At 33.2% G+C, this 72,089-nt stretch overlaps 3 protein-coding genes across 4 annotated transcripts; 2 read left to right on the top strand and 1 right to left on the bottom strand.

Moving 5' to 3' along the window:
- The first annotated feature begins 23,741 nt into the window (after nt 1–23,741).
- On the top strand, nt 23,742–35,749 carry LOC110645745 (probable cadmium/zinc-transporting ATPase HMA1, chloroplastic). 2 transcript variants are annotated; one of them, XM_021798987.2, is made up of 13 exons: nt 23,745–24,377; nt 24,963–25,113; nt 25,200–25,384; nt 26,792–26,938; nt 27,137–27,332; nt 27,988–28,100; nt 30,544–30,785; nt 31,507–31,612; nt 31,880–32,044; nt 33,609–33,825; nt 34,350–34,537; nt 34,621–34,707; nt 35,348–35,749. In XM_021798987.2, the coding sequence occupies exons 1-13, from the start codon at nt 23,859–23,861 to the stop codon at nt 35,525–35,527; spliced, it is 2,496 nt and encodes an 831-aa protein (XP_021654679.2). In that variant the 5' UTR covers nt 23,745–23,858; the 3' UTR covers nt 35,528–35,749. The 2 variants fall into 2 exon arrangements, with proteins under 2 accessions (XP_058006180.1, XP_021654679.2); XM_058150197.1 differs by lacking the exons at nt 34,621–34,707; nt 35,348–35,749 and having other exon boundaries at nt 23,742–24,377; nt 34,330–34,536.
- A 6,390-nt stretch (nt 35,750–42,139) lies between these two features.
- On the bottom strand, nt 42,140–43,539 carry LOC110645747 (transcription factor MYB44). The gene has a single exon (XM_021798988.2). The coding sequence runs from the start codon at nt 43,403–43,405 to the stop codon at nt 42,368–42,370; it is 1,038 nt and encodes a 345-aa protein (XP_021654680.2). The 5' UTR covers nt 43,406–43,539; the 3' UTR covers nt 42,140–42,367.
- A 17,391-nt stretch (nt 43,540–60,930) lies between these two features.
- On the top strand, nt 60,931–63,051 carry LOC110645750 (putative oxidoreductase TDA3). The gene is made up of 2 exons (XM_021798990.2): nt 60,931–62,122; nt 62,559–63,051. The coding sequence occupies exons 1-2, from the start codon at nt 61,234–61,236 to the stop codon at nt 62,933–62,935; spliced, it is 1,266 nt and encodes a 421-aa protein (XP_021654682.2). The 5' UTR covers nt 60,931–61,233; the 3' UTR covers nt 62,936–63,051.
- Nucleotides 63,052–72,089: the final 9,038 nt, after the last annotated feature.

The raw sequence follows: 72,089 nt of genomic DNA, 5'->3' as shown, positions 1-72,089 counted from the left end.
AAATTAGGGTATCAAAACTGCCAGAATATTTCTGCCCAAAAATTCTAGGTAGATACCAATCCGGCTAATCTTAAAGAAATTAGCATAACTTGAGCTAGAAAACTTCAAATGGAGTGATTCAAAAAGGAAATTAAAGAAGAGATAATAAGGAACAACTTTGAAGAAGAGAGTTTGGTCAAATTTTTACTATAGCAAGGTCCAATGGAATAGTAAACATAAACCTCAAATTCTGAAAATTTGAAATAAAACCTAGAAGGCTAGGAATTGAGTTTAGCAATCAATGCCAACAAAAATATAATGCAAAATGTGGTATCTTGATGAACTTAGGCTCAATAAATCTGTTATAAATTAAAAAGTCAACTTTTGAGTGGAAATAGTCAAGTAAATAGTGGCCTCTACACTACAAAAATAAATAATTAAATAATTAACTGTGTAAAATGCCCTAGTATGCCTAGAATGATTGGTTTGGATAGATTGGCATGCCAATAGGGTTCTGTTAGCAGTACTGCATATGGCTTCATGCCATTCTGTGTTTTATGGCCTTTCGTGCCATTCTGTGATATAATAGTCTTTGACTATTTTGATTGAGATTACTATACTTGGTTTCATGCCTAATAATTATTACAGCTTATTAGCTGCTCTGTTGCACACTGGGAGACACATTGTGACCGATGGTGTGACGGCCTGAGGTACTTGGTACCCAATGCCAATTTACCGTTTATCCAGTCCAATCGACTAGTATAGGTTACTTGGGCAATCAAAATAAATCTTACCAAATTTTAATCAAATAATTAACATAAAAAGTACCAGATTACTACAAATAATTGTTAGAAATTCAGTGCGCATAAAATGTCAGCATACATTCTGCATATCCATTTTATTTTAGCTATTTTATTTTATATTGGTACCACTAAGCAGTATTGCTTAGCGCGTCGCTTTTGCCACGCGCAGGTACTGGAGATACAGCTGAGGAGCCCAGCAGACCTCAAACCGGGTGATTAGTCAGATCTGCAAAGAGTCCAGAGTCACTTCTTATCTACAGTGCACTTGGTAGGACATTAGGATTTTGAGTTGTATTTTGTACTTTGCATTTTGTACTAGTTCTTGTTTGTAATTAAAAACTCATGTAATCATATGATGATGTAAATATATGAAATTATATGTTACTGTAATTATCGGTACATTTTGTTGAGTAATAAAATGTTAGGGAGTTATTCATGAAATTGATTTGAAATGTGATATGAACAAAATTTTGGAAATTGTGTTGAAATTTGGAGATTGAGTTGATATGTATGTATGTTGGAGTTGTGGATTTGAAAACCATATTGGGAGTGTTTTTAACAGGTTTAGAAGAACTGTTTTTCTAATTTACAGCTGGCACTCCGTCAGATTTTCTATAAAATTTGTGGAAAAATTCAAATTAATTAAAATTGTAAAGAAATAATATAATTGGTAAAACTTTGCATTTAGTGACTAATAAATAAATAATTAAGAAAGGGTAAATTGTAATGGAATAAGATATGGTGCTCCGTCACACTGTGTGGCATATCTTGCTCGACTACACTGTAGACGGGTAAAAGGTGTCACACCTCTAACTATTCATTGACTATGTTTCTGACATCTCAAGTACTCAATATATCTCCACAGCACTTGACTTGACATCCCATAACTTCAATCAACTTTGGTGCTTATTTCTCCTTATTGCGCCCTAACGTATCTCTTGGTGACTTTATCATTTCCCCTTCCTTCTCTAGAATGGAAGTATCTTGGCTTCTTCCTAAGGCTTCTTATTATGTGACTCATTTCTGACATATTGGCACTTAGTTCGAGGCTCCATTATTCTTTAAATCTATCATCTCACCATAACTTGTTTTAAATATCCCTTAGTGTTCCTATCATACTTATTCCTTCTTATCCTCATCATTGTAACCAACTCTACCAAGCTTTTTGTGACACCCCCTTACCCGACTACAGTGTAGCCGAGCAAGTTATGCCACTCAGTGTGCCGAGCACTCTATTTTATCTTAATTCATTTTTGTCGTAGTTTTGAATATAACTTGTGAAATATAATTCATTTATTGAAATTCTTATTCATTTAAGGTTCCGAAAATTTTAAAGAAAATCCGGCGGAGTACCGGCTAAAAATGGAGAAAACAGTTCTTCGGAACCTGTGAAAAACACTTCCTATATTCATTTTCCATCATCTCAACTCCATTTATCAAATTCTCAACAATGTTCAATCTCAGTTCTCATTCATCTATCTCATATGATACCATGCATAAATCATAGATAAACATTCACTTTTCCATTTACAACCACACTTTTCATTATTTACATGAATATCAAAATACATTACATAAGTTTCAAATACATATGAGAAAATAAAATCAATTACAAAATACCAAAATGACATCTAGCGTCCTACCAATGCATCTGACGGTGAGGTGACATGGACACTATGCGAGCGTGAACTGCCTTACCGAATCTGTGGTCTACTGGCCCTCTGTCCAATCTTCAGTACCTACGCGTTGCAAAAGCGACGCGCTAAGCATAAAGCTTAGTGGTGCAAATAATAAAATAGAAAGAAATAATATGCAATATAAAAATCATAATGTCTTAGCCATTGTGTTCATAAGAACTGAATAATTACCAACTTAGTGTTTAGTCGAGGGCTAATTACGTTTTATGATATTAACTTCTTCATGAATTTTAAGTTTTCATTGTATTCTATCGTAATCATTCCTGATATTTAGTTTTCGTATTTTCTTCAATAATCAGTTCAATTACAGTTATACTTTTCCATGCCCAAGTAACCTATCTTTGGACGATCGATCGATAACAGGTCGTTGGCACTGGACACCGCGGTGCCTCGGGCCGTCATACCATGGGACGCAGAACGTCAACCACGTATGCAGTCAGTATGGCTAAAAAGCAATGATATCACATAATCGGCATAAAAGCCATGAATACGGGCATAAAAGCCATGGATACGGGCATAAAGCCATGAATACAGGCATAAAAGCCTTCCTTTCGCAGTACTGCTAAAACAATACCCTATTGGCATGCCAAACTATCCAAACCAATCACATTAGGCCTACTAGGGCATTTTGCATTTTTAAGTTTCACAATTTTTGAATTTCAAGTTTTCATGTCACTATTCATTTCATTAGTCAACTAAAATGTTGACTTTTGCATAAACAATAGGTACATTGGTTTTAGTGCTCCCAACATACCACATTTTGTATTCAAAACTTGTTGGTTTTGATCACTTTCTCAAAGTTTAGGTTATTTTGGCAAAATTGCCAATTTTTGGTTTTGGTGTCACTATTCATCTTATTGGTCAACAAAAATGTTGACTTTTAGAATAAAAATGTGTACATTGACTTTGGCACTCCCAATATACCACATTTGGTGTTTAAAACTTGTTGGCATTAAGTGTTAATACCATTTCAAAGTGTAAACCCACACAAGCAGAATTTTCAGTTTTGGTGAGTTAACTTCACTATTCCATTGGACACTGTTACTGTTGGAATTTGAAGAAATGTAAAACATGAAAGTTGTTCCTTATTTTGTCTAGTTGAATTTCCTTTTTTGAATCACTCCATTTGGAGTTTTGTAGCTCAAGTTATGGCCAAAATAAGTTTACTGTTCACGTGCACTGTTCATGCTGCACTTTTGGGTTTTGGCAGATTTTGGTCCAACTTTGGTCAGTAATTTGACCAAGTTAAGTTCATAATTTGGTATAACTTTCTTCATATGAAATGTTCTACTATGCCTTAGGTTTCCATCGGTTCAAGAATCGCCTAAATCCGAGTTTTCTAGAGAGAGTTATAGCCATCCAAACATGGCTGCTCAAATCAAAATCTGCAGAGTTGCAGGTTTGAACAGTGGCTGCCACTGCCATTTGGGTTAGGTTCTGGCCATAATTTGGGGTAGGTTCCTTCATGAAAGTTGTTTGTCTATGTCTTAACTTGTTGCTGTAAAAATTTCAGGTCAATTGACCAAATCTACAGTGAGTTATGGCCAAATAAACAGTTACTGTTTATTTGGTCAATTCTGCAGAATTCAGTGCAGGGTATCCGGATTGGGGCCAAGTTTTGGTCCTCTTGCTTTGGTCTTTTGGGCATGGTTTCTTCAGAAAAAATGTGCCATTATAAGCCTAGTTTCATGTCCAATTGGCCAAACACCAATTGGACTAACACAGCCCAAGTTATGGCTGTGCAAAGGGACTGAATTTTCAGTCCCTATGCTGCTGTCATAGGGCAGTTTATACCTTGACTTTGCCATACCATTTTTCAGTCCAAATTGTGTTCAACATACCTCAAATGGTCACTTATTGACCATTAAATTGTTCTTTAATAGTTTAATAAACCAAGTCACATTTTCACCCTTCCAAACCCTAATATCCATTATAAGTTTTCACAACACCTTAATTACTAGCTCCTTCAATAATCACATGCACACATGGTTTAAACTTGATCTATAGCCCACTTTAAGTCCATCAAATAATCAAAATAATTCCTTCACAAGGGCTGCCAAAAATTCATAGTATGTACACACATAATTCTTGTTCATTTTAGTTACAATTCTCACTCAATACAAGTTACAATTCATGAAAATAAGAAGTTTTAAGTATCTAATACACTAACCTTGATTAGGGCAAATTTTTCCCACCTCTAAACTTCACTTTCCTACACTTTCTAGGCTGCCAAAAGCTCTCCCAAGATGAGTGGACAACTTTCTATGAAAGGGGTTTAGGGTTTATGGTAGAAACAAGGAAGAAATTGAGCTTGATTGAAAAAAAAATCAATGGAGGGAGAAGAGGGAGAGATTCACGTTTTGGATGGCTTTTTAGGGAGGGAAATGGCTGCTGCAATTTGTTATTTTGGTCTTGTTTAGTCTCTTTTATTTGTTAGTCAAAGGATTGCTTAAGTGTGATTGGTGGAAAATCTTGAATGACATCATAATAGGTCATTTTTTTGCATTATTTTGCATTTTCTTTTCTTTTCTTTCACTACTCATTTCCAATTTCATTTCTAGTAATATTTATTCATATTTTATGTCATATTAATTATTTACTCAACTGGACAAGTCGGCCAAAAATCACCTCTGAAGGCGAAATGACCAAAATGCCCTCCGTTTGGCTTAACGGGTCAAAATTGTCTGTACCGATTGAAATATTTTTCTAGGTATTTTCTTGGTATTCTAATGCCATGGGAACCTCAATAACCCTTCTCTGGAGTCCCAAAAATTATTTTATAATTTTTCTCCCGGGTCTAGAGCTCCTCGTTGCGAGAACCGCAACTTACCTCTGGTTACCCATCGCTTGGGCACTGGCTCTTTTGACTTAACTGTATTTTATTTCTAAAATTTTTACTAAATTTTTCTCATTAATATTTGAGTTAATTATGGTCCCTTACTTAAGCTTAATTATTTTTCCGGACGTTCTAGCTGTCCGGACCGACACCGGTCACCGGAACAGTAGAATGTACGGAGTTGCTACAGTGAGGGTGTTACACTTTTCTCCTGTCCTTTGGATCTTATCCACTTCCTTTTGCCTGCTTCTACTATTATTGATATCTTTTCAATCTATTGTACTTATTCTTTAACCTTTGTCCTATCTTGATTACTAGTTCCATTACTTTGGGAATTCTAACCCTATGATTGGTTCCTGCTAGCACATCCTTCATGTTATGTAACACTGGTAATTAACTATAGAAAATTCTTCTTATATCTCCTTTCCCAACTTGACCATATGAACGTTATTACTCCCTAATACCCTTTGTAGGAAATTGCTTATCATGGTTAGATAGGAGCCCCTTAAACTATAAGTTCTACCTGAGCTAACATGGTTGTGGAAAAAAAAATATACTATGTTATAATTCCAGACAAGATACTTCATGTGTTTATTCTCCTTAATATAATCACATATACTGCCCATGGCTCTCTAAACTTTAGCCTCAAATTTATCTGTCAGCAATAATTTTATCCACTGAAATTCATCCACCAATAATACTTCCTCCAGCTTATAGTTCAGAAGGGTTACAAGCCTTGGTCACTAACTCGATTAACTCCTGTCACCATTCTGATCGTCCTTTCATACTTAACATTAGGTATGCACTTACCATTATTTTTACATTAGGGGATTGTGTATGAACTGGTACTTACCAAAGTCTCAAATAATTAAGTCACCTTGACTCAGTCTCCACTCCCTATATAACCCTTTTCTTATCTCCATAGTCTAACCTAATGCCTATGTGTCATTTTCTACCCTTCTATTCTCTCATCATACCTATACGATCCATTACATTAATCTTAATCAACCTTTTGTTTACTAGCATCGTCCCTCAGTCTAACAAGATAGTTCATGACACCATTGAATACTATTTAGTCGCAACTTACTTAGGTTGCATTCCTTGCCCAACTCTTCTTATACTGTTGATGGATTAAAGGAATCTTGTCCCATTGCTACCTACTCCATCTTGGGAATAGGAATAGATAGAGTTTGATCCATGTCCTGCAACTCTGAACTCTATGTTTTGATTCCTGACACTGTTCGAACTATGACCTGCTCTAAGTCTTACACTTCTGGATTCTATATTTTGACAGCTATCCTCACTCATGTAATCTCATTTTGGGCTTTCTAATATTACCTTTCAGTTCATCCTATAACTTTTGCTTGCTCTGGATGGCACTTTATATACTTTATATCTCACTTTGATCTTCTTAATCTTGTCCTATTCTTAACTATTTGGTTTGTTCTTAATTCACCTCTTTTATCTTACCCAAAATAGAACCTTGATTACTTTATTCCTTAGCTCCCTTCTTCTTCTTGACCTGACAGCTATGCCAGATAACTGTACTTTTCAGTGTCTCTGAAAGGTCATCTTCTTCTTTGTACTACTCAGAATTGGTCTTTCAACCACTCTGATTAGCACTTCCACTGCCATTCTAATTTCTCTCCTGTTACATCTGAAACCTATTATCCAAATTTTCAATTCTATATTTCCTTTTATCTACTGATATCTTATGACTTATTTTTACTGACTTGCAGTTATTGTTCTTTCCTCTGTGTAACTACAAATTATCCTCTAATACCTCAAGGAGGAAATGTACAGATTCTCTTTAGGACATCATTCCACAGATTGTTATATTAGTGGTACTCTTCTGTCTCTCCTGAGAAGACATTACCATACTTTGTAGCATAGCTAACTGCAAGAGAGGTACTACCTCTACCACATTACCATAACTATACAAGGCTATCTACTCTCTTTTTATATTGTAAACTTTTCTAGGATGCCATTTTGCAGACTACGAATATTATTCATAACCCCCAGTCTTCTTTAGGGAGTAGAGCCGTACTTACGCTCAACTGTCACACAAAGGAGGTGTTACCGTCATTAAACTTTAAGCAATGCATCCACCGTAATGTCAATACTGCCAACGATCTCATACTAGAGGCCAGATGATCCCACTAAGTAGGTGTCATCATTACATTGCAATCATACTAAAAACCTCTAATCTCGTGCCACTTATGCTATAACTCTACGTTCAAGTTAGGATAACTGAGTCACTGACTCTAGTTATCACCCAACTACAAACTTTGATATTCTAGCTCACGGGTCTTAAATCTCTAACTAGGATTTCCAATCCCTTCTACAGAAATGGAACTCTGTTGTGGCATAACTGTACCAAAATAGAGACCGTCTGCAAACACCCTTATCATAGTGCAACACAGGGAAGCACGCAGCTCTATACAATAATCCTATATCGAAACCGTAATCTACAGCTTACAGCATAAGTATTGAGAATATTGCATAGTTACTATGGTAAGTCCCAATAGACTAGGGTTCCTGATTTCTTATCTCTCTTAAATCCACTGATACCATGAACTTACTTTAACTGGGCCATCCACCGATGACTGCTAGCAGTGGTAACCTCACTTCCATTTAGGGTAGCTATGCTATCATAACTCACCTTTAAATACTAGTACCGCGCACTAGATAGGCATATCATTAGCCCCATACTGACAAAAATACAGTCTTCTTTGGAGTATGTATTCCCATGGCAAACCTCAATACGTCTGCTAACTCTATTTTATATCTCTATATACTCCACGAAAATCAAGACACTAACTGAAGCACTCTTATATTACCTGAGGTATAACGCAGAAGCTAGAAATAAGGAGTTACAGAAGAAAATGAAACAGGATCCTATACTCCGCACGTGACTCCCAACTAGACTCTTCTTAAGGCTTTAGAACTGTATTTCCCATGAATCTGGAGCCTAAACTCTGATACCATTATTGTTACAACCAAATCCCACGGGCCAGACCGGCACTAGGACCTGGGCCGACATAAAGCCTCTAAGACCCATATTAAGCCTTATTGTCCCCAAATCCATAATTAGGGCCAAAAACTAAGGCCCAACATGTGGATAAAATAAAATAAAATATTATAATTTTATTCCGGTCAACTCAATCCGATAATCATAAAAAACTAAAGCTAGAGGAACCTAGCTCAACTCTAATACCACCATTTATAAATATTTTAAATATCATAAAAATTTTGCATTTAATAAAACACCAAAACTTAAATTTACATAGTGCTTAACAAGATTATTTCTAGTGGTAACACATGCAGAATTCTAGATTACAATTTTGGAAAATAATAATAATACAAATAAATAATTGCTAATAAACCTGCGAAGAAGGAAGCAGGTTATTCTGAAAAAAGAACTCCTCCTATAGCCTGAAAAAATAGGGTGAACAGGAGTGAGCATTTGACTTATTGAGTAAGATATTGATTTTAAAAATAATTTCTATAACTATCTAATTCTAATGCATCCCTAAGGATGAGATACAATACCGATCAACAATTTTCACTAAATTCAAATAATATTCGCCCAAAGAATAATGTGGAGCACTCACACACACATATACCATATTAAATAAAATACACATGGGAGCTAATCCCCTATACAGCTCTCTTAGTCCAAAACCTGCCAGTGAGATCAACTCGAGTCGGACTTTCGCTTAATAATCCAATTGCGAGGATCAGCGAGATCAACTCAAAGTCGTATTCATCCCGTCTTCCTCAAAAAGGACCGAGCCCCAAGCGAGACAAGCTAAAGCTGATTTGCCTGTCCTACCCATATCCATCACACCACACCACACGCACGCCGACACACGCACACAACTCCAAATTACCCTAAGGCGACATCCACATCCATTTTTACAATTAAGAAAATGCAACATAAAACGTGCCTAGCATTTAGCTACATACATATATTTATATGTGATGTTTGAGCATGCCTTGAATATATAATAATATTGAAATTATAATTAAAATCAATATCTACTCACTGGTTAACTAGTGACTGCTATAACGGCTGGGTGGAGGAAGACAGCTGACCCTGATCACCTAAATAATTTTATTATATTTTCATTGTTACAAGCTCAAAATAGGAGTTTAAAGAGACAAAACACCATAATTTATGCCAAAAATTTAGCAGAGTTTTCCCTATACCTAGGACCTATCCAACCTGCAAAAGAATTTTAATAACACTTCTAAATCACAATTCCCACATCCATATCCCATCAACATCACATGGCACCTCCTAGGCCCTCCAAACCAGGCAATTCTCACAAAATAAAAAAAAATTATGTTTTAATCCCCAAAACTGACTTTCTGCAAAAATTACTCAAACGAGCTATAAAAATTCTTAAATTTTGTCCCACTATAGTTAACAAGGTTATAAATCTATTGCAATGAGAATCATAATTTTCTAATCACCTATGAATATTTTATGAATTTTATTCTAAATCAGGTATTAGGCAAAAATGAATAACTTGGAGTTCGGGTTTGCCTATACCAAATCTGACACATGGAACGCATCTGGATCATCTGAAAATGCTAGGATCGACTATAAATACGACCCCTTTCTGGGACAGCCCGCCGAACATCCAGACCAAGTCAAAAACTAGGTCCCGAGGCTAGTGAGCTATCATCAATCCCATTGCACCTAAATTAAGCCCAAAAATTATCAATAATTATCATAAAATTATTTTTAATTTTTGAGAATTGAAAAAGTCCAAAAATCTCACCAAGCAATTTGGATTGTCCAGTGATCGCCTTTTTCAAACGGTGTCTGATCGGAGCGGGGTCAGTCCCATCTCGAAAGGTTTCGTCACCCCAAGTCTAATGGTGGTCTTGGATCGCCAGAAATCCTGCAAAAAAATTGAGAAATAATGATTTTTCTCTCTCCTCGTAGGCGCCGAAAACGGCCACCAAATCCGGCGAGGCTAGTTTCATCTGAAAGAGCTCTTTACCAGAAGTCTATAGCCTCTGGAATCACTCTGATTGGACGTCGAGATCGCCGAATATGAGCATTAAAAGTTTAAGACCTGAGGTCCCTGGTCACTCGCCGATCTATCACCGTCCATGGGGGTGGTGTTGGTCAGAGCAAAAATGGGGAGGGAGGGAGAGATATGTGAGAGAGAAAGAGAGGTTGAGGGGGGGAGGGTGTATTCTGGACGATGGTTTGGTTTTTTTTTTTCCTTCCTGCTAAGCGTCACATCAAGAAATTTTAATTTTTAATTTTTTTTTTCTCCTTATGCACATTGCATGGCCACCTTTCTCTCTTTTTTTTTCTTTATTATTATTATTATTATTATACACTATCAAAATCAATAAAATAATTTAATAACATTTATTTAAATTTCTTTATAATGTAACTAGTTGATAATTTAAGTACTACTACTAAATATTTAAATTATTTTATTTAACCAAAATAATCAATATATATATACACACACACACACATATATATTAAAATGTTTATGTTTAAACACTAAAAAAAATATATTTAAAATTGAAACCTTAAAATAATTTTTACAAAATATGCTTAAGAATAACATTAGAAATGTATAAATGAATGGATTGTAAAAATTATAATTGAGTTAGATAATATTAAAAAAATATTTGAATAAAGTATAGAAATATAAAATTTATATTTAAAAAAATTTGGGTTATTACAAGTTAGGGAAAGTTTATGGTATCAGTAGGTTAAAGAGAGATAAAAAGTTGGGAAACCTAGATTGTTGGGACGTACCGTAGTGACCTATGCGATGTTCTCGATATCTATTCTGTAAGCTACAGATTACAGCATTGACATGGGATTATTGCATAAAACTGCATGCATCCTTAATGTGTTTCCTAAGGGCGTTACAGATAGCCTCTGTGTTGGTACAGTTATGCTAGAATAGAGCTCTATTTTTTGCAAAGGAGTTTGGAACTCCTAGTTAGAGTACTAAAGATCACAGTTGGGTGATAACCAGAGTAATGACTCGGTCACCCTCACCTGAGCTAGAGTTATATCAGGAGTTATCATAAGATTAGAGGTTTCAATATAGTCATAAAGTAAATGTAGCATTCACAGAGTGGAACCATTTGGTTGCAGGTATGGGATCTTAGATAGTTTTGGCATTACAATGTACTTTTTGCCTAAAGTTTGATAAAGATAGTACTCCTTATGTAACAGTGAAATGTAAAATGCGGTTCTGCTTCCTTGATGTGCCTTGGTGAGGGAAGAAATAACTCAATTAAATTGAATAAAAAGGAAATTCAAATTAAGAGAAAGAAACAGAAAACTAACATTAAACAAATAGGAAATAAATAAAAATCAAGCAAAAACACACAAAACACAAGAATTTGGTTCTATCAGATTTTAATTTTTTTGGTTTTTTTCTGGTTTAACTTGCAACAAAGTAAAAATAAAGGATAAAAGAAAATCTTTTTATAGTTTTAATGTTTATGAACTGAAATTAAGAACAAAACAAGAAATATAAAAGGATAAGTAGAAGAGAGAAATTCTTTGATAAGTTCAGAATGCCACAAAGAACTAAATCTTCAAAGGTAGACGCCACACAAGAAACCTTGTGATAAGTCAAATAATTCACCACAATCTTAATTGATTGATAAGACTTAAAATTGATAGCACTTTGCTAAGCTTTCTCTTCATTCTTTGAATTATCTAAAATCTCTTAATTGTGTTTGAAGCATTATATATGTGAGCTTATTTATAAGTAAGGATAAGAAACTAAAGAAGAAAATTGCAAAGAAACTAATTAGGAAATAAAAAAATGCAGATATGGAATAAATCCTAATAAAAATAAGAAAAGAAAAGTAAAGATTCTTAATTAATAAAGTGCTAGCCAAGATCTTCCAAGATAGTAATAATCTCTCAAGATTGTATTCTGAGTTGACAAGTCAAAATTCATCCCTCTTGTTACTGGCCATAATCTTTGAAGATCTTTGAGAATATTTGGTGGTCAAATATGCCAAATTGACTTTCAACCCATATAAGAATATAAAAGGCATCAAAAACACTAAAATCTCTTTAATATGGGCTTTCAAAAGTGAATAAATAATAGCATATTATGGACCCACGAATTTTGAAGAATAAAGGCCCACCACAATGTAGCCCAATAAATTCCCCATTAGTGTGCTCTATTTGGGCCTAATTTTCTTAACTTCAAATAGGCTTAATTCTTTTGCTTTTCACTAAGCCCATGCAACCATAAAGAAATAGTTTCTGTTCTTTCTACCTTACATTCTTGTGATGAACATGCTTTAAGATTTTAAAATTAATAAAAATTCTTGACCCCCTTGTAGGCACATCATACCCTCCCTTTTTGAAAAGGATTTGTCTTCAAATCCTCGCCAAGGACATTATGAACAAGATCTGAAAGGTCCATTCTTCTTAATTCTCAGTTCATCATTTGTTTGGACATAGCATGATCCCTTTGGGGTAGAGGAACAAAAGTGTCAAACACTTTTGGTACCTTGACTTGCACCTTTTTGAACTTGCAATTTAACAAAGACAATGAAACTTCATTGGGAATTGTTAGTTATAAAGTCATGAATTTCTCATGTTCATCATCTTGCATAATGAAACCCAAGGATAGCAATTCTCCCTCATCAGCATACACAACAATTTCTTCCACAATGTCATCTTGCTCCTTCTCTGTCAAGAGTACTTTATTCTTATTCTCAATTTCTTCTTGAATAAGTTGCGAGCTTGTCTCCTCTTTTAGGTTGGAATTTGATAATGTAAAAACTGATTTGGTATTATGCAAACAATTCCTTTCCACCTCATGTGTAAATTGAATTAATTCATCCAAAGAATAGAAGTATTGCAACTCAACTATTCTTGCAATATCATACCTCAAACCTGTAAGAAATCTCGCAAATGTTTGCTGTTAAGGCTCTTGACAGTCATAGCATCCAACGAACTCTATCAAATAGTCTTCTACACACTTGTCACCTTGTTTCAATTTGCACAACCTAGTCATTCTCTCCGAAGCTTGAATGATGTTGTGAAGTTATGATAACACATCTTGGTGAGGGAATTCAAATTAAGAGAAAGAAACAAGAAAACAAAAATTAAACAAATAGAAAATAAATAAAAATCAAGCAAGAACACTCAAAACACAAGAATTGAATTCTGTCAGATTTTAACTCTTTTGATTTTTTTCTAGTTTAACTTGCAACAAAGTAAAAAGAAAGGATAAAAGAAAATCTTTTTATAGTTTTGATGTTTATGAACTGAAACTAAGAACAAAATAAGAAATATAAAAGGATAAGTAGAAGAGAAAAATTCTTTAATAAGCTTAGAATGCCATAAAGAACCCAATCTTCAAAGCTAGATGCCATACAAGGAACCTTATGATAAGTCAAGTAATTCGCCACAATCACAACTGATTGATAAGAATTAAAATTGATAGCACTTTGCTAAGCTTTCTTTTCATTCTCTGAATTGTCTAAAATCTCTTAATTGTGTTTGAAGCATTACACATATGAGCCTATTTATAGGCAAGGATAAGAAACTAAAGAAGAAAATTACAAAGAAACTAATTAGGAAATAAAGAAATACAGGTCTAGAATAAATCCTAATAAAAATAAGAAAAGAAAAGTAAAAGATTCCTAACTAATAAAGTGTTAGCCAAGATCTTTCAAGATAGTAATAATCTCCTAAGATTGTATTCTGAGTTGACAAGTCAAAATTCGTCCCTATTGTTGCTGGCCATAATCTTTAAAGATCTTAGAGAATATTTGGTGGTCAAATATGCCAAATTGACTCCCAACCCATATAAGAACATAAAAGGCATCAAAAACACTAAAATCTCCTTAATATGAGCTTTCAAAAGTGAATAAATAATAGCATATTATGGACCCACGAATTTTGAAGAGTAAAGGCCCACCACAATGCAGCTTAATAAATTCCCCATTAGTGTGCTCCATTTGGGGCTTAATTTTCTTAACTCCAAATAGACTTAATTTTTTTGCTTTCACTGAGCCCATGCAACCATAAAGAAAGAGTTTCTGTTCTTTCCACCTTACATGCTTGTAATGAAGATGCATCAAGATTCTAAAATTAATAAAAATTCTTGACCCCCTTGTAAGCACATCATTCCTAAAGTAGATCGAAGGTTACGAATAATATTATAACCTATGAAAAGATTTTTTAGGAAAGTTTGTAGTATGATAAGAGAGCTGATAGGCTTACATAGTTGTGGCAATGTAGTTGATATAGTACCTCTTTTACTGCCAATTGTGCTGCAGAGTATGGTAATGTCCTTTAAGAGAGATAGCAAATTGCTAGCGATGTTGGTGACCTACTAAATGGCATCCCAGGTGGGACTATAGTATGTGATAGAGAGTTGTTGGCTCAAATATCTTAAAGGGGAACAAGTTTCACTGTAGGAACCATAAATGATCAAATCATGATGGGTACCCAGTATCTTAAGTTTTGGCAAATTGGGTGGAAATGGAAAAATAGTATCCTTATAGATCTCCTCCTCGAGGTAGTAGAGGGTAACCTGTAGTCTAATGAACAAGAACAAAGATTGCATAGTGAATGTGTGATTGCTTTTTCCTGAGTTCCTTTTTAGCTTCTTACTGCTCAAGACAAGAGTATACTCTAAGTAGAGGAAAGGGTAAGGACAGTAGGTCAGCAAAGATAAATCATAGGATATTAGTAGATAGAAGAAGTGCAAAAAGGAAGGTTAAAATAATTAGTCCAAATGTAGCAGGAGAGAAAACTAGAATGCCAGTGGAAGAACTAGCTAGAGTGGTCAAAAGACTAATTCTAAGTAACATCGACGTGTAGATGACTTGGTAGAGAAAATGAAAAGGTACAAGCTTCTGACATAGCAATCAGGTCAAGAAAGAGAATAGAGCTAAAAAGTAAAATAGTCAAAATTTAAATTTGGGTAAGATAAAAAGGAGTTGGCTAAAGAATAAACTAAAAGGCCCAAATTATGATAAGATTAGGAAGAGTAGCATCAAGATACAAAGGAGGCAAAATGTAGTTCTAGGAAAAGTAAACGAGGTAAATAAAAAAGTAAGGATAGAGAGCTTAGAAAAGAATGATATTAGAGATAGCGTTTGTCAAGGTATGGAACCCAGAAGTGTAGAACCCAGAGCAGGTCATAATTGATGTAGTGTTAGGAGTTTGAATCTAAAGCTCAGAGTTGTAGGATATGGATTAGACTTTGTATATTTTATATCTCGAAGGTAGAATAAGGGGCAATGGGATAAAAACCTTTAGACCTAATTAAGTTTAATTGGGCCTCATGGGCCTAAGAAAGCCTAGTTAGAAATTTTAAATAGGACCCATTTAATTTATTTTCTGAAAATTAAATAAGAAAATATCTTTTTCTCTATCTCTCTCCCATACAAACTCTCCCTCCCCCTTGGTCCCACCCTCTTTCTCACTCCCTATTGGTGCAGCCCCCTTTCTCTATCTTTCTATTGGTTGAAACACCTCACCCATATCCCAGTCTCATCCAAATTCCTCAATCCCAGTTGTTTAAGTTATCTAAACCTTATCACACTAGGACTCCAAACCCCACCACATATCTTTTTCACTCCCTATTAGTGCGGCCCCCCTTTCCCTCTTTTCCTATTGGTTGGAAGACCACACCCATATCCCAGCCTCACCCAAATTCTGCAACCCCAGTTGTTTAAGTTATCTAAACCTTATCACCCTAGGACTCCAAACCCTATCACATCTCTCGCCCAAAACCCTAAAAATACCTTACTAGAGAAAAAAAAAGAAGGGGGGGGGAGAGAGAGAGAGAGAGAGAGAGAGAGCTATTTAGAGATATTTTGGAGCTATAGGAAATTTAGAGATATTCAAAACTCTTTTAGTTCTTTCTTATTTTTTTTTCTTTTTTTCAAGAAGATTTTCATGCAAGATTTTTTAAATGTTGGTTTTTGTTGTTTTCTTTTCAAGATCTATGTCACATAATATTTAATTCTATGTTCTTTTTCTTTTAATTTATCTTGCATGTTCATGTAGATCATATAATCATGTTTAATTTGAGGAGATACACAACTCTGAACATATTCAGTTTTTAGTCTCTCAAGTTTTTATTATTTTTTGTTATTTTCTGAATCTGTAAAAATTTTAGTAAAATTATATTCATATTCTTCAGGAAATTTTATTAATTTTAGGCTCAAGATTCATAGAAAAAGCTTTTATATTTTGTAAGTTATGGCTGTTTGAATTTAGGATTCCTGCAAAATCTGATTTGCAGTATACCTAATTTGTGAAGCCCATATCTCCCTTGTTTATTAATATTTTTTTATGAATCTGGTGTTTAAAATTAATTTTAGAATCTTACGAATCTTTTATTAATTGGTTTCACATTCGTATCTATTGAGGTTGATGAGTTATGAATTTTATAAAAAAGTAGTGTGATTCTGTCACTTAGAAAAGTTACGATTTGTGTAGACCATTCGGCTAAGGTTTTGTTTGGTTTATAAATTTTATGATCTTGTATGATTTGTTAGCTGTCTTTTGTAATTTTTTCATGATTTTTAGGCATGTCTAATTATTTTCAAAAATCGGATTTCTTACTACTGTCAATCTGCCAGAATTTGGAAATTGTATGTTTATGCATGTTCTTATATTTTCTTGGGTTCCAATTGATATTTGATCTATTTTTTTGTGTTTTTTTAATTCAAGAAGTGTTATGAAGTGTTTGGAATATGTTAGAAGACCTGGACCCTTAGGTAGTTGTAACTAATTAGGAATCTTAACCCTTTAGGAGACTAGAGTTAGAATCCAATGTAAATTGTTATTAGTATTTTTATTTTATTTTCTTTACGTTCTTTATTTTCTTTAAGTTTTCTTTATTTTTTTTTTATTACAAATAAAATTGATAAGTATCCCTAAGGTAAGTACCAAAGAGGGCATTTACGTGGAGCTAAATGGGGGTAAGCGAGGAATATCATTGCCATACTAGAAGAGAAGGCCATTTTTTAAGGGTAGCTTGCCTCAATGACAATTGCAATTATCAAAAAGTAGGTAGCTCTAAATTTCTAAAATAATTATTTGCCTGAAAATGTAGTGATAATAGGATTTTTTGGTAAATTAAAATTAATTTTATTTTTAATTTAATTGACTTTTGCATGTAATTAATTTAAATAAATACTTAGTAAATTAAAATTAATCTTGTTTGTAAATTAAACTAACCTTGACATATAAAATAAATTTGATTTAATACTTACTAATTGTAAAATAAATTTGCATATTAGAAATCTTTATTCGATTGTGATTGTTTGGACCTTATGTGATATTAGAATGAATTACACATGTACATAATTAATTTAGTTTAATTATCCTTAGTGTAACTTGGTGAAAAATTAATTAATTAGGTTAAATAGAAACTTAGGGTTATTTGAAATTAAATTTGTTTGTAAATTAAATTCTCAATAATAAATTAATTTTAGTTATCTGATAAATATCATTTAAATAATTAGCAACCCCATAGATAGGAATTACTTGTGCATGAAAATTATTTGTAAACAACAACCCTTTTGTGAATTACTTGCGAGTGTAGGATTAGAATTGCATTTTTAGAATAAAGTTTAATAAAGGAATAGTAAACAAGACTTCAAGAAACATTAGTAGAGGACTGGCACTCGAATTAACGAGGTTAGACCAGGCGTAAAAGGTGCCTAATACCTTCCCCTTACGTACCCACTATCCCAAACCTAGACATTGGGCTATGGTAATGACGGTTGTGGAAACTCTGCGAGAAGTAAGTTGTCATCCATGACCCTCAAAAGAAATACTAAATATGTCTCGATTATTACCCGGGTAGCGACTCCTGTCTATCTATGCTTTCATAGGATAAATCCTTAGTACCGTGGTAGTGTTATGGGAAGACGGTACTTACCAGTGGTTTGATTCTATTAAGATTGTATGAAGTGCATGTCTAGGAAATATTGTCTAAGGATGTGGTATTTAAGTGAGACCATTATGACTCCACCATCTTTCTTGGGCATTACCTGATGTATTTTATATAATTCTAGTGAATGATATTTCGCCTCACGCCTTACTACGACCCCCCACGCTCTACACTTATTAGGCAGAGAAATGAAGTCAATAGATAATAAGTTGAATAAAAGTCAACCTAATAGATTCAAATATGCATGATGAGAGAATAGAATGAGGGATTATGGCACAAAGACTTGATGATAGAATTTTGAATGGTGAGACAGTAGTCATAGAGTTTGTAATTGGAGTTAGACATGTATTTTCAGTGTGACCAATAGGATAATTTGTAAGAAAAATATGAGTGATAGTATGATAATATGTAACAAAAAATTTGTAAAGGACAAGATAAGACAAGATAGGTAAATATATAATTACAAGTTATTAAGAAGTACATGGATTAGAGGAGTGATTATTAGTAAGACTGGAGTTAGTTCTAAAAGAATCTATCAATACTTCATCTTCCAAAACATAGCAGAGTATAAGGGGTACTAGAAAAATTATCATAAGTATAAAGGATAAATGAGAATAAGAAGAGACTATAAATTCTAAGATGATATGTCAGGTGGGACAACAGTACAACAAAGGATAGGTGCAGTTGATAGTTTATAATAGAACGCAATAATTGTGAAGAGATGATGAAATTTAAAGAGGAGGATCAAGAGACATGGGTAGATTCGAGACTGAAGTCTGGAAAGCTATAGGCAATAAATGTGGCTACATCAAGAAGAATGAATACATAAAGTATCTTGTCTGGGATTGTAGTATAACACATATTTCTCACTATCATGACAGTTTAAGTGGAACTTATAGGTTCAAGATACCTATCTAACCATGAAAGGCAATTCCTTACAAAGGATAGTAGGGGACGATAATGTTTTGATAGTCATGTTAGGAAGGAGAAACAAAAAGAATCATCTATAATGAATGGCCTGTATTTCATATATAAATAGTAGGTTAGTACTGTAGTATGACGCTATATAGTGTATGTGCTGGTAGAAACCAATTGCAGAGTTACAATTCTGCAAGTAATGGAGTTGGCAATCAAGTTAGGATTAAGAAATAAAAAGGTTACAGTTAACGTTGATGGGATGAATATCTTCAAAGAAAAAAGGCACAACGTGAGAAAAGACAAAAAGGAATAGTATGAGAGGGACACTAAGAGATATTTAGGACAAGTTATGGTAAAATGGTAGGTTAAAGGAGCGATAAAGCCTCGATCTAAGTACCAATTTGTTAGGAAGTATGACAGATAGTAAAAAGTTTCAAGCAGAAGTCAAGGAATTCCCTTTTTAGAAAAGGAGTAGGATATGATAAGTCATGTTAAACTGAGTGGCTCGAGAACACATAAACCTTTGTCATATCAGAGGCGAGACCCAGTTCACTTTTCGATATCGATAGATGGTGTAAGGAACTTTTGGCACTTGGATGGAAGTCTACATAGCTGATTACCTATGAGATAAGAAGGAGTTGGTGCAAGGTCCTTGTTAGCAATACGAAGTAAGTGGGAAGTTCACACTATCATGGAACTAAGAAGTACAAGTGCTTTTATCACGGAGAAAAGTGTTGCTAACGCTTCAATGGCCAAATAGGATCAGCAATGATTTCCAGTAAGGTGCATGCAAAGGTAGTTATTTCAGAAGGGCGCTTCATGAGGTATTATATGGCAGGAAGTGTGGATCCCCTTTTGTTGGACAGAAGTTGGAGAGGTAAAAATACATGATTTAGATCTGGTACAGTACACTTCAGAAATGGTTTTTTTTTATTAGGGAACGTTTAGAGATAGCTTCAGTCAAAGCAAATCCCTATGGTTAAAGTTCTGTGGAGGAATACACCTGGGAGTTAGAACGGGTAACTTTCTGAATTTTTAAATAATTATTTTATATGTAAATTATGATATTTTAATGTATTAAATATTATGGTATTTAATTTGAATTTTTTGAGTTTTCAAAATTGGGTTTTTATTTCCCGATACAATTTATTTTAATGATTTTGAAAAATTAATTTAAAGACCACGTGGCAAGTTTAAAAATATATTTGAACTCTATAAATTTTTCTAAGTTTTTTAAATTTTTTGAAATTTTCAAGCCTCATTTTGAGCCTCAGGATAGAGTAAAAATTAAATTTTAGGTGTCTTAAATCGAACCGGCTGAATAAGTCTATTTAATTAAATAAAAATTATATTCTAACTCTTGGTATTGTGGGTTTCGTGTAAGTATTCTCGTTTCGAGAAAATTTCACAGGTGACTAAGACTGCATTTTTGGGCCAAACAGGTGGGCTACCGGACCCACTTCAGAAGTGAGTCAATATTATAGTGCTTTCCACCATTTTCAAATGCCCCAGATGTGTTCTAAGTGTCAAAATTGACATAGATAAATCCGAACTCTAATTTTCCCTTTTTGCCTAATGCTAGGTTTAGAATAAAATTCATAAAATATTCCTAGGTAGCTAAAAAATTGTAATTCCTTTTGCAATAGTACAATAACATTGATAAGGACTGCGAGGCACAATTATAGAAGTTTTGAGGTCAATTTGAATAGTTTTTGCAAAATGTTAATTTTAAGCTTAGTAGCTAAATTATGTAATTATATGAGTTTTGATTGGTTTGACGGGCCCAGGAGGGGTAGTATGATATTGTTGTGATGTAAGCCTGAGGCCATTGGATGAGAAAGTATTGTTTGAGTTGCTTTATAGGTTGGTATGTTCTAGATACAGGGAAAACTCTAGTAGATTTTCGACATAAACTTATGATGTCTTTGACTCTTTAAATTATTATTTTGTTTTAATATTGATAGATTCATGAATTTAATTGTTTAGGTGATCCAGGCCAACCCTCCTCCTCTGTCCAGCCACCTCAATGATCTTTGGTTATTTTGTGAGTAGATATTGATTTTATTTATAATTTCAATATTTTTATTATATATTCAAGGCATGCTCATGCATTCACTTATATATATATATATATATATATATATATATATATATATATATATATATATATATATATAGAGAGAGAGAGAGAGAGAGAGAGAGAGAGAGAGAGAGAGAGAGAGAGTTAAATGCTAGGCATGCTCTTGCATTGCATATTTTATTGATGAAATTGTTGTGGATGTCGCTCTAAGGTAATTTAGAGCTATGTGTGTGTGTGTCAGTGTGCATGTTGTGTGAATATAGATATGGATATGGGTAGGACGGGTAGTCGCGGTTAGAGCTTAACTCGCTGGGACCCGATCCTTATATGTGGATAAGTCGGGGTCAGTACGGCTTTGAGTTGATCTTGCTGACCCCCGCACTTGGATTATTAAGAGAAAGTTCAGCTTGAGTTGATATCGTTAGCAGGTATTAGAATTTATAGGGGATTAGCTCTCATATATATATATATATATATATATATATATATATATATATATATATATATATATATATATATGTTGATGTGACACACGAATGTGTGAGTGCTCTAAATTATCTTTTATGCAAATATTATTTGAATTATTTGAAATTATGTGTGTATATTGCATTTCATACGTAGGAATGCATTAGGTTTAGATAGTTATAGAAATTATATTTAAAATTAATATCTTACTCTATGAGTCAAACGCTCACCCCTGTTTAACTATTTTTCTTCAGGTGACAGGTGGATTAATTGAAAATAACCTACTTTCTTTTATCACAGGCTAAACTAGAAAAGTTCAGTTTTACTTTTATTATTTTTTGTTCAATTCTAGAATTTTGCATGTATTAATAGTGTATTATTCTTATCTGAGTTTGTAGTAACTAAACTTTTGGAGTTGTAACTTATTTATTCGGGTATGCTTTGAAGCTTGAGATATTCATTCCTATGGATATAGGGAGCTGAGCTCCCATTTGATTATTTATCTGTTTGAGGATTGTAAGAGTGAGCTGAGCTCCCTAAATTTTAATATTTTGTATTTATAGGTTGGGTGAGTTAATACTCCTCGTTGGATAGTCCAATTTATGGTCGGACTCAGTCCGTTTGTTTTCTTTAAATTAGACTATATTTATGGGCTTTATGATTGGGTTAGAAATAATTAAACTTACTACGAGTTTCGAGGGCCTTATACTGACCCAAATTCTAGTGCCGGTCCAGCCCAGAAATCGGGTCATGACAATTCAACATCTAAATTATTATTATTATTATTATTATTATTATTATTATTATTATTATTATTATTATTATTAATTTGTTTCACTCAACTAATTTTTTATGTATATTAAGAAAATATAAAATACAATAAATTAATATAAGTACAAATAAAATTAAAACTATCATAAAATAATTGTTATTTTATTAGAAATAACAATTTTTTACTCAAAATATTAATTTAATTCGAATTGTATATCCAATTTAAAGTGATTCATAATTTAATTAAATTCACTCTTATTTTGAATATGCTATACTCAATTTATTTTTCATTTTTATTTTTAATTAAAATTTCACTACTCAATTATTATTATTATTATATTGATTCACAACATAAATTTAAATTACATTAAATAATATAGGCTAAATGGATTAAAAAAATCAATATTAACCTTAAATTACTAAAAGAATTATAGGAAAATCAATTTCTTTTTAAAAAAACAAAGTTTAGAAAATCTAATACTATGAGCCAACTCACATGCAATTTTATTTTGTCATTTTAACTTTCAAGTAACATTTTCATCCATTCATATTTTTTAAATATCTGTATTATAATATATAAATTTTTTAGTTATTTTATTTTTATTACATTTAAGTTAGTAATTAGATTAGCATGACATAGGTAAATCAAACATATTATTCTTTTTCAAATAAAAGAATAGAATTTGAATAAATTCAATTCAATAAGCTAACTTATTTTTATTATTAATTTATTTTAATTTTTAAACATTTTACTTATTATTATATCTTTTTATTATATTATATTTAAACTTATAATTAAGTTAATATTATATGATAATAAAATAGCACATAACTCTCATAAAAATATAGTGTAATAAAAAAAAGTTCTTAAATTATTAAATATTTTATTTGTATAATTGATTAAAATAATTATAAAATTAATATTTTAATTTAAATAATTAAATATAATATTTCTAATACTATAATAATATTATATTATACAAAAAAAATAAAAAATTATATATGGAAAAAATTAAATCATAAGTCTATATAAAATATAGTAGAAAAACTAGTTCATCAAAATATGAGACTTTTCTTATATCCAATTCATATGGTCACTATTGAAGACCTTGTACACCACATTAGATGAATTTATATTAGATATATATTATAATTAAGTATTTTTTTATTTATTTTTAAAATTTAAAAAATTTATTTTATTGTACAAAAATAGTAAAAATGAGCACATGGTGTGGTTGTTTTTACAACGCTCCTTTAGCTCTACGCTTTTGACTCCGAAATCTGAACCCCTTTCATTCTTTCCATCGGAGCCGCTTGTTCTAATGTCCTGAAATTTCCCCATTCCTATTCAATCCCATCACCATGGAAACCGCCACGCTCCGTCCGGCAATCGGCGTCACCGACTTGCCCTTATTCACTCGCTTCAGAGTACCATGGCCACTCTATTCACTCAATCCCATTTTTCATCGAACTTCTCTTCCGTCTCATTTCCTGCCCTCTTCTCTAAAATTTCCCAATCTCCATAACCAGACTGTTCGGTGCGTTTGCGAGGCCAATAATCACCACGATCATGATCACCACCACCACGACCACCGCCATCACAATCATCACCATCACCACCACCACCACCACCACCCCCCCCACCCCCACCCTCATCATGGAGATGGTGAGGAGCTGAGTGCGTCTCAGAAGGCTTTTATTAGGTTTGCAAAAGCTGTGGGGTGGGTGGACCTGGCCAACTTATTGAGGGAGCACTTGCAGCTCTGCTGCTGCTCCGCGGCCTTGTTTGTGGCAGCCGCTGCTTGTCCTTATGTGATGCCCAAGCCAGTAGTCAAGCCTCTTCAAAATGCTTTCATGATTATCGCCTTTCCTCTTGTTGGGGTAAAATTTTCAGTCCTAAGTTTTATTATGTTCTTGATCTTCGGAGTGGTGCGTAAATTTAATGGGCTTTCCTTTCCCTCGTGTATATACTTAGCTCTTCCCTTCACTTTCTTTTAAGTTCTCCACAATAGGATTCAAAATCTTAGGGTCTGTTTGGTTGGCCTCCCTGGAAATGGTAATTGAATGCGAATCCTGGAGTAAAATTCCTTTTAGTTTCTGGTATACAAGGAACCTGTATGTTTTAATAACTTTGTATGATAACCTTAAATTTGAAATTGGAGTGAAAATCTTGGAATGAGTTGCTTTTCATTCATACCCATTCCATTCCCAATGTGAACCTAACAGACCCCTTAGGCTATGTAGTATGTAGACATTATGGATTGTATATATATGTGTACTGCTATTATCCCTTTGCCATTTTACACACAGTGAATTGGGTATGGGGCATTGCATCTAATTTTTTTTTCAGAACAATGTTTAACTGTAGTGTAACCACACACAAGGTTGCACTTTTTGTCATTTCATAAAATTATGCCAACCTTTTTGCTAACGAATATGCAAAACCATACGTCCTCTACATTTCAGGTTTCAGCATCCCTTGATGCTCTTACTGATATTACTGGTGGGAAGGTAAATATTCACGTGTTGATGGCTCTAGCCGCCTTTGCATCATTATTTATGGGCAATACCTTGGAAGGAGGATTACTTCTTGCAATGTTCAATCTAGCTCATATTGGTGAATATTTCAATCTAGTGTATCAGCAACCATTGCTTTTAGTTTCATGCTAAATTACATGGTTTAACATTCTTTATCATTTGCAGCTGAAGAGATTTTCACCAGCCGCTCAATGGTGGATGTTAAGGAGTTGAAGGACAATCATCCAGATTCTGCTCTTTTGTTAAATGTGAATGATGAGAAACTACCGGATCTCTCTGCTTTGTCATACAAAAGTGTCCCTGTGCATGATGTAAAAGTGGGCTCATTTATTTTGGTTGGAACTGGTGAGGTCTGTGATGTTATGAAATGTTGCTTTCTCACTGTTAGGGAATGTTCAAATTTGGTTAACAATATTAGTGATAAAATTGAAATTTCAGTTAAGAGAACTGAAGCATCATTATTGACAGTACTTGCCCATGATTTTTAAGCTTTGACACTGCATGCGTATTTCCATACTACATGCCTGTGCCCAAGTTTTCTTGAAACTTTACATGTCACCAGATTATTTAGAATTTAAATGTCAATAAATATCTGAAAATTTATTGTTCACTCTTTGAATGCTTTTTTTTGGACTGCACTATAAAGGTGGGCATCTTTGGATTAAAACTTATGTTTAACAGCCTGCTGCCATGTTTTAGGTTACTGTTTAAAATTTTTAAATATTACAAATAAAGTCTGCTTAGTTCTGGTGCCAGGATTCTTTACATGTCAACTTTCAACCTCTCTTAATATGATATGAAAATTTGCTTTTGGATGAATAGGAGACTTGTTTTAAGTTTGCATCTATTATAGAATGATTTTGCAAATAAGAATTATGTGATTGGATCATTGGAATCAGTTTTACATAACAGCAACACACCTACATTGGATAACAGATTTACTGGACTAAAAGAAAATAATTTTTTACTATTATGTTTTGTCATCCATGTGCATAAAGGATAATGATATCAGTTAATCTTAGCTAAAAATACAAGTATACTCAATTGGCAAAGACATGGACTTAAGTGTATTTATAGTGCATGTTTATGTGCTCAATTACAAATGTTTGTGTTGTCTGCCACATTCTTGTACTGGTTTCTTTGACTCCCTTCCCCTTTCTAAAGTTCTCAACTTGATAATCACTCTTATAGAGGCCGACAACTGTTTGTCCTTTCCTCAGGAGAACTTCCTAGCTAACTTGGAACCCAATTCATCTTAGGTCTATTTATGTTTATAATTGTTTATCTTTTCTCCAATAAGATGGTTTTTCACTGGATGGAAGTTGTAATGGCTATTGGCTAATATACTTTTCCTGGATTAAATTCCAGCACCCCCATAGGTTATTTCAAGCCATGGCAAGGAATTAAAAAAATGTAGAACTTTTCTGTAGCTGGCTTATAGTATTAGTAATAGACAGATGCATGGTCTTCTGGTTGATCTGAAGATCTTAAACTTACGAAGTCTAATTGATGTGTTACTTTGGTGCTACTTGCTTGTAACTTTTCACTGTACACCACAGCAATGGCATTTAAAGGCTAAGCCAATTTTTCAATTATTTGCTAGATGACAATTCCATGAATTCTCATGATTGACATTGCATGGCATTTCAAATTATAAGATGGCAGCACAAACTGTTATCTTGGTTGAAAGCTTTTAATTTTTGTGTACAATATATTGGAACCACTAGTTTCATAACTGGGGCTAGTATTATGTTTAGGCGGTACCTGTAGATTGTGAAGTTTTTCAAGGTAGTGCAACAATTACTATTGAGCATTTGACTGGTGAAATCAAACCAATAGAGGCAAAAGTTGGAGACAGAATTCCTGGTGGTGCAAGGAATTTGGATGGCAGAATGATTGTAAAGGTATGTTATTAATTTTTCTTGTGATTAAGTTCTTTCAGAAGTTGATACTCTTTTTCTTGTTTCTTCATATTGATTGATTTATTCTGAAATCCTTTAAATGGTTAAGATTTCTGACTGAAGTTTTAATTTCTTATGTTTTACAATTTTTGTGTTTCTGTTGCACTGGTTTATTTACGTTTCTCTCTAAACTTGATTCAGGCCACAAAGATGTGGAAAGAGTCAACACTGAACAGGATAGTACAATTGACTGAAGAAGCACAACTAAATAAACCAAAGCTTCAAAGGTGGCTGGATGAATTTGGTGAGCGATATAGCAAAGTGGTTGTAGGGTTGTCCATTGCTGTTGCTCTGCTTGGGCCATTTCTTTTCAAGTGGCCATTCATTAGCACATCAGGTAACTTGGATGAAGAGCATTCATTTGGTTATTCTCTTAGATAATCATTCTCAGAATTCATGTTGAAGTGCCTTATGCTATTGATGTTGTTTACAAATACATTGATTCTTCTGATGATAACTTATCATCTTGTATTATTTGTACATACTTCTGCTGATCTTGATAGGGCCTCGATGAATTTATGTTAATAGGTTTGCTTGGGGGGATGATAAATGGGTGCAAATAGGTGATTCTTTTTTTAATTTTTTATATTATCTATCCACAAACAAAATCACTCGAGTTTGTATTTGCAATATATTTCAAATTTTCTACAGGATTTGGGAAAAGTTGAAAAGTTGCTTTGATGTAGGCATGTAGCCCCTTGAGCCTACCAGTATGTTAGAGGGAGAATTATTTGTCGAATATGTTAGATTGAAACATGATAAATTATCCTTGTGCTTTAAGACTGTAAATAAATGTTTGTAAAATACAACGTTCTTCCTTTATAGCGTTCCTTTTTTATTAGTTGTATATTTTGGTGTTTGATGCTTACATAATATCTCACTCACTCTCTCTATTGAATTTTTTTATGCACTTTTGATAAGTCTCTAATGCAACGTTGAATTTGAACATATTCTTACGTTCTGTCTTGTGTGATGCTTGGTTACTGATGCAGTCTGCAGAGGATCAGTATACAGAGCACTAGGGCTGATGGTGGCAGCATCACCATGTGCCTTGGCCGTAGCTCCATTGGCATATGCCACTGCTATTAGTTCCTGTGCTAGAAAGGTACCTATCATCTATGTATTCAAATTGAATATGTTCAGTCTTCTTGATTATTTAGAACAATTTTGGTATCTGCTAGACATATATTACATATCAGCCTGCACACTTACTGAAACAGAGAAATAGGGAGAGAAAGAGAGAGAAATAGATTGGGTGAGAAGAGATAGAGTGGGCGAGAAAAGAAATAGAAAGCTGAGAAGATTTAGGCTCTCAGTAACTGCCCTAATAGAATCAGCTACAGTTGTAACAGAATCAGCTACTACTGAGAACATATTTCAACTATTCAACTACTCAACGACCATAGACCATCATAACTATTTTATTCCTTCCACATAACTATTTTATTCCTTCCACATACAATTACAGCCCTTATTCACTTTATTAGTATTCATTACATTCCTCACTCCTTGAAATCATTCTTGTCCTTAAGAATGAACAAAGAAAGCTGCAACTCAACTCAACTAAGCCTTTATCCAAAAAATTTGAGGTCAGCTATATGGATTCGCTTTCTCCACTCTAAACGATTTTGGGTTAAATCCTCAGAAATATGTAATGCTTCTAGATCATCAAGGAAAGCTGCAACTATAACACTAAAAGGAAAGACCAAAATCTTGAATTGGGAGATGAACACATGCCCATATAATTTTTTATTTTCCCTTTTTCTTCTCAAAATTTCCTATGTTTGTTCTTTCAAGATCACAATACTGTTTGATGGCATAACTTTCTTCCTTTCCCTTCTTGATATTTCCCATTCATCTTCCATCAAACTTAATAGGATCACAACAGCAAAACTCACCATCTTGGCTCCTAAAATTCTGCCACTTGCTTGCAATATTCTTTTGTAACTCCTTTATCTTTCTAGTTTTCAAGAACATCCCCAAGAATTTCTGCAGTAAGAATTTTAGGTTTAGTTTCTGCATTCCCCTTTGTGAACTTTAGTTTCCTATCATCAACATTCTCATCCTTCTCCTTCTCATAGTCCTCTCTTGCATTAGACAAATCAAAAATAAAATCCTGCTGCTCCATCTCAGTGAACTTGTCTTTCTTATTGGAAGTTTCATCAGGGGCATCTTGTTCTTCACTTGAGTTTTCAAGAAGTGGATCCTTGACTGGAACATTCTCCTTTACTACTTGAATTGCTTCCACCAATTTGTCTATTTTCTCTTGAAATGAGTTTTCAAATTTCTCTAATTTTTGTACTATCAATTCTTCTTGCCATTTTAATCCTCTGTTGATAATTCCCATAATCTGATTAAGTAATTTTGTTCCCAAGATTGGGCTTCCATGATCATCTAGTAGAAGGTGGGGTAGGATGTCGGAAATTTTGTTTCTTAGAGAAGAAAAATTACAAAGAAGGGGGAAGAAAAGTTCAGGCAGAGATAAGGATTTCAAGAATTTCAAGAAAGAATAGAGAAAAGAAACCCTAACAGAGGCCAATAATTGGAAAATTGATAATGGAACAAATTTAGAAGTAATTAGGGCAAAAGATTGTGAACATAGAGTCACAAGGAAGGAAGAATATACGAGAGAGAAATTAAGCAAGAATAGAAGCAGAAGGAGAAGAAAGAATTTCAAGATGAATTTCAAGAATAGGGTTTTGCCAAGAAAAAGAAACAGAAGGAAAAGAAAGGAAGGAAATTCCTGGGAAAAGAAGGAAAGGAAGTTTAGTGAAGGAAGAAAGAAGGAATAGATGAAAAAGTGAAAGAAATCTCATGAAAGAAGAAAAGGAATAGGGGAAAGAAGAAAGAAAAGGAGAGAAAAACCTAGAATTTTGGAATGTTGGAAGACTCCCATGAATCTGCTCAGGATTGCGACTCCAGCAGAAAAGATTGGAAGCAAACCAAGCTCAGATCAGGGCTATGATACCACTTTGTTACATGTCAGTCTGCACACTTACTGAAGCAGAGAAATAGGGAGAGAAAGAAATAGAAATAGATTGGGTGAGAAGAAAAATAGAGTGGGTGAGAAAAGAAATAGAAAGGAGAGAGGATTTAGAGAGAAGTAGAGAAGAGAGAAATGTAATTCTTTGTATTGATTCTTGGAAGGCCTTACAAGATAGCTTCTGCTGAGATTTATAGCTCTAAGTAACTGCCCTAATAGAATCAGCTACAGTTGTCGCAGAATCAGCTACTACTGATAACTTCTTTCAACTACTCAACAACCACAGACCACTCCAACTATTTTATTCAGAAAAGGGAGGAACACTCTTCAAGTCTGGATACTGATAAATATTGTTCTCATGATCCTCTTTAACTTAGAGCCTATACAAGTATTCCTGATGCTAAAGTTTTGCAAGTAGATTGTACATGTTTGATTAATGAAATAACTTAAGCATAAAAAATGCCTGATTGGGAAATGTTGATTTTTTTTTTTTTCCCTGAAGCTAAGTAGAGCTTAAATTTTCATGTGTGGAGTGAACCCTATCTGACAGCAATGGTAATCTTAGGGAATATTGCTTAAAGGAGGCCAGGTTTTAGACGCTCTAGCATCCTGCCACACAATTGCATTTGACAAAACTGGGACATTGACAACCGGAGGGCTTATGTTTAAAGCAATTGAACCAATTTATGGACATCTGGTAAGAAACAAGAAAATAAATTTCACTTCCTGTTGCACTCCCAGCTGTGAGAAAGAAGCTCTTGCTGTAGCAGCTGCTATGGAAAAGGGTACTACTCACCCCATTGGAAGGTAACATTATGCTTCATGCTCTTTTGCTTTTTCAATATGATCAATTAGGATGATTTTGATATTGGCTTGTAAAATTAAGAGCTTTACATCTTGGTTAATAACATGATATCGATAAAGGGCTTTTAGCTGTAGTCCATCACTTCATTGACATATGCCACATTTCTAGGCAAAACAAGGGGGGAACTTGACTCTTGTATGTTTTGTTAGTTTATTGTATTCCCACCCTCTTTGCCTGTGTACATGCACAAGTACTAGAAAGTTTTTTATTTCACCATTGGATCCTACAAAGTTTAATGGCAACAATATAAGCTCTTTTTGTATTTCAGTATCTAATGAATTGGAGAGTCTTAATTAGACAGCAGTGATATACTTGCCTAGGATTCTTATCTATCTGATGAGAGATTTACACTTTTTTGGGGATCATATGGTTTAATCCAAATACCCCTTTAAGGTATTTCAATGTGTCATATTGGTTGATTATGACTTTTTGGGCGCTTGCAGTTTGTTGTTTCTTTTTATAAAACCTTAAGGAGGAGATTTATTTTCAGAATCTAATTCATGGACTACTCGATTATAATTGGCTGAATTAAGAATTATTTTTAGTTTTATCATCAATCACCAAAGTTGATTTGTTAACAATCTTGTATGTTTCATTCTCTTGAATCAATGTCACTAGCTTTTGTTCTTTAAGTACTTGGTCATTCTTCTGCTTTTTTCGCAGAGCTGTTGTAGATCATAGCATAGGCAAAGACCTACCTTCCGTTTCTGTTGAAAGTTTTGAATACTTTCCCGGTAGAGGTCTTACCGCAACTCTTAATAACATGGAGGTACAGTCTTTTCAGCAAATATATTTAATTTTCATGAGAAAATACTGAATTCATGTTTTCTAAATTTAAAATATATTTGAAGAAGTTTTGTGCTTGTCATTTACTCTGCAAATCCAGCAAAGGTTTATCAGTTACTGTGCATGGTGATAGCTAATGTCTTTCAGTTTTTTATTATTATTATTTTTTTTATATTTTTGTGAGCAAGGTCAATTTACAATCATTCCCCCTTTTTTATGGTGGATTTATGTTGATTTTTATCTTTTATAGACAGGAACTGGAAGAGTTAAGTTGTTGAAGGCATCACTTGGTTCTGTAGAGTTCATCACTTCACTTTGTAAATCCGAAGATGAATCAAGAAAGATCAAGGAAGCTGTTAATGCATCTTCTTTTGGAAGTGACTTTGTTCATGCTGCCCTTTCTGTAGATGAAAAGGTAAGCCTCCGTCTATTTTGTTGATTTGGTTTACTCTTATCAGATGTTACTCTTATTCAGTGCTGGTGCTTAAAAAGAATAATGAAGCTGGAATAGTTAGGAAATCTTGAGATCAAAGAAAATGTGCATGATTTTTAGTGAGAAAGGATGTGCATGGATTTACTCAATTTCTTGTTGAATATCCAAGTAGATGTAGCCTAAAACCTAGTGTTTTCTGTCCCTGCCTACAAACCTTAAAGGATTCAGTTCGCTTCGATTTTCTCTGTGCTCATACAACACATACAATGCTCCACACTTGTTTTCTACAGCACTTGCTCTCAATTATATCCTAACTATCAACTAGAAAGTTACTAATAACTTTGTTATAAGAAGGGTGCCATGTCTGGCTATCCTTCAAGCGCTGTTAGTGATAATTCCATTGCTTTCCATAACCAAGAACAAACACCTGGGCCCATACAAGATAAAGAAGGCATCATTGTGACCGGATGGTTTGTCTTTGCAATTAAGGAAGTCCTCATACCTAAAACAGATCACTTGAAGTTGAACCACAAACTTGAAGTGAGCTCTTTATCTATGAAGCGGAAATTGGGCTTATCTCAAATCAGAATGCCAAACGCATCTCTCTTTTCTCTGTCTAATCATCTACTTTCTTTTTATTATTTATAGTTTCTTGTAGCGATGGCTATGGGTAGGTACTTGTGAAAATCATCATACTCGAATTTGATTAATAATTACAATACCCGAACCCATATTGAACCTAATTAAAAATCATCTTAAACTACTCGTACCATCCCAAACCCTATTAACATTGCCCAAACACTTCCTTAACCCATTTAGTTTTAAAATATTTTAATTAATAATTTATATAAAAATATATTTTTATGAATAATTTATATTTTAAAAAATTTATTGATCCTCTAAAATATTTAAATTCTATTTATTTAAATATAATATTCAAAAATTTATATAAACAGGTTTGGGTAATGGATACTCAATACATAAAACTTGAACTTGACATGGTATTATTTCCTATACCTAAACTCATCACAAACCGATCATACACCATTCAAACCCATCTCAATAGGATTCAATCAAATGGGGTATCCAAAAATGCTTGAACCATTGCCATTCCAAGTTTCTCGAAGCACATGGGATTCTTTGTATTTTACTGTAGATGATCACTTTGGTTTGTTGATCAATGAGACTAACAAAAGTGCCTAAGGCTCCTGCAGAAACTTATTCCTAACACAGAGGAATTGACAAGAGGCTTACGACACTGTACACTGCACTTTTTGCTGGAAAAAAGCTATTGGGCAACTACTCTTGTTGTTTTCTTGTCTTTCTTATCACTGATGGAGAATGCAAATAGGAAATGGCCCACAAATACTTCTTTGTACAATCCTACAAAAATATTTTCCAGTGATATGCCATGGTCCTTTTGTATGCCTTCAAATCCATCTCTTGTTTTCTTTTCCCCTGCAAAATGAAGGCGCCAAAGTGGAGGTATGGCAGAATGTGCTTCAGCTATGTTTTCATGGTTTTAAATATAAAGCCTCCTGTGCAGGTAACATTGATTCACCTTGAGGATAAACCTCGAGTTGGGGTTTCAGATGTCATAGCAGAATTACAGGATAAAGCAAAGCTCCGTGTTATGATGCTAACTGGTGATCACAAATCAAGTGCTCTAAGAGTTGCAAAAGCTGTGGGTATCACTGAAGTTCATTACAGCCTGAAGCCTGAGAACAAGCTCAATCATGTGAAGAGTATCTCAAGGGATATGGGTGAGCCCTATAATCATTTTTTAAAATCAAATTATTGCATTTGTCTTAGATTTTGGGAGCACAAGCACTGGTCTCAATCTCGACATATCTACATCCATCCTTATCTTGCATTTTACAATTTTATAACCTAACCTAGAGATGAGCCACTACAAGTGTTTTACTCCCCAAATTCCATGATTAACCATCCATCATGAAATTCTTATACAATGCCCAAATGCTATTATGAAAATGTGTATGATATAAGCATCTGGGTTCATATTTTGATTTGTGACTGTTGCTTCAGCAATTACATTATGCATCTTCTTGTCTGGAATTCAGGAAAGATTGCAAAACCTTAAAAAATTCTTATACATTTCTTCTTCATTTTTTCCCTATTCTGATTTCCATTTGTATATGGTGTCAAGCAGTATCTTTCAAAGAATGATCTGAAGTTGCTAAGTGTTGAGGTTATTGTGATGAAAATTTTATGTATTTATTTCCAACCTGCTGTGGTGTGTTGAACAGATTTGTGGATCTTATTACAGGGGGAGGTCTGATTATGGTAGGTGAAGGTATCAATGATGCACCAGCACTTGCTGCTGCAACTGTAGGCATTGTTCTTGCTCAACGTGCAAGTGCAACGGCCATAGCAGTAGCAGATGTCCTATTGCTGCGAGACAATATATCTGGTGTTCCATTCTGTGTTGCAAAGTCCCGCCAAACAACTTCTCTGGTACTTGCTAGAAGCTGTTTTTCTGATATGATTTTATTTTCTCAAGATCCAGTTCTTGATTGTTTAGATGCATGTTGATGCAGGTCAAGCAAAATGTGGCTCTTGCTTTAACTTGTATAGTTCTGGCTTCTCTTCCATCTGTTTTTGGATATCTTCCCCTATGGTTGACGGTATGAATCCATGCCTTCATAATTTCCTTACTTTCCATTACTCGTGTCTTTTAGGGTTCACACTGCAGCATCTCTTGGAAAATCTCTGAAACTATGTACTTTTTGCCCCTCTATAGCACAATTGCTTTCTTCTTGAACAACATGATTATTAGATATTATTGCGAACTATATAAATTTGCAATAGATTCCGTGTAGAAGTGCCACAAACAACAGAAGTAATTGCTAAATTCAGAGACTTTACGTGACGAAGAATTCTACACCATATGGTATCTCCACAAATAAATTTTATGAAATTCTGTTAAATGATTGACACATACATTCGTCACCCAAACTGTTCTGGTATGAAAACATGAGTTATACAAGAGGATGCAACACCGAAGCAATGGATAATTTAAAAAGGCCACTATGGTTAAGGATATTCTTAGCCTTAGTTTTAAATATATTATATTTTATGACACCAAACAAGATCAGCTAACTAACTAGAACTTCAATTATTTTACTCGCTATTAAACAATAAAATATTGCTTGAAAATTCTATTGTCATTTTTGCTGTTTTCTTCATAATTTTCAAGTTTAAATTCCCCGTTGCGTCAGTTTCAAGTTTATGGTTCATGATCAATTTTCTTTGGTAAATTTGTAGGTTCTATTACATGAAGGTGGTACTCTTCTCGTTTGCCTGAATTCTGTACGTGCTCTAAATGACCCTAAATGGTCCTGGGGGGAGGACTTGTGGCATGTTGTAAAAGAATTCAAATCTAGACCAACATCATTGAAGACAGACAACACAAGCTCGAGCAAAATGCAGGCTGCGCCTTTATAACCCTCACTCTTGTATTTTATTTTTATTTTTTTCCCCTCTTAGAAATAGAAATATCCTACCAAAGTTGATTTATGCACAGAAGAACTATCTGATATTTAGGTAGCAGTGTGAAGAGAAATGTAAGAATCATGGATACATGACAACCGATGATCTTTTTTATTTCTTTCCTTCAAATTGTACAGAATTCTCCTATAAAATTGAATAAAAGGTGTGTTTTATTTACTTCGGATTATCCAGTAATGCATTGTCTTAAGGGAACAACTGAACATTATGGGACTTAAATTTTTGTTTTGAAATTTCGCCAAAGTAGTTTGCGCTTAGTCGGTCTCAAGTTCGGATAAAGGAGGAGGGTTGTGATAGGTGATAACCAGCGTAAAAATTTCATCACACATTATGATATAGATTCAAATGATATAAACGTTGGGCGTCCTCTACTTACGATGGGTTATATCGGAGCCTGGGTGTAGTGAAAAATATGTAAGGGTGTAGGGCGTTCACCGAAAGCGACGCACCATGCCCGCGCTCGGGTGTGACGTTAAATGAGCAAGGATTCTCACATCATGGACGGGTGTAGGTAAAGAAGTTAGTCCATAAGACAAATAATAGAATAGAACACAAAATAGACATAGAGAACAATAGAAGATATCATAGAATGAGATTAATTAGAAAAGAACAGAATAAGAGGAGAATCAGGGTTGGTACTTGGAATATTGGATCACTTAAAGGAAATTAATGGAGCTTGTGGATACCTTGGAAAGGAGAAGAGTGAATATTTCTTGCATTTCGGAGACTAAATGGGTGGGAGAGAAAAGTAAGGAAGTGGGTAATTTAGGGTACAAACTGTGGTTTACTGAAAATGAGAGAAATAAGAATGGAGTAGGCATAATCATAAACAAGATATTGAAAGATGCTGCAATAGCTGTGAAAAGAGTAAGAGATAGAATTATACTGGTAAAGCTAGTATTAGAAGGAGAAACAATAAATGTAGTTCGTGTTTATACCCCACAAATAAGACTAGATAGTGAGAGTAAACAAAAGTTTTGGAAAGATATGTATAATCTAATGCAAAGCATATCGAATGAAGAGAATGTTTTCATTGGTGGAGATTTGAATGGACATGTAGGAAGCGATAGACAAGGTTATGAGAATGTTCATGGAGGTTTTAGTTTTGGCAGCCAAAATAAAGAGGGAAAAAACATTCTGGATTTTACTATGACATACGACATAATAATAGCAAATACATATTTTATAAAAAGAGAGTCACATTTAGTGACTTTCAAAAGTGGGCAACATAGAAGCCAAATTGACTTCCTCTTAACTAGGAAGACAAATAGAGCTCTAAGCAAGAATTGCAAAATCATTCCGGGAGAGACATTAACAAGTCAACATCGGTTAGTGGTCTTGGATATCATGTTTAGGAACAATTGAAGTAAGGTTAGAAGAAATAGTATAGCTCGAACAAAGTGATGGGAGTTTAAAGGAGTAAAGCAAGTGAAATTCAAAAATGAACTTATCGAGTCCGAAGCATGGAAGCTAGATATGGAGGCCAATGGTATGTGGATACAGATAGCATCAAAGATTAGAGAAGTAGCTATAAAAGTACTTGGAGAGTCTAGAGGACATGGACTACCCTCAAAAGAGAGATGGTAGCGGAATGAGGAAGTACAAAAGACAGTGAAGAGAAAGAGGGAATGGTATAAGAAATTACCTAAGTGTGATAATAATGAGGCATATGAACAGTACAAGATAGTAAAGAAAGAGGCAAAAAAGGCAGTTAGTCCAATAAGAACGTAGGCCTTTGAAAAGTTATATGAGAAACTTAGAACTAAAAAAGGAGAGAAAGATATTTATAGATTAGCAAGGATGAGAGAAAAGAAATATTAAGATCTCAATCAAGTTAAGTGCATTAAGGATAAAGAAGGAAAAGTGTTGGTGAAAGATGAGGACATTAAAGAAAGATGGAGAAATTATTTTGATGATCTATTTAATAATAGTCAAAATGGTAATAACGTGAATATAGATTACAGAACAATAGAAAAGAATGTGAATTATACTAGAAAGATTAGATTTTTAGAAGTAATGGAAGCACTTAAGAGAATGAAAGTGGGTAAAGCCTGTGGACCCGATGGAATACCAATTAAAGTGTGGAAGTGTTTGGGAGATATGAGAGTAGTATGGTTAACTAAATTATTTAATAAAATTCTAAACTAAAAGAAAATGCCTGATGAATGGAAGAAGAGTATTTTAGTACATATCTTTAAAAATAAGAGAGACATACAGAGTTGCTCAAACTGTAAGGGAATTAAACTCATGAGCCATACTATGAAGTTATGGGAGAGAGTTGTAGAATATCGACTTCGTCATGATACTTCTATCTCTCCCAATCAATTTGGCTTCATGCCCTGTCGTTCAACTATGGAAGCGATCTTTCTCATTAGAAGCTTGATGGAGAAATATAGAGATGGAAAGAAAGATCTACACATAGTTTTTATCGATTTGGAAAAGGCTTATAATAGTATTCCAAGATATGTCTTATAGAGAGTGTTAGAACAAAAGAGGGTCTCTATTAGGTACATACAAGTATTGAAAGATATATATGAAGGAGCAACTACTATTGTGCGCACAATGGAAGGGGACACCAGAGATTTTCCTATCTCAGTTGGATTACACCAAGGTTCAGCTGTAAGCCCTTACCTTTTTATATTAGTTTTAAATGAATTGACGAAACATACACAAGAGAGTATCCCTTGGTGCATGATGTTTGCGGATGATATAGTTCTGATAGATGAGACGTGAGATGAAGTAAATAAAAAGTTAAAGCTTTAGAGAAGTACTCTAGAGTCAAAGGGATTTAAGTTAAGTAGAACGAAGACAGAATACATGCATTGCAAGTTCAGTGAAAGCCAAACTGGTGATAGGGAAGGAGTTAGTTTTGATGGAGTGGTACTGTCTCAAAGTAATCACTTTAAATATTTTGGCTCAGTCCTTCAAGTAGATGGGGGATGTGAGGAGGATGTTAGTCATAGGATTAAAGCCGGATGATTGAAGTGAAGACGTGCCACGGGAGTTTTATGTGATCGCAAGATTCCCAATAAGTTAAAAGGAAAATTTTATCATACAACTATATGACCGATCATGTTATATGGTAGTAAGTGTTGGGCACTGAAGGAGTCATATGTGTCTAAGCTAAGAGTTGCCGAAATGAGAATGTTAAGGTGGATGAGTGGCCATACTAGACTAGATAAAGTCCTTAATGATAGTATTAGAGAAAATATAGAAGTGGTGTCAATTGAGAATTAGTTAAGATAATGGAGATTGAGGTGGTTTGGTCATGTGAAGCGTAGACATACGGAAGCTCCAGTTAGAGAAGTAGAATACATTAGGTTGGATGATAGAAAGAAAAGAAGGGGTAGGCCTAAACTGACTTGGAAGAGAGTAGTACAACATGACCTATAAGCATTACACATTTATGAGGATTTAACTCAAAATCGTTTAGAGTAAAGAAAGAGAATCTATATAGCCGATCCCAAATTTTTGAGATAAAGACTTAATTGAGTTGAATTAAGTATTGATTTTTGTTCTGAGAGGAGAATTTGCTAAATGGAGAACACATTGTTTGTAACGTCTTTAATGCATTTTTAAGAGATATACCAAGAATTATAAATTATGCTACAAATTTCTTTGCTTGTCCTTCCTAGCCCAATTTGACTTCAAGATCGATTGTTCCTTCTGTTGTTACTGGATCGTTACTCAATCCTTCTAGAGGGGTGTTGGCCAATTCTAGGAGATTGGGTACAGATCCGAGTTGGTAGAGGCTTGATGTGTGAGGATGTTAATAGAACTTCCGCCATCTATCAACATTCATCGCATCAAAAAAAATCGAAAATTATTCCTTCTGTTAACAATGCTTCAGAGTGAGGAGCTCATATCCCTTTGCTGTCCTCGGGCGAAAAAGTAACTAGTGGAAGTCTGGGATTTGATGACTTGCATTGTGTGTATAAGATCTGCACCCACCGCACCAATTGATAACAAGGGCTATCCAAAATTAAGCCAAGTCAATACTTGGCATTTCTTAAATCACTCTTAATATGAGCACTAACAAAGCTAATCAATCGCATAATTTTTTCATAAGCATAATTTTCTCATAAATTAAAGTAAAATCTCATCAGTTTACATTTTTTTTTCAAATTCTGATATTATTATTTGTTTCATCATCAACTCATGACTGACTTAAGTAATAGATTGACGCTGGACGTCTACCGATCTCACTCTGTTCCTGGTTTCAGGCTTTCCGTAGACTTTCATTGATCACTAGATGACCCATAGAGTTAGAAATCTAGAATTTCAAAAGAAAAATGTAATTTACAAAAATCAGATGATCTATATACCCGAATGATGATCTATTTATAACAGAGGAAGAACAGCTTTGATTAAATTCTTAGTCTCAGTAAAAGTCTCTCTTACTTCCCCTTTGTATGGTTTTGATATCTCTTCATCCATCCTCTGTTTGACAGTATGATCATTTATTACTTACCCTTTGTTTATGCATCTGAGGCGCAACTATGCCTAAGTTGTCATGTAAATAGCTCCAGAAAGCAATATTCTATTTGGTTCAGTGTAGCATGATGATTTTGTGCTTAAACAATATGATCAGGAAATATTCTTTTTGAGCAATGTTAGATGTAGGCGAAAGTGCCATGAGAAACAGACCATGAATGTAATGCCCAAGCTCTTCTTGTGATCAAGAATTTTACACTATTTTGGCTTCTGTACAGAGAAGCTTATTTTATGAAAATCAATTCATTATGACACGCTTCTCTTTTTTTTTTTTTCTTTTAATTGCATTATTGTGTTATAAGGCTTCGATAGGCAATAATATATTTAGGAATTACAATGGATAGGATATTCACTCAAATTATCTAACCTAAACTTGAATTTATCCCAAATCTAATTAAAATTTATTCTCAACTACTCGAATGTTACCTGAACCCGTTACGAGTATTATTTTTCAAATTCGAACCCATCTCAAACTCAATTATATAATACTCAAACTCATCCAATTAGAATTTGATTGAATCAAATATTCACAAAAATATAAACCGTTACTATCTCTAAGGACATCAAATCTAACAAAAAAAAAGAGAGCCTTTTAGGCCCAAAAACTAGCCCATACAAAGGAATCCCCAAACCCATAACTCAAAAAGCCCTAAAGGACAGGAACAACAGAGAACAAGAGACATTTACGGCGCCATCGAACCTCCTAGAAACAACAATTATATCTAAAACTGAGAGGGAAGAAAAATGGAAACTTCCACAGCTACAAGAGAGCCCACATGATATCCAAAACCATCGTCTAGTTTTCAATCCCAGCCAGCCGCGGGATCTTAAGAACCATCATGCAGAACCATTGATGGCTGGTGCCTCCAAAGCGGATAGTGAGTAAAGCACATGGTCTCCCAATCTGTTATAGCTTAGGGGTCAGCAGCCACCATGGAAGGATGGCTCAAAGACCGAGAGCTATCCACCATCACAGATGCAAGGAACCCTCCATAGTGACTATGGCTACCATAGTTCGACAACTGGCTCAGCTCAAGCATAAAACATAACAAAGCCACTAGACTGGTCTTCAAAGCTACCCTTGCAATTTTCTCTAGACCTGCAAAAGACCAACACAACCCAAAACCTATGTACTCCCAACGCAAATGGGGGGAAGCTGGGTTGGAAAAAGTCCAAGCGGGAGAAGGAAAGCTCAGCGGGCTCAAGAGAGGAAAACAGCAAGAAAGGATTTCAGAGAAAAGTTCCCTCCCTGAGAAATATTAGAACATGCCTTCTGATATGCTATATGAATAGAAATAAAGTGAAATCATTCGATGATTGCAGGATGCACCTTTATAGTCTTCACTCTGCTGTATTTTTGGCGTTTTGTTTTTGGATTTTGCTCACAGAAATGTGCTCTCACTGTAGATAATATCTGCCTACGAGTTATTAGTGCCAGATAGCAGTGTACGTACAGAGAAATGTCAAAAATAAGCGTCAACTGCCATAAATGTTTTACTTGACAAAGCAATTTGTAATGCATTGTTTTAACTACGCGTAGATGAGAAACACAGATTACCACTGCGATTACTATTAGTGTTGAATTAGTTGAATTGTTTGAATGCTAATTGATATAAAAGTCCAATTTTTTTGTCCATTAACTGAACTGATAACTGCAAAACCAACTATAATTGCTTGCCATGGACCTCAATTTTTCTTGTTTATCTGTCAATTCCCAACACGAAACCGTTCTCCTATCGCTCCGACTTCTTAAGTGAAAAAAACAAATAAAAATAAAATAAAAATAAAATAAAACCTTCTTAAGTGAAACAATAAATAAATATCAGCCACCGACTGTATTTTTGCACTTCGTTAGCTCCTAAACTTTCCCAGCAAAGCCAACCCAAATCCACATTTCTGCATTTTTTATCTCAATTTCCACACATAAATAAAATTAACAAATCATGAAGCTGTGAGAAACAAGACATCCAATTTTAAAATTTCAAGGTTTTTTTCCTTTTTCTTTTTTTTTTTTTTCAAGTTTCAGTTCCCTGATAATAACCAAAAGGCCAGAAATGGGTAAAAGGTTCCATTTTTCTTCGTTTCTTTTCTTCTGCTAAAAAAGCATTCTTCGTTCCTTGATTAATTTTTTTTTTTCTTCTTCACATTTACCCATCTCTTTCTTCCTCTGTACAATGCCCAAAATTATTCCCTAAACATAAGAGAAAAAACGAAAGCTCAGTTTTCTCTCCTCTCCACTCTCTGCTCTGTTCAATTTCACAGACTCATTTGACTCGCTACTCACTACTCAATCTTACTAATCCCAACTCGGTTCATCACCACATTTCTAAACCCTTCTCCACCAACTGCCTGAAAACACATACCAACACCTCCACCACTGGCCGACCCGCCCCCACTCTGCTCCATCATGTAATTCCTTACCTCCCTTCTTATCATCTCCTGCATCACTGCCATAAACTCTGCAGTGAACCCAACAAATCCAGACTCTGCTCCAACATTCGCTGCTCCCTGCTGCATACCCACTACAGCAGCTTCGGCTGCCTGTGCCGGTAGAGGAGATGGAACTTGATTCATCGGCGGCATCAAAGAGATTGTATTTATTGCTGGAGTAGAATCCGCCACTCGAACTGTGGTTGACTCGGCCGCTCGGTTGGAGACCTCACAGGAATCAGCACCGGGAAGCGATAGGCTGAGCAAGGTGCGCGGGTCGTTGTTATTAGAAGACGACGTCGTTTCTACCGGATGAAAAACAGGGCCTGCTCTAGCCACGGGTCTGTACACATGCGAAGAAGACAAAACAGGAACACTGGAATCGCTGACGTCAGATCCAGATGGGCTCCCTGGATTTATATAAAGCCCCGTGGACACAGGCATACCAGAACCCGCACTCACCGATCTCTTTAACGGCTGACCGTTACCACCCAAATTACCATCATACGCATCGCGACTACCAAAAGTACCGTCGTCCGCCATCGACGTCGAGCATTTCCGCTTCAGAGTAGAGTTCCAGTGGTTCTTAATACCGTTATCGGTCCGGCCGTTGAGAAGGCGGGCGATGGTAGCCCACTTGTTGCCCAAGCGAGCGTGGGCACGGATTATAGTCTCATCCTCCTCGGGAGTGAAGGGGCGGTGCTCAACCTGAGGAGAGAGCTGGTTGCACCAGCGGAGGCGACAAGACTTACCGGATCGACCGGGAATAGATTTGCTAATCAACGACCAGTTTCTAGGGCCGTGCTTCTGGACCAGCTTCTGTAACGCTTCGTCTTCCTCGGGGCTCCATGGTCCCTTGATCCGATCCACATCCTTCCCAGTAACAGCCATAGAGTTTAGAAAGTAGTAATCATAAAATGGAAGCTTGGCTTCTTGTTTGGTTTGTTCTTCTGGTTTCGAATTGCTAGAGAGATAGAGAGAGAGAGAGAGAGAGAGAGAGAAGGGTGACTAGGGACGGTGGGGGTTGTGTTAGGGATTTTTATAAGACAGCTGGATATATAAGGGAGGGAGGTGGGGAACCGGATGAGCCGGTCAGTTGGGGGAGAGGAGTTATAGAGCACCGATGTTTCGAGCCAAGCGGTTGGCTTAGGAGGGCGCTTGGGATACAGCTGGCAACGGACACGCGTCTCGTTCTGTTAGCACTGATTTACACAAGTCACTCTCCGTTAACATCTCTTCTTTGCTTTTGCTCCGGTGGACTTTTTTTGGGCACTAAAATCTCTCTCTCCCGCGCACGTTGAGAGCGTCTCCTCCACTCTCTTTTCTTTTGTATTTGGATTTTTGAAAATATGCAATCATTATTAAACGGTGATTTTTGGTTTGGAGCGTCCTCTTTTCTCTCAAATTTGATAGGCGCGGCCGTAAATAGAAAAGAAGACGGTTAAAATATCTGTAAGAATTATTTTATTTAAATTTAAATTTAATTAATATTATTAAAATTTAAATTTATTTAAAATTCATTTTTAATTATTTAAATTATTTTTAAATTTAATTATTATTATTTAAAAAATTTTAAATTCATTTAATTTTATATATTTTAATTAATATTTTATATAAAAAATTATTTTAATTAATAATTTATATTTTAAAATTTTATTAATTTTATAAAATATTTAAATTTTATTTTATATAAAATAAATATATAAAAATTTATAAATATTATTATAAATATATATATATATATATATTATATTTAATTAATTATTTATGTAAATGAGTTAAGGTGAAGAATACTTAATATACAAGATTCAAACTCACTATACATATTATTTTTTAAACTCAAATTCGTCCTAAATCTAATTATATAACATACAAACCATTCTTATTAGTGGTGGATCAGATAAGATACATGTAAAAACTCGATCTGTTAACCTCTTTAATTATAAATAGGCTATTTTTTAATAATTAATTTTAATTTAATAATATTAAAATTATTTTTAAATTAAAATTAATTGATAATAAAATATTTATCAATAATGCATTAGCTAATAATTAAAATTTAATTCAACAAAAACTAAACTAAAAAAATATTAATGATATGATAAATAATGAGGAGAGTGACGAATACGCTCTGTAAGGAGGCGTAGGAAAAGAAGGTAGTATGAGAAGAGAGATGAAATTTCCATAATTGTCACATACTGTTTTGGAAGTTATAGAGACAAACAGAAGGCTGACAACTATAATTATATGAGGATAAAATTTAGGGCAGAAATCTTTAATAATATCTTTGGATAAAGATGGTAACGGTTGGGTAAGGTTTTTATGGACTCTGAACTTTGACTGAGGATGCCAGCCTGTACCCCATTTTCATATGGGATTTTCCCCATATATATATATTCTCTTTTTTTTTTTAAATAAAAAATAAAAAAAGAGCGGCCGCACGGAACTGCTGAGCTGGCACAAAACGACAAAATTGATCGCCAAATAGGAAGGAGAATCATTACTGAAATTTCCTGTCAAGGCCAGCCTGTGAACCTGCCACCAGTCACTACCACCACCATCTCCTTCATGATCTAACGGCCGAGTTGTTCACACCTGCCCACCGACAGCTGGCGGTCTACAGTCTCTTTCTGCGATTATTTTTGACGGGATAACCTGTACGGAGCCGGTGAGTTTTTAATCCCAAAGAATATAGTATTAATTTAGTGCACAGGTCCCCATGCTCACGGAGTTTCATTTGATCTTCCTGAACACAAAAACGGTATACTTCGATTTAAAAAATGAAAAAAAAATGTATTGGGAGATTTGAATGGAGATATGGGAATAGAGATCCGTATCCGCTTCTGTTACTCGTACATCGTACCTAATAGCTAATTGTGTTAGGCGTGAAAGTAGATATGAGTATCCTTCGTTTCAAATCGAATGAATTGAATTAAATTATTATAATTTAATAATTTATTTTAATTTTTAATATAATTTAATTTAATTTAATTTTATAATATAAAAATTTAAAAAAGAAAATTAATTAAATTGAATTAAATAAATTTATTAATTTTTAAATTAATTTATTTTTATAATAAATTTATAAATTATATATATTTTTATATATATAAATTATTTAATTTTATTGATTAATGGTTATTAGGTTTAAATTAATATTAAAATCAGACTAAATAATTTAAAAATTAAATTTAAATTAAAAATCAATCAAAAATCAAAATCGATAAATTTGAACCCAACTGAATCAAAATAGAGCTGTTCAATTTGATTTAATTTTTCACTCATTTTAATTTGATTCGAATTTAATTCAATTTAAATTCGATTTAAATCTAACGTTCACCCTGTGTGAAAGTGGAGGAGTGTTTGCGTTTTTTTTTTTTTTTTAAGAATTATTTTTGTGTTTCTGAATGTGTTGGCAGTCTCGATCTCGCAGTCAGTACTCGGTCATAGGCAGTCTCGCAATCACTGAATTTTCTGCCATTCATTTCACTTGAAAAATTCTTTACAAAATTCTATTTATAAAGAATTCAAGATCTGCTTTAGCGAGGAAATAATTTCCTTTCCAAACGCCAATTTGAAAGAGAAAATTTTATCGCAATTCTTTTCACTTTTATTATTCTATATCTTTGAGTTATGATTGTACTATTATTTTTATTCTATTGCTATTCTTCTCAATCTTATAATGCTATAACTTATAAAATGTGTTATCAATCTCTTTAGTCTTTTTCTTTGTCCACTTGGTTTCTTGAAAACAAGTTATGTCAATACTCTTCCCCTTTGTAGTACCCACAAAGTTCCATTGACATTTTGGTTAGTGTTCCTATCTTCCAACAACCTAAGTGTACCTTATTCTCTTAGACTAACTTCTTAATTTATCCACACTCAACCATCAAGACAAGGGAAACCTTACCTGTTTTGCATCACATTTGAGTGCTAATGTGCAAGACTAATTTCTTCACCCACACCCATCAATGATGTAAAAACTCTTGCATACGCTTTGATGCACTTAGGTGATAATATGTGCTAAAACTCTTATACATTTAATATTATGTTCAAATATTGTTATAGCAAGCAATGTAAGTGGATATGACCCACATTTAAATCATAAAGTAATTAATCTAATTTTTTAAATTATAAAAACCGATTAATAAATAAAGCTTAATTTTAAATAATTATTCATCAAGATCTTTTTTAAACAAAAGCACCTATTTTTCAAGGAATTAAATACTTGTACTACATTAGATATTAGAGCCCGAAGGAATTTGGGATACCCATGGTATTAAAAATATGAATCGGGTGATCCATGATGGGTCAACCTAGATCCACGTGAATATTTATTATATTATAATAATAAAAAGAAGAACCAAAACCCAATAGTATATAATTGCATAATGCAACCATGCAAAATCATATAAAGTCAATGAGTACATGACTTGATTTAAGGGTTGCATTACTATACTAAAGGACATAACTATCGGTCAAAGGTAGCCTTATCTTCCATGCAGTATAACCAAGAATTGTAATACAACCAAAAGTTGCAATGCAAAACTATATAAGGCCAAAAAGCATATTCCACCGATAAATTTTTTATAGAAAATTACAAGAAAGAATTGTGTAGAATACGAACTATTTTCCAAAGGGAAATAGTGGCTATAAGAGTGAAGAGTGCAAGTGTTTTGACTTTTTGGTTCTTAGATTATTAGAGACTCTTCAATTAGTGGAGTATCAATTTTCTGCAATTTAAGGTATACTTAGATTGTGATTTATTTATGTAGTTCATAATTATAAATATATATGTGATTACATAATTGATTAGTGAAATAAATATGATAGAAATTCTAGAGTATTTTGTATGAATATGGGCTATAATCCATGTAATTAAATCTATTTATTGAGTCTTAATTATTTCTTCACATGGGGATCAAATATCACGAGATAATGTAACTATTTGGCCAAAAGATATAATTGTATGAAGAGATACAACTCTCTTTAATAGTTATATGCATGAAATAATATAATTATTTGATCAAAAAGTATCGTGACTTATATAAAGCTAAATTTTTTTATCTTTATATTATATATAAGAAAAGCACATGAATGGTGTGTGCCAAGCTAATTTGGATTGTGATAAGAAAAAGATAAAGTGTGTATAAAATTGAAATCCAATCGCCCTGGTTGCTCAATTGAAAAGGGACATTTAATGCTGAAAAAATAAAATAACAAGGTGGCAAAGTCATATATTATGAAATGAAATAGTGCTGCATTTGTAACATTTTCTATAGACACCATTATGGGGAAATGTGAGGATAATAAAAATAATTCCACACAAATCAATTTGGTACGGATAACTGGATTGGGTACATCCTGTTGCTCCATACCTGTAATCAACCACCCTTTGTAAACCTGCACATGCTTTGCATACTACTGCTAAATTTTTTAAATCCTAAAAATTTAATAAAATTTACTCTTGATTAGAAAGAGAGATAGGGCAAATAGCAGTATGAATGAGAACAACAACGTCTTTAATTTCCTTTTTAAGTTAATAAAAGCGGTGCTTTTAATTTCTTGCTGTGGAAGGCTAACAAGATTTGCATGTGCAGCGAAGACTTTATAATGAACTACACACACATCCACACGTATGAGTTGTATCCTCTGCTGAAACAATCACATTTTATGCAAAAAATCATCTCATTTTGGGCGTATTTGGTAAGTATATTAACACATACACATTTCCTTCTGTCGGCCTATTTATCAACGTCAATGTCATGCATTTCTCACGTGACTGATTGTTTTTTTTAATTAAAAATATTTTAAATAATAATTTTTAATAAAAGACGTGTATATTTAGGTGAAAGAAAAAAATAATAAAAAAATAAAAAATATAATAATTAGGGAAGAAAATAATTTTCTTCTTGTATGTTTAAATTAAGCGAGAAAATGTTAACAGAAAATTTATTTTTTTTTAAGTAAAATTATATTATTATCTTTAGATATTAAAAAAAATCTTTAAAATATAATAATATTTTATAATTTTAAATATTTTTTTATTTTTTCTTAATTAAAAAAATAAAAATAAAATTTAACTATTATTTTTTAAAAAAACTTTCTTTTCTTCTTTAATTAAATATAAATAAATAAAAAAATAAAATTATTTTCTTTTCAAAATTTTCTATTACCCTTATTTTACTTCAATTCAAACACAGCAGAAGAGAACAGCGGTTGTAAGGAAAGTGATATACTTTCACCGTTCCCCAAATTTCACCGTCCAAAATACGGTCCCACTTTAGCGTGAATTATTAAGTACGGCATTTTGGGTCACGTGATAAATGAGCTTTTTAGGCACAGCGTCCACTAACGGACAAAGATGACAGTTGTGCTGAATGCAGACGAGAAACCACGTGTTAAATAGTTACAGGAACCACGTCAGTACAACAATTTGATTGTTCAACCTCAGACACACGCGTCCCCATTTCTCACTCATTTCCCGTTCCCGAAGCCACGACATCAGATTCGCAGGGGCCTGGAGGGCCCCCAACCCATGTCGTTATTCAATGACGTGGCATTTAAAAATAATTTATAGAATGAATGGGTTTTTGGTCTCTCTCCCATGATTCTCTTGCCGGCAGCACTTAGTATTATGCATCCATACCGGCCGGAAAATTGTTGCATGGCATATGATAGAAAGAATATATTAGAAAAGGCTGCAAATTCAGTGGCGACCAAAGCATGAGTGGTCATTTTCTTTAATAATTGCTTAGCATAATATTCACCCAAACGTATCATACAAGTAATGAATAAAAATGTAAGAACAACTTAAGCTTTATCTTCTAAAACACACTTTAGATTATTTAAAACGACACAAATAATTGATTTCTTATTTATTAAAAATACGTATTGATTAGTGTATTTCATTATTGTGTTATAAGATATTCATTAGAGTGCATGTAATAAATCAAAATATTTTACTAAATTATAATTTTTTTTTTTTCAGATTAGCAATTGATTTTGCAATTTATTGCTAATTTAACAATGAAATTTTGGTTCTGTTGTTGAACTTTTTTTTATGATTAGCAATGAAAATTAAATCAGTAGCTAAATATATAACCTTTTTAGATTAATAATGAATTTTAATTTCACTGCTAAAATATCAATAAAAAAAAGCCCCACTTTTTTCAATTGGTAACAACTAAAATTTATTGCTAATTTATGGGTGAAAAAGCTTGATTTTTTTTTTTCATTTTTGCAGTAAAATTTAAATTCACTGCTAATTCATTGATAAATTATGTGTTTAAATTAGCAGCACCATTCTTTCCTTATTTCAATCATTTTTCTTTTTTTATTTATCTTCTTATTTCACTTTTTTTTATCCAATTTTTTTCCTTTTAACGTTCATTTTCTCCCATTTCAATTTTTTTTTTCACATTTCACACTTTCTTCCATCTTTTTTCTCATTTTCTTCCTTAAATTTTTCTTATTTATTTTGTTTCGTCGATAAAACTTTCATTGATTAATAAATTATAATGTTATTTGTAATTTATTTTTATTAATAAAATATTTCTAATATTTTTATTTATCATAAAATAGTTTTTTTTACTAACGTATTTTTATTAGTGATTTACTTTTTCAGTAATGTTTTACTATAATACATTTATGATAATTTTCTAGAAATTTTTTAAAAAATACTTTCATAAATATTCTTAATAGTACTTTTTTATTAGTATTTTATTACTAATTATTTTTTTTTTAAATTTTTAGTATAATTTTTTTAATCATTTTTTAAGTACTAATTTTGATTGATTAATACTAATTGATTTTTTAGCACTAATTTTTTTAATCTTGTTTTCAAGTAATTTTAAATATAATTTATTTATGATAATTTTTATTTGTATTTTTTCTAATTTATTTTTTAAATATTATTTTTCAGTAACTTTTAGTGGTAATTTATTATTTAATTCAAAATTTTATTTTTAAATTTTTTTTTTGACATTCCATTGCTAAATAACTAGAGGTTACATTTTGTTGCTAAATTAGTAATAAAAATGTTGTCCTTTGTCAAATTAACAATGGATAATAATCTGTTGCTAACGAGTTGTAATCTATTACTAATTAACAATAGAAATTCCGTTGCTAATTAAGAATGAAATTTTTATTTCATTGCTGTTTGGGCTAACAACAAGCAATATAGCAATCAAATTATTTGTTTTATTGATTAGAAGCAACCATGAAAAATATGAACAAATATTTTTATCTTGGATGAATTATGTAACAATGGAATTCTTATTTTACTTATTGGGATTCAAATTTATAGCATTCTTCATAAAAATTTCAAGTGTTTAGTGTTGAAATGTTGTAATAAAAAAAAAGTAAATTATTATTTAGTTTATATATTTTAATGAAATTAATTATTTAATTATTATATTTTAAAAATATATTATTTAGTTATTTAGTCTCTCGGTCAATTTTTTCGTTAGTCAACATTAGTTAAACTATTATTTTATCCCTCTATTTTAGTGAAATTAATTAGTTAGTCCTTATATTTTGAAAAAATACATTAGTTAGTCCTTATAATTTTACTCAATTAACTGTTTAGTCCCACAATTATTTTTATACCTAAACTATCGTAATTCTTTCTCCCTTATTCCTTCCTTATCTTTTCCTATTTCTTTCTTATATTCTCTTATTTCTTTCTCAACATTTTTGCTCCTCTACGGTCGCACCATTCTTCCCTCGTTTTCTCTTTGTTTTTATTTATTGATAAAAATGGTACATGTTGTCTATACAAAAAGTTAAATAATTTTTTTAAATTTATAAATAATCAAGGAAATTTATTTCTTAATAGAGAAAAACACAAAAATAATCTCTAAGGAATTGAAAATTTAATATATATATATATATATATATATATATATTCAAATTTAGTCTTTATATAGTATAATTTCTATTTTTATCTAATAATATATTTTTCAAAATATATGGACCAACTAATTAGTTTCATTAAAATATAAAGATTAAATAGTAGTATTTTTCAAAATATATAAATTAACTAATTAGTTTTTTTAGAATAGAAAGACTAAATAGTAGTTTGAATAACATAAATAATAAAAAATTTGATAGAGGAACTAAGTAGTTTAAGAAATAAAAATACATGGACTAAATAATGTATTTTTTAAAATATAGAGGCTAAATAACAATTAAAAAAAAAGAATTGACATAATATATAAATGATATTAATAAGTTTTATATAAGTGATGTTAGAGTTATTTGTAAAATATTGAATTTAAATTTCAATTTAAATTAAATAAAAAAAATATTATGCCAACTAAATTTTTGTAGAATAAAAAAAGGTCCACAACATGGAGGGGTTTATTGACTTTTTATCTCCCCTGGTTTGTTGAATGCTACAATATATATGACAAAATATTATAATTTTGAATGCACGTCCCAACTCACTACTGCTACTTAAAAAAAAAAAGAAGAAGAAGGAGACATGGGCTGCTATTCTCCATTCTTTAAAGGATTCCTAACATAATTTCATAAAAATATAAAATATATTTTATTCTATTAATTGATGCGATTGTAAATCTCTCTTATAGGTATAGATTTGTAAAACAAATTAGCAATAGCCGATTGACTAAATTATCTCTCTAATGTTTAAGTTTGTAATGATATTCGACAATAAATAAGAATCGGATTATAAAAAATAATATACAGTTAATAATATACATGATTGTGGAATCTTTAATCTCTTATGTAGGCATCGCATAGACTCCCACTGTTTAGAGTATGAGAAAGAGTCCTATTTTGATCAAATTTCATTAGAAGTCGTATATAAAACCTCACATGGATGGGGATATATGGCTGTAACAAATAGAGTTATATTTTGATTGGGATTCTACCATTTCAGTAGGAGAGTTTTACTATGTAAAAGTTTTATTATAGTGTTATTTAAGTGTTATTCTGAATTTTAATTTGATTTTAAATTATATTATGATAAAAAAAATTAACACTATAAATATGAATATTGTAAAAAGATTTTTTTAGATTTCTTTGAGAAGAGTGATTTTTTATCTATTAACGAGAGTGGGTTTTTCTCATGAAGAGGGACTTTTGTCCATTTCATATTACAATCCCATAAAAGGAGAAATATTTTGGTCTAAGATGGAGAAAATAGCATAGAATTTAATTATTGTCTATTGATAAGTGAGGTTATTGTCTATATAATTGAAAACACATAATGTATTTAAAGTAATAAATGTATTAAATTATACTTAGAGGATAATTAAAGGAATTAACTAATATATTTATTATGAATAATTTTATGTTATAATTCTTCTAAGCGTAATTGAATTAATGGATAGAAATTTTAAATTTATAATTAATGATTTATTATTAACGTATAAGTAGTAGCTAAATATAATTTTATTTTAAAAGAGTGAATTATTTAAATATTAATATTTTATATATTTATTTTATTTTTTTATAATTTATATACTTGCATAGTACAGAACATACTACTTTCCTTTCTCTTTATATTATATATATAAACACTATTTTTTCTTTTTTCACTTTCTATTTTTATATCATTTTGTTTTATGTCAACAATCAACACCCAAAAAATAAAATATGCAAAACTTTACAACTTGGGAGTTGGGTGGGTGGGCGTGTGGATCCGGCTAAAATTAAAATTTTAAAAAATTTTAATAATTTTTTAAAAATATAAAAGCCTATTTAATAATAATAATAATAATAATAATAATAATAATAATAATAATAATAATATTTAGAAATCAACCTGTAATCCACCCTACATATATAGCTTCTCCAGCCACAGCAAATATCTTTAGCACCAAAACACTACCTAATATTGGGAAAAAGATGTAGCCTGACAGAAGGAGAAGGGTGCATATCCTGTGATGGTTAGCCTGACAACAATAATTGCATGGACCAACAAAAGGTTATGATTGCATAAGAATTCTGTCCTTATCAAATTAACAGGTGTATTCCATCCAAACCAGTATGTGAATTCATGGACCACAACCCTCTTGTTTTATCAAAAATTTTCAACTCCCATTTTGCTTTTAATTCCATCTTTTTTTTTTTTAATTTAATAAAGCTATAATGACCAAGTACAATTATTAGAATACACAGTATGAAGTAACTTTCTTTTTTATTTTCACCATGTAAATTTATGACTTATTTAGTTTAAAAAAATTTATTTTTCAAAAAAAATTAGGAAATATATTTCTAGGAAAGTTATTTTTCAAAAAAAGTATAATTTGAATATGTTTAGTTAGTATACTAAAATCTTCAGAAGTTAAAGTTCCTTAAGTTGGACAAGAGAATTAACTTTTTTTTTGTTAATTAGAAAAAAGAAACTTTTTGAGTATGACGGTCATTATCATCTAGGTTAGGATCTGTAGTTAAACGATTTCATTAGCCCATGATTAATCCCTATAGGGGAGATATGCCACCAAATTATAGTGGGTCCTCAAAAAGTCATAATAATTGACTATCCACGATTGATTCACCTATTCACTATAAACAGAGATAATTTTTAGTCTTTAATGTCAATACAAATAATCGAATTGGAGTCGAACGTCTCCAACTCTCAAGACTTATTACTAAATCACCACGCTCATCGATAGAATTTACTTACTATATTCAAAGAAAGTGCAACACATCAACTTCTGAGAAGTTAAACAATTCACAATTATTGAGAACTTAAACTTCTTCTATTAAATTACTTCCAACCAAATAAAACTTTAAATTAGAGATTTTTTCAGTTTAATTTCAGCATTTTATAAATAAAAGGATATCAATTAGATTATTTTAATTAGTTTTAATTCCATCACTTTTATTTGTGTAAATTAGATCAATTTTGGTATTTTTTCTCAAGTTCATGCAATGAGAAAGCTAGCCAATGTGATTGGACATTTTGGTTGATTATTCACTCCACCAACTTTTCATAAAGTTGAGCCATTTTATCTCATGTTTTGGATATGCCTAAAGTCTTACAGTTTGCAGTATCTTTGATATGATAGTCTAATCAAGGTTCTTAAATGCACCATGCCCTAATTTGAAATTAACCAATAGTATTTTTTTTTAAATTAAGAGTTAATTTAATTGTTAAATGAAATTAATTTTATTTTATTAATTTAAGCTTATTTAGTTGGAATAACTTGGCAGAAGTACTTTAAGTTTCAGTAAGTGTTAAAATCTGTTTCATTTTATTAGCATTTTATTTCAAATTTTTAAAAAATTAAAGAAGCAAATTTTTTCACTTCTAGAAAATAACTTATTTGTCAAAAAAAAAAAATACTTTCTGATAAAATGTAAAAATTTTGAACCAAATAAAATCTTAATTTTTAAAGTAAAATAAAAAAAATACATTGTTTACATTACAAAATTTCTTTTTCTAATAAATCCCAATAGCTTTTTTTTTTCCTTCTAGAAGAGGACTAGTAGAAGTCCAAGCACTTTGCATTGAAATTTTTTTTTTAAGATTTTATATATTAAAAATATTTTTTAAAGAATATAATTTCTTTAAAAATATTTTTATTATTTAATTATAATATTAAATTAATGATATATATTTATATATATATGTTTAAATATTTTCACATTTTAATAAATTATTAAAATTTAAAAAATAGCTTTATTTTTTTAAAATTAACTTAATTTTTTCTTTAATTAAAAAAATATCGTTTATTGATTTATTTTCTAAATGCTCTAAACGTTAAAAAAATATAGAAATAATTTTAAAAATATATATTTTTTAAAACTTTAGATTAATGAAAAATAGTTGTATGGCAAGCTTTGCATAACATTGAGGAATGAGATTAATTTTTTTTTCCGATTTAATATTTAATTTGATTATTCTTCAAAACATAAAGCATGCTTCTAAATCCACTCAAAAAGAATTGTCGGCGCAGTCATTCTTTTTCTGCTTTCTTTATCAAGATTGTTATTTGAAGCTTTTGATTCGTTAAGTGGATGATTAATATAATATACAAGTATAGCCAATCTTATGATTAAATATAAGATAATAACTACATTAAGGATCACTTCACTTTGTCAAATTTATACCTTTTTTATTTTTTTTCCTTCAAACATTTTAAACAATATGAATTTTAGCAATTGATTTAATGATGTATCAAAATTTCATCTCTAATAAAATTGATTAGCAATGAAATACTAATCAATCATTAATCATAATAGATTAGTCATGAGATGTAGTATAATTTACATGAAATGATAAACCAATAAAGTATAAGCATTAGGTTTAATAAAATAATAACTACTAATCAATTATGGAGAGATGAAGGAATTAATGGTTCCAAACAAGAAGAAACACAAGGGAAATTGGGAGCTCCATAAGGGTACAACGGATTCATGATGGACCATTAAAGACAAAAACTGAAACAGCAAAAGGGTAGTGGACATGTCATTTTCATGAACTGGCTTTAATTAGTGGATATGAAACTACAAAACAGCTCATGCAATGGCCTAACAAAGTTGAGCATGCTAATTAATGATTGCCCAAAGGCAAATACAAATGTTAAAAAAGAGATGAAAGAAGAAAACAAAATCCTTTCAGAATTTACGTGTGGAGGAATGTGTTAAAGAGTCTCACGTTAGAAAATAAAAATTTTAACGAGCTTATAAAAATGAAAGGTCAACCAATTAATTAATTTTGATAATAATTAATCCTAATTTGATTAAGCTTATTTCACTCGATACAAGCTCTTACCTCAATCCATTTACCCGACCAATTTTCTAGAATTTAGAGTGCATCTCCATGACAATAGCAACCAATGAGTTTGGTTTTTGTCAAAGTAGGTGTGGAGCCCATTGTCCTGTGGTTGGTTCAGAGGTCATTTTCCGTTAGCTTGAAAGCTCAATTGGGCAAATCAATTTAAAATTAGTACTAAGGTAATCCAAAAAATACCCTTTGAAAGCAGTTGTAAATGACGATAAATGATATCCTAATCCCCACTGGACATTTTGATGGGAATGTGCCCATTCCTTTAAAGATAGACCAAATGCTTTGTTCTGCTTCAAATTTCCAAATATATGTATACACACACATATGGAGTGAGAATGTGCCCATTCCTCCGAGAAACTATATAATAAAATAATAATTTCATGTAAAATATTTTATATAAAAAATTTTCAATAATAATAATAATAATTATTATTATTTCTAAATTTATTTCTTAATGCATAAAAAATTAGTATTTTTATTTATTCTATAATTACATAAAAATTAATATTTATTATCATAAATTTAAATTAAATGAGTGGAAGTGAACGATATGAATTTACTTGAACTTGGATTAATAATTGTTAAAATATTAATATTAACAAATTAGTTAAATGACCTTTTACTTTTATAAGCTCTTTACATTTTTTATAAATTTTAAATGTGAGACGCTTGATATTTATAAAAAAAGGTTTTTAAAAAGCAAAAAATTAGAAAAATAAACAAATATACCCTCGATTAATAGGAACGTAGGTTTGGTCTTGTTAGCATAATTTGTGGCATCTTGTTAGGGTCGATTATTGTAAAAGTTTGTTGGCCTAATTTATGGCGTCATATTAGGGTTATAATGATAAGATTATAAGCCTGATTATGATAGAATATTATTATACATATTTTTCTTTCTTGTCTCTTTTTCACTGTATAAATAGCTGATTTAATTATACAGAATATACAAGTGAATATATATAATAATTTTTTTATGTTAATATAATATCAGAGTCATGTTAGCATAACCTGTGACATCTATAAAATTATAATTTGAAATATGATGAATTGAGTTTTGGATTTTGATGATGTAGTTGTAGGGATTTTGTTTGTGAAGTGATTGACCTAGTCTAAGCGCATAGTTTACCATTAGTACGAGTAAAACAAGGAGCAATTAGTGTTGGATTCTTGCAAGTTGGAACTTACTTTGAGTTGATTTTTCTCTGTTGTCTACTATTTAAATGGAAAAGAGAAGAAGCATCAAATTACTCTTGTTGGTGCCCATTGTTTTAATTTAAACTATGGACAACTGGGTCTCACCTCAAGGAAAAATTTGTGTATAAAATCATTTTATAAAAGAAGAAACTTGATTCAACTTGAGTTTCAACTAAAAGTAGTCGTTTCCTTTCTTTCTTTCTTTCTTTCTATATATATATATATATATACACGGTTGTGGCAATCCAAATTGGAAATTGGGAAATGGGAATTGTGGCTTCCAACTATTAATTGGGCTAACTGTTAGCTTGCTGTACAAATTACTCCAACAGTTTTTGTGTTGCAGGATTCTGACCATGGAAGAATCGCCACCACTCTGCTTCCAGCCTGCCTTTCTACTAAGGAAGGTAACGGGTCTGCTATTTGCGAATACTTAATTAAATTTTAATAAAATGAATTTAAGATGAGTTTAATTTTAAAAAATAATATCAATATTGGGTGTGAATTTTATATATTAAATACTTATTAATATAAATAATTAATTAAATATAAAATATGTTTTTAATTATAATATTTATATATTTTATACATATTATATTTTAAATCAATATAATTAAATATTTATAAAATTATTAAATTTTTAAATATGTAAAAAAATTACGTAGGATATTAATTAAAAATATATAATTAAACTAGTTCTGATATTATCTTGATAATAATAATTTGTTTTGAGACGGATTCAAGTAATTAAGAATATATTTTAATTGAAATCAAGATGAATACGAATAGTGTTAATATTAATGGGTTCAGATTTAAGTAGAATAATTTTCGTAAATACTTTATCTATTGTCATCCTTAATTTCTATTTGTGAAATTAAATAATTAAAGTAAAAAATAAAAAAGGAACTAAATCAAAGTTAAATTCATAATTGAATTGAATTAAATTAAAATTTTTGATTCTAGTCAATTTAATTTGTTAATTTTGACATTTGCATTAGAAATCTGTTGTGGTGTTTTTACTTTCTTCAGAGTTACATGACTGTAATGCACCCTCTAATTTAATGTTATTTATTTCATACAATAATTTTGCCTAACTTGCATGCAATTCATCAATTTTATCTTCACATTATTATACTTTGGACAATAGACCCCATTTTCTGCATAATAACCCCTTATAATTTTTACAATTTTCTCATTTTCCCATTAAAAAATTATACCTATCTGGATGTTGAAATCGACCACAATCATAAAATCTCCTTTCTTGATTTTCCTATGTCATGGGCTGATACCTCATAACATTGCCCCATCTTTTACTTATCTCGATTGCTTGAGATTGTGACTCCAATTAATTAGGAGTTCATTGTGCTGCGAATTGGGGAATTAGGGATTTGAGATGAGATGTAATTTGTAAAATATATTATTTAAATGCAACATCAATGAAAATAATTGGACCAGTGAATGCAGTGAGCTAGAGCTAGATGCTGGGTGCTTGGGATTGAGCTGAACAGAAAACCCATAAATTAAACAAATTGACCAATTCAAAATTTTTTTTTTATTGAAATAATCTAACTGAAAATCAAACTTTTTATATAATGTTAATCAAACTAAATTGTTTGAATTAAAAAATTAAATTTAAAAAAATCAAATTAGAACATTTTAATTATTTTTTTTATTATAACTGATTTATGCTCAATCTTGAATTAAATTATATTATTATTATCGTTATGATGGATTAGGCACCAATTTTTTTTTATTATTTTTAAATAAAGAGTTAAAATTCATCGTATTTAAATATATTTGATAAGTAATATATTTCTAATTATTAAACCAAATAAGATTGAGTAAATATTTTAATAATCTTTTTATCTTATAAAATGAAGGGTAATTAAAACTTGCTAATACCATATAAGACAAAAAAGGCAAATTAATATAAGAAAGATTAATCTCTAAGCACCGTCTTTTTTTTTTTTATTATTATTATTATTTTTAAGAAGAGTAGATGAAAGCAAAGGTTTGATAATTAAGAAAGAAGAAAAGAGAATAGTGTAGCCATCAAGTAGTTGAATTGTGTAGCACTACTGAAAGGCAATTGGTGACAAAAAGCAATAATAATTTACCTAACACTTGAATGGATAGAAGTAATTGGTTGAGCAATTCTTGTCGCCTTAGTGCCAATAGGCGAGCCCTCGCCCTAGGGGACGCCTCCTAACTAATCACGACAATAATTTTCTGTCTCAAGCAACTTGATCACCAAAATCAAATCTTTATTTATTTATTTATTTATTTTCAACCAGTAAAAGAAGTGATGTTATGAGATCATTTTGCAGACAGATCATATCCCACTTTGTGAAATAGATTATCCCAGTGTGACTACGACATCCAACTGTGGGTGTGTGCTAAAATGGGGTTAAATCAATGCCTTTTTTTTTTTAAAAAAAAAAAAAAATTATAATTTTATTTACCAAATTTAAATCAATATAAATAACACAGGAAGAAATATCCTTGTCTTATAGATTAGACATAATTAATAAAATACAATAGACTTCACTTACTCTAAATATAATCTTAACTAAATAAAGGAAAATTTATTTTTAAAGTGTCCCGACTTATGCTTTGATTATCCGAGAATTTATGTTATGTTTGATATAATTTAATACAATATAATTAATTATATAATATAATTAAAATTATAATATAATTATTATTATATTTTTTTATTTAATTATAAAATAAAAATATAAATAGTGTAATGTAATGATAATTTTTATTTTAATATTTAATTTATTTATATTATTAATAATAAATGGTAATGACAGCAGTGATTAATAGTTAAGTAGCAATAGGATGATAGCAATAATAACGATAGTTAGATGGCAGTGAAAGTGGCGATAAGATGAGGTAGTGGTGGTAGTAGTGGTTAGATGATGGTAAAAGTGACAATAACTAAGTGGTGATGATGATGGTCAAATGATTATGATAACAATGATGATAATAGGACAGAGGTAATAGTGGTGCCAAGGTGAGACAGTGTTGGTAATAGTGATTAGGTGATGATATAACTTAATGGCGATAACAGTGGTTAAATGATAGTAATAGTGATGGTGACAACAAAATGATAGTGGTTATTGTGGCGGCGATGGTGACAGAATAGGAGTAACGGTGATATTTGCAATAATGACTGAATAATGATGGCAGTGATAGTATTGATAATAAATAACAAAAAAATTAAAATAAATAATTCTGATTATATTCATTTTTATAATTAGTTACATTACGACAATTTAATTACATCAATTTTATTTTTGATATTATATAATAGCATAGTCAAATATGCTTCGATTAGCTTAGTGCATATAATGAAAACAAAAAAAATTCAAACTATTAATTATATTGAATCCATCTTCACTTTTATTTTTCCTAGTGTAGCTCCGCTATTTATTTATCCCTGTTACCGTCTCTTCTCTTGCGAAAATGAATTACAATCTAATGGAATTTGATTAATGAATTACAGATGGGCCTTAATGGGATTATATTTCCAGCCCACAAAAGCAAAATAAGCAGATGGGCCGAAACTGGGTTATATTTCAAGCCCAGAAAAGCAAAATAAGGTTCGGCCCAAAATTATCTAAACTGGGTTGAGAATTGAGATTCTTGATTTCAAGAACCTACTTCTCAAAACTAAATGCAACATTTTTGTCGTACACGTGTCAGCTAATTGTGAGAATTCAATACAAAAGTGCACCAAACTAAGCCGGATATGGCAGTGACGATACCATCCCCACCAACAGTTCTCCTTTCTCTATTATTTCCCCATCAAAGTAGAAACTCTAGAACAATACCCAGGATTTCTTCCATCCGATGCTACTCATCTCCACTGTCATCCATGGATGAGCACCAAAAGCGTGTGGTGGTATGTGGTGGCGGCATCATCGGGGTGTGCACAGCTTACTTCTTATCCAAGAAGGGCGCCGCTGTTACGCTTGTGGAGAAATCGTCGGTGGCATGCGCGGCGTCCGGGAAGGCCGGAGGATTCCTCGCTCTAGACTGGTGTGACGGTGGGCCCATCTCTTCTCTTGCCCGAGCCAGCTTTAATCTCCATCGTTCGCTTGCCGAAGAGCTCAACGGCTACGAATCCTATGGCTACCGCACCCTCAATACCCTCAGTCTCACCGTCACTGAGTCGCAAGCCCAAAAGCAGACCTCCACCTCCAGGGATGAAAATCTTCCTTCCTGGATTAATGGGCCAGCCCGAGGTCCAAGAACAATTGGGTCACCCGAAACAACGGCCCAAGTTCACCCACAGTTATTTACTCGTACCCTTCTATCGAAAGCAATGGAGAGCTATGGTGTTGAGGTGGTGACAGGGAAAGTGGAGAAAGTAGGAGTGGAGGGGGAACGAGTTGACTCGGTGGTGCTGGAGGGGGGACAAGTTATAAACTCGGACGCTGTGGTTTTGACTCTTGGGCCATGGTCTGGTAAATTTGAGATGCTGAGTTCGTTATTTAGAGTTTATGGTCTGAAGGCCCACAGTATAATTTTGGAGCCTAAAGAGCTTGGAGCTATAACGCCCCATGCACTGTTTCTGAGCTATTATCCAGCTCAGGGAGGAAGGCCCATGAACCCTGAAGTCTACCCTCGTCCTACAGGTAAAGAAAGTTTTATTTCTAAAATGCTGTTAAAAGGACATCTGTTATGGTAGTGCAAAACAGTTCATTTTATTTATGTTTTTTTAAATAATGTTTTTTAAATAATTAATTATAAAAAAATAAATTTTTTTCACATAAAAAATATATAATAATTTTTAATAATATTAAAATATATTATAAATAAAATTAAATAAGATATATTTATTTATTATTTCATATTTAATATATATTATTTAAATTAAAATTTAAAATATTATAAAATTTTATTTTTTTATTAAATTAATAAATTTTCTGTAATTAATTTTTCTTATAAAAAAAATATTTTAAGATTTTATTAAACCATTTTATTTTTTCTAATAAAAATAATTTTAAATAACCATAGATTACACCCTATCTGAAGCCTGACATGTGGTTGATTGGATATTGGATTTGTTAGGGGAGGTGTACTTGTGTGGAATGTCATCGGAGGTGGAAGTTCCAGACGATCCAGAGGAGATAGTGGGTGACCCAGAGTCGATACGAGTCCTGAAGAGGGTGGCCACGACTGTTTCTAGCCATTTAGCAGAAGGGGAGGCACGAGTCAAGGCAGAGCAAGCATGCTTCTTGCCCTGCACCGATGATGGTATTCCTGTAATAGGGGAGATTCCTGGCGTACTGGGCTGTTATGTGGCCACTGGACATAGCTGTTGGGGTATTTTAAATGGTCCTGCTACTGGGGCAGCAATGGCTGAGCTTGTGGTAGATGGAAAATGTAGTATTGTTGATCTTTCTAAGTTTAGCCCTTCCAGATTTGTGAGGCTTGGAAAGAGGTAGATGCAAATAATTGTACATGATGTACAATCATAACTAGACTGGTGAATTAGCAAATAGAGTTGTGTTTATCATTTTTGTACCAGTAATGTTTACTATGCAAGCATTGCTTCAACAAAGTCTGAATCCTTATTGCCTCACTATAATTTAGTAGTAATGGGTTTTGACTAAACAATAAAAAATTGAGCAATGGAATTTATTGACTCTACAATTGTAATTGTGCAATACTTCCCCTTTCCAGGGAGATCCATGTTACAACAACTGCTTGTATTTAGCAGCAACTTCTAATGAAAATGGAGAGGCCAGAAAAAGAAGAAAAGGGAAAACGTATAATGGAAGACTTGGAAAGTTGGAATTTGGGAAGGCCATCAAATTAAGTACGGTTCTTTCGATGCTTAGGTAACATTTCAAGCAATAACTATTATAGCTGAGATGCCATACCAGGCACGTTAATGTCACCATCATCCTAAGGAAGTCTTTTCTATTCCCTGTTGGATTGGAACAAAGTTGTCAGAAGCACTATGAAAGTATGAATAGATTCCTTAATAATTGGCCTAATTATATTAAAAAAAAAAGCTAAATGTTTGTGTATAATTGCAATTTAATCAATTGATATAATGTTATTTAATATTCAAAATTAATTCGAGTAAGTGTGTATTCACCATTGTTATTACAATTGGACCGGACCAATCAATTGGAACGGGTCAGATTAATCAAGAATCGGCCATTGATTCAATTCGATTCTCTTAAAAATCTTAATTTTGTACAATTCACCTTGAACCAAATTGAACCAGCCAACTAATCAGATAAACTAGTGAACCCGACCAGCTTTAAATCGATAAGTGAAGTCAAAACCCAGGATCCCTCATTTACAACTAGACACATGAAACCACTCCAACTACATATTGAATTTGCTAATTTACTCGCTCAAAAATATATGGATACATCCTTCATGTTATTTCATTAAATATTAAATATAAAAAATTTAAATTATTTTTAAACATTTATTTCGCATTAAATTTGAAGTAAATTTATTTTAGCCACTATTTATAAAATATATCAAATTACTAATTATAATAATACATTATTTTTATTAATATTTTTAGAGTAAATAATAATTTTATAATATATTTAATATTATACCGATTTAACCCGATTCAACTTTAAATCTCTAACCCTTTATCGACCAGACTGAATTTAAAAACCTAAGTTTTAACTACATGATGACATGTTACCTGAAGCGCCATCTCAGTAGGAATACACTCCCTCCAAATCTTTTAATCCACATAAAAATAAATTGAAATTTGTGAAAATGTATGAGGCTGAATTTTGTAATTTTTCAAGAAATGGTAGGATTTTCCACTAACTTCCAAGTTTTCAGAAAAATTCAATAAAATTAAAAAAAAAAGTCAACTTTTGACCAACTTGTGATGTACCATGTTAATAGAAATATATTTCCCCAAATCAATTTTAAATCTTAAAAAAATTACATAAAAAAATTAGAGAAATCAAACCTAAATTATTAATATTGAAAAATTAAATTAAATTGTAGTTACATAAAAACATTTGAATTTGTTATAATTAGCCTTTAATAATGTGTTCATTGTCACGACCTAACCTATGGGCCAGACCGGCACTAGGACCTGGGCCAGCTTAAAGCCCCCGAGGCCCGTAGTAAGCCTAATTATTCCTCAACCCAATCCTAAGGCCTATTTAGGCCTAATTTCAAGAATTCAATCAGACAGAGTCCAACCATAATATGGACCATTCAACGGGGAGTTTTTGACTCGCCTGACCTGTAAACACAATATATAATAAATTGGGGAGTTCAGCTCACCCTCGATATACTCATAATATCATAAAGTCCAATGGGAGCTCAGCTCCCTCATTTCATGCATGTAATTAATAATTTTACAGGTCCAACATAACTTTTATAATACAGGCCCAAAATAAAAATAAGTACTTCTAACACATGCGGAGTCTAAAATTTAATTCAATTATATAAAATACATTAAATACTATTAATGGATCTACAAAGAAGAAGAGTAGGTTAGCCACAATAAATAATCCTCCTGTAGCCTGAAAAAATAGATGAACAGGAGTGAGCGTTCAACTCAGAGAGTAAAATACCAATTTTAACCATAATCTCTATAGCTATCTAAAGCTAATGCACCTTGTGGAGTGAATGCAACATCGTCATAATTTTCATACAACTCATTATCATAACAGCAAAAAGGAAAATTTGGAGCACTCACACACCCAACACTGTCAAGCAATATATATATGGGAGTTGATCCCCTATATAGCCTTCTTAATCCAACCTCTGCCAGCGAGTGTTTCTCAAGCCGGACTTTCGCTTAATAAACCAAAAGCGGGGTCCCAGCGAGTATCTCTCAAGCCGTGTCTACCCTGACTTATCCATAAAGAACCGGGTCCCAGTGAGTGTCTCTCAAACCGTGTCTATCCGTCCTGTCCATATCCAATACCATACCACACGCACGCTAACGTACACACATTGCTCCAAATTACCACAACCAACACCCATAACACTTCATCAATTTAAAATGCAATATATAACATGCCTAGTATTTAACTACCTAGATATATATTTATAAGTAATGCATGAGCATGCTTAAACATATAATAATATCGAAATTATAATTAAAATTAATATTTTACTCACAGATTTAACCGAGGTCAATGCGGCTGCTGGGCGGAGGAGGAAGACTGTCTCGGCTCACCTGACAATTTCATAGCAATTATTTAATATATTTGACTCGATAAAAACTTAGAAAAGATCAAAGACACTCTAAGTCGTGCCGAAAATTCAGCAGAGTCTCTCCTATACCTAGGACCTACCCAACCTGCAAAATGGTTCAAAATACACTTCTATATCCACAAATCTTACATCCACAACTCAATCACATCACATGGCCCCTCCTGGGCCCATCCAAATAATCAATAATCACAATGTGAAAAATTACAGTTTAGTTCTTATAATTATTCCTTTTTGCAAAAACTACCCATATGAACTCTAAAAATTCTAAAACTTTGCCCCGCGGTCCTTAGCAATATTACTAAGCTAATGCAAAATGAATTATAATTTTCTAAGCTGCCACGAATATTTTATAGATTTTTAATCGAATCAAAGCACTAGATAATTAAGAAAAAGAAAGGTTCGGGTTTATTTATGCTAATTCCGACCCTGGACAAGCGTCTGGGACGTCTAAAAATGGTGGGATAGCCTATAACCTCAACCCAATTCGAAGACTTTTTTGGTAGCCTGTCTGCCTTGCCCGAAATTACAAACCTGAGCAACTATTGAATTTCCGTGAATTGAAGATACCTACGCGAAGCCCACAATACGGGGGTTAGTATATAATTTTTATGGAATTTTCTAAGCTCATTTAATGCTTGAAAAAATACTGTGAAGTCTCGTGAGACCCATAAAAAAGGGTGTCAGAAAAATTTGAAATGGGTATTGCCGCGAAGCTCTCGACGAGTGGAGCACTCCGGTACTTTCCGATTTTTGGTGGGGTTTACGGTTTTCAAGAAATCTAGCCCGAAAGTCAAAATGGGCTAAAACTTCTCGGACAAAAATTGAATAAATCGCTTAATGGATTTTGGTGTTCTTAGTGTCTATGGAAAACTCTCGAGGTGTAGATAGGTTTTGACACAAGACCCGGTCCAATCGGTGGCCGGATTGGCCGAATTTTAGTCGGGAAGGCGAAATGGCGCGCGCGCACTGGGTGGGTTTCGCGTGACGTTTCCGGCGGCAGGGGAGGGGCGAGGGAGGTGTGCCTACTAGCTGGGGAGGCTGGGGTGGTGGCTGGCCGGCGAGAGGCAAAGGGAGGAGAGAGAAAATGAGGAGAGAAGGCGAGTGGTCGGGACGTGTGGGGGAAGGGGAAGGGTAAGGGAAAAAGGAAAGGGCCGGTCAGACCCAGTTCGGTTCGATTCAGGATACAAAAATTTAAATTTTTACTTTGCCTTGGGACCAAAAATGAGGCCCAAAAATTTCGAAAATATTTTAGAAAACTCAGAAAAATTCGTAGAGTTCAAATATATTTTTATTTTTGCCACGTGGTTTTTAAATTAATTTTTAAAAATCATCAAAGTTCTATATTTTTGAAAAATCGAACCCGATTTCTAAATCCGAAAAAATTTCAAATAATTTCCTAAAATTTAAATAAAATAAAATATTAATATCTACCCATAAAATAATTAATTTTAAAAAAAATTAGGAGTGTTACATTCTTCCCCCCCTTACAGAAAATTCGTTCTCGAATTTTACACAAGATAGAATAAAAGATCAGAATTACACATTGAATAAATAAGGGTACTTGCTATGCATGTCCCTCTCTGACTCCCAGGTGCACTATTCCACTGACTGGCTCCTCCACAAAATCTTAACTATAGGGATCTGTTTTGATCTTAGCTACCTCACTTGGTAGTCCACTATGGCTACAGGTTGCTCCTCAAATGTCAAGTCTTCCTTCAGCTCTACTATATCCGGCTGTAACACATGAGAAGGATCAAGTATGTATTTCCTGAGCATGAAGATGTAAAATACAGGATGAATATGAGAAAGGTTGGGTGGCAACTCCAACCGATAGGCAACTGCTCCAACTCTATTAGTAACCTCAAAAGGTCCAATATATCGAGGTGCCAACTTGCTCTTTTTTCCAAATCTCATGACTCCCTTCATCGAAGAAACCTTCAGGAATATGTAATCACCTACTGCAAACTCTACATCCCTCCGTTTGGGATTTGCATAACTCTTCTGCCTACTGAAAGCTGTTTTCAATCGTTTCTTGATTAAAGGAACCATCTCTAAAGTGTACTTCACTAAGTCTACATCATGCACCTTCGCTTCTCTCATTTCCATCCAACACAGAGGAGACCTACACTTTCTACCATATAGCGCCTCATAGGGTGCCATCCCGATGCTGAAATGATAACTGTTGTTGTAGGCGAACTCCACTAAGGGTAGCTGATCATCCCATTGACCTCCAAAATCCAAAACACACATACGAAGCATGTCTTCTAGTATTTGAATTGTCCTTTTGGACTTCCTGTCTGTCTGAGAGTGAAAGGTAGTACTAAAGTTTAATTGTGTGCCAAGTGCCTCTTGCGGCTTTCTCCAAAACCTATAAGTGAATTGGGGCCCTTTGTCAGATATTATAGAAGCAGAAACTCTATGCAATCTGACTATTTCTCGAACATAGAGTAGGGCGTATTATGCAACAGAATAGGTGATTTTTATAGGCAAGAAATGAGCTGATTTAATCAGACGATCTACAAATACCCATATCAAATCATATCCCTGCGTGGTATGAGGCAACCCAGTTACAAAATCCATGGTGATCATTTCCCACTTTCATTCCAGAATAGGGAGCTCTTCCAGTTTCCCTGATTGCCTCTGGTGTTCAAATTTCACCTTCTGACAAGTCAAGCACTTGGACACAAAGTCTACTATGTATCCCTTCATGCCATTCCATCAGTAGCTATCTTTCACATCATGGTACATCTTGGTGGAACCTGGGTGGATATTGTACAGTGTATAGTGTGCCTCTCGCATGATTTCATTTCTGAGATTGTCCATGTCGGGCACACATATCCTGGAACATTGCATAAGGGCGACATCATTGGCAAATCCAAACTCGCCACCTTCACCCTACTGCACTCTTTCTATGATCTTCATCAATTGTGGGTCTCTATGTTGGGAAATTCTGATTCTATCTCGCAGGTCTGATCTCACTGAAAAATGGGCCAATAATACACCCTCATCTGAAAGATCTAAGATCAGACCTTGATCCATCAGCTCATGTACTTATTGAATCAACGGTCTCTTCTCCGCTGATATGTGCGCCAAGCTACCAGAAGATTTTCTGCTCAAGGCATCTGCTACTACATTGGCCTTCCCAGGGTGGGACTGGATGGTACAATCATAGTTCTTCAGAAGCTCCATCCATCTCCTCTGTCTCAAATTTAAATCCCTCTGTTGGAAGATGTACTTTAAACTCTTGTGGTCGGTGTATATCTCGCACACTTCATCATACAGGTAGTGTCTCCAGATCTTTAGTGTAAAGACTATAGCCGTCATTTCTAAATCATGGGTGGGGTAGTTTTGCTCATGCCTCTTTAGCTGCCTTAAAGCATAAGCCACCACTTTTCAATTCTGCATCAAAACACAACCTAAGCCAACTCTGGAGGCATCATAGTACACAGTATATCCTTCACCACTCATCGATAATGTCAACACAAGGGCGGTAGTTAGACATTCCTTAAGCTTCTAGAAGCTCTCCTCATAATTATTTGTCCAAATGAATGGAACATTCTTCCGAGTTAACTTAGTTAGGGGAGCTGCTATCCTGGAGAAATCTTGTACAAAGTGTCTATAGTAGCCAGCTAGGTCCAGAAAACTTCGCACTTCAGTGACTATTGTAGGCCTAAGCGAATCAGTTACAGCCTCAATTTTCTTGGGATCCACTTGAATGCCTTCATTAGAAACCACGTATCCCAAGAATGAGATGTTTTCTAGTCAAAATTCACATTTTGAAAATTTAGCATATAACTGGTGCTCTCTTAAAGTCTGCAACACCATCCTCAAATGCCACATATGTTCTTCCTCGGTCCGAGAGTATACCAAAATGTCATCTATGAATATGATGACAAAACAGTCCAGGAATGGCCTGAACACCCTGTTCATCAAGTCTATGAAGGCCGCTGATACATTAGTGAGTCCAAAAGACATCACCAAGAACTCATAATGACCATATCTTATCCAGAATGTTGTCTTGGGCATATCCTCATTCATGATTCTCAACTGATGGTAGCCTAATCGTAGGTCTATTTTGGAAAAGAATCTAGCCCCTTGGAGCTGATCAAACAGATCATCGATCCAAGGAAGTGGATACTTGTTCTTCACAGTCACCTTATTCAGCTGTCTATAATCAATACACAACCTCAAGGACCCATCTTTCTTTCTCACAAATAGAACAGGAGCACCCCAAGGTGAAGTGCTCGGATGTATGAAACCCTTGTCCAAAAGCTCCTGTAGTTGCTCATTTAGCTCTTTCAATTTTGCTGGTGCCATCCTATAAGGCGACATTGATATGAGATTTGTAACTAGCACAACATCAATGCAGAACTCTATTTCCCTTCCTGGTGGCAACCCTGGAAGCTCCTCAGGGAAGACATCCATAAATTCTCTGACAACAGGAACATTTTCAATGTTAACACCTTTTACAGATGTATCTCTCACCAATGCCAAATAACCTTGACATCCACACCTCAACATTTTTCTAGCGCTAATTGCTGACACCAAGTTATATGGAGCCACGCTCCTATCACCATCAAAGCTAAACTCTTTTACACTAGGTATATGAAAGTACACCTTTTTGTTCCTGCAGTCTAAAGTGGCATAATGAGTTGCCAACCAATCCATTTCCAAAATTACATCGAAATCCATTACTGGTAGAGGAACCAAGTCTGCTGGGAGGATCCTTCCATCCACTACTACTGGGCTACCCGAAAAAACCATATCCACATCAATGTTGTCACTAAGCGGGGTAGCTATAGACAAAGGGCATTCTAAAGTTGTAGGGCTCCTACCCAATCTCATGGCAAAAACTGGAGAGACAAATGACTGTGTAGCACCTGGATCTATCAAAACACGAGCCTCATAGGAACAAACTAGAAGAATACCTGCCACAACTGCATTGGAAGCCTGAGTATCCTGGTGGGTCAAGGTGAAAACTCGAGCTTGACCCCTACCCTGCATTGCAGAACCCTGAAATTGACTTCTACCTCCTGACCTACTTCCAAATCCACGTCCTCCTTGTCCTCGGCCCTGTTGGCCACTGAACTGACTGCCTGCTATGCTGGAAGCACCAGGATACAATTGACGAGGAACATTTGCAACAGAACCCTGTGACTCCATCTTTGTCTTGCTGAACACTGGACATTCTTTAGCAAAGTGACCCGGCTGGCCACACCGGAAACATACTCCTAAACCCATCATACAAGGTCGTGAATATCCTCTTCCACACTGCGTGCAAGGTGCCAAAGAGGATCCTGAACCAGACCCAGAACTGCTGTAACCCGAACTGTGACCACTGCTGGATGCGTACTCTGGTCTGAATTCTCGAGATTTGCGTTTAAAATCACCCTTCTTGTTGTTTCTACCCCTTCCTCTGTAGTGACTTTGGCCTCCGCTATCCGTGGTACCCATGTAGGGAACACCTGAAGAACCCTCTGCTCTATTTTTTTTGCCCTTCCACTATCATCTCATGTATAGCTAATTTCAATTTGTCGGGCTCGATCAATCACCACATCAAAAGACTAATCAGATATCATGGCCAGGTTTGCATACCTTCTATCCAGCCCCTTTAGGAACCTCTTTACCTTCATACTTTTTGTAACCACTGTCATGAGGGCATATCTACTCAGCTCCAAAAATTCTATAGCATATTCATCTATGGATCTGCTACTCTGCCTTAAGGCCTTAAAGGCCCTCTACTTTTGATCTCTGAAGCTTTCTAGCACAAACTTGTTGCTGAACAGTTCCACAAACTAGGTCCAAGATAATCCCTCAATACGAGGTAGTACGTAGTCTGTCATCCACTGTCTTGGCACTGGCCCCAATACATGCTGCACACACTCTATAAGTCTCTTATCAGTCAACTGCAATTCCATCCCTACCTATTTGCAGGAGTCCAAAAATCGGTAAGCATCATCCGTCACATCATAAGTACCGGGCACTAACTTCTTGAAATTAATTATTTGTTTATAAGGTTCCCCTCTTGGTGCGGTGGGCTACTGCTGTTGGGGAGGGTGGACCATATACTGTGCCATAATATCGATGATTCTTTGCAATTCGGCTAAGGTAGCTGCCATTGGGTCCATAAGACCCTGGGGCATAAAAGACTGGTTCTGAACTGGTGATGGCTGCTCTTCTACTTGAGCAGCTCTAGGTCTCCTACCCCACCTCCTCGGGGCAGGCACCTCATCCTGTGCTGACACGTTGTCTGGCACATCCCATTCTGGTGCAGTGGCAGCTCTTCTACTTCTATACATTTTTCTGAAATTTAGCAGCATTAGCCCACAAAAATTCAAAATGGCATGTTACACAGCTCTATAGACTCATATTTACACA

The sequence above is a fragment of the Hevea brasiliensis genome, chromosome 7 (assembly GCF_030052815.1).
Source record: "Hevea brasiliensis isolate MT/VB/25A 57/8 chromosome 7, ASM3005281v1, whole genome shotgun sequence".
Lineage (NCBI taxonomy): Eukaryota > Viridiplantae > Streptophyta > Magnoliopsida > Malpighiales > Euphorbiaceae > Hevea > Hevea brasiliensis.
This window is presented reverse-complemented; position numbering and strand designations above follow the sequence as displayed.

Coding starts and splice junctions, on each gene's coding strand:
- LOC110645745 (XM_021798987.2), top strand. CDS start 23,859: ATGGAAACCGCCACGCTCCGTCCGGCAATCGGCGTCACCGACTTGCCC. Junction 27,333..27,987: donor GCCATTCATTAGCACATCAG/GTAACTTGGATG, acceptor TTACTGATGCAG/TCTGCAGAGGATCAGTATAC. Junction 28,101..30,543: donor TTAGTTCCTGTGCTAGAAAG/GTACCTATCATC, acceptor TGGTAATCTTAG/GGAATATTGCTTAAAGGAGG.
- LOC110645747 (XM_021798988.2), bottom strand. CDS start 43,405: ATGGCTGTTACTGGGAAGGATGTGGATCGGATCAAGGGACCATGGAGC.
- LOC110645750 (XM_021798990.2), top strand. CDS start 61,234: ATGGCAGTGACGATACCATCCCCACCAACAGTTCTCCTTTCTCTATTA. Junction 62,123..62,558: donor AGTCTACCCTCGTCCTACAG/GTAAAGAAAGTT, acceptor TGGATTTGTTAG/GGGAGGTGTACTTGTGTGGA.